General features: G+C 41.4%; 1 protein-coding gene, 2 non-coding genes and 2 pseudogenes across 3 annotated transcripts; 3 read left to right on the forward strand and 2 right to left on the reverse strand.

The window, feature by feature from the left end:
- Window positions 1-13,487: 13,487 nt before the first annotated feature.
- On the forward strand, window positions 13,488-14,453 carry LOC126030011 (olfactory receptor-like protein OLF4). Its single transcript, XM_049788224.1, has one exon. The coding sequence runs from the start codon at window positions 13,488-13,490 to the stop codon at window positions 14,451-14,453; it is 966 nt and encodes a 321-aa protein (XP_049644181.1).
- An 11,738-nt stretch (window positions 14,454-26,191) lies between these two features.
- Window positions 26,192-27,156, reverse strand: LOC126030013 (olfactory receptor-like protein OLF4; annotated as a pseudogene).
- A 7,695-nt stretch (window positions 27,157-34,851) lies between these two features.
- LOC126031837 (U6 spliceosomal RNA) lies at window positions 34,852-34,955 on the forward strand. Its single transcript, XR_007503654.1, has one exon. It is a non-coding gene; the product is annotated as a U6 spliceosomal RNA (small nuclear RNA).
- A 14,362-nt stretch (window positions 34,956-49,317) lies between these two features.
- On the forward strand, window positions 49,318-51,266 carry LOC126030014 (protein C1orf43 homolog; annotated as a pseudogene).
- Window positions 51,267-64,562: 13,296 nt separating this feature from the next.
- Window positions 64,563-64,753, reverse strand: LOC126031488 (U2 spliceosomal RNA). The gene has a single exon (XR_007503347.1). It is a non-coding gene; the product is annotated as a U2 spliceosomal RNA (small nuclear RNA).
- Window positions 64,754-66,030: the final 1,277 nt, after the last annotated feature.

Here is a 66,030-nt window from a genome sequence, read left to right on the forward strand (position 1 = left end):
TTTGTTTTTTTTTTTTGGCCATACCAGTGATGCTCAGGTATTACTACTGGCTATGCTCTCAAAATAGCTCCTGGCTTTGGGGACCATATCAGATGCCAGGGGACTGAACCGTGGTCTGTCCTAGGCTAGTGTGCACAGAGCAAGTGCCTTACTGCTTGCGCCACCACTCCCCTGGCCCCAACTTTTATGGTTCTCATAAATAAATCTTACTATATACACTTGGAGATTTTTTCCACATTATAGATGACTTTATATTTTTCACAGAGTTGGTTTAGGGATTATCAATATCTTTAGTAATCATTTGCCTGAATATCATTATATTGTTCTTTTGAACTTGAGTGATAGCTAAGTTGGGTAGAGAAATCTTGTGTAGTCTTTCATTATTTTGGCTATATCACACCATTCCCTTCTGCTCTGCAGAGTTTCATTTGATAAATGCATTGTGAGCCATAAAGGGGTTTCTTTGTGTAAATATGTCATGTTCTCTTTCTGTTTTGAGGATTTGTTTCTATCTTTGACTCTTTCATCTTAATGATAACTATATTTGTATGTATGTGTGTTTGGGTTTATTTTATTGTCACTGAGATGCATGATTCTGGGTACATTTGCCCTCCCTCAGAATGGCAAAAGTCAAAACTATTATTTATTCTGCTAATAGTTCTTTCCTTTTATCATTTAGTGTTTCTTCTAAGATCCCTCTGATGCAAATACTGCACCTAGTCCTATAAATCTGTTATATGTTCTTCATATTTTTAAATGATTTCCTCTACCTTATCATCAAGCTTATTCTTTAAATCCTCAAACTTATTGTTGTTGAGTGTCCCACAATTCTTTTAAATTTAACTATGTATTATTTAACTTAATACTTTCTGTTTAGAACTTTTTGTTTAGTTTCTCTGTCATCATGAAAGGTCCTTTTGATTTAATTTCCAATGACAGAAAGCAACATTAGGATTGCTACTTTCACATATACATCAGGCATCTTGTAACCCTTTCTAGGGTAGTGTTTCTCAGTCTGGACACCACTGATATTTCCCCTTGATACTGATTTTTGTGTCTGAGACTACTTGATACTAATAGTATCTTCCCAGATTTGACAATATACAGTTTCTTCATCTTTCTGAAGTATTCTCTACAAACAAAATCATTTCTGGATTATAGCTACTGTACTTAAGCATGATTACTAGAAATGAATGATAAAGTTTTCATCAAATTTAATTGATTTCTGAGCTTACATATGTTATAGCCTCTTAATAGAACAGAAATCAGAAAACAGATTTTTTTTTAGATTCAAGTAAAACTATCAATATAGAATCCAAAGTTCAGCCCATTGTACATGATAAATTCTTTTTTTGGGGGGGGCCACACCCGGCGTTGCTCAGGGGTTACTCCTGGCTCTCTGCTCATAAATAGCTCCTGGCAGGCACGGGGGACCATATGGGACACCGGGATTTGAACCAACCACCTTTGGTCCTGGATTGGCTGTTTGCAAGGCAAATGCCACTATGCTATCTCTCTGGGCCCTGTACATGATAAATTCTAAATGTACCATATTATGAAGAACTTCATAAATATTAAGGCCTGAATGACAGTTTCTCTTTATGTACCCAGCATGAGTTCCCCTAGGTTATTTTTTTTTTTTTTTTTGGTTTTTGGGCCACACCCGTTGACGCTCAGGGGTTACTCCTGGCTATGCGCTCAGAAGTCGCTCCTGGCTTGGGAGACCATATGGGACGCCGGGGGATCGAACCGAGGTCCGTCTCCTAGGCTAGCGCAGGTAAGGCAGGCACCTTACCTACAGCGCCACCGCCCGGCCCCACCCCTAGGTTATTTTTAGTTATTATTCATTATTTATTTAGTTATTATGAATAGGCAATTGCAATATTAACTCAAGAATACAGTACTTCTGGCATTGTGGAAAGGCCTACATGTCTTATTTATACAGAGTGGAGTAATGACTTTCTGGTATTATATAAAGCACACATACCACATACTGCTGATTTGGAGGACATGAAATAAAAAAAGAATGTTTAGTTTTTGATTTGAAAAAAATAATTTCAGATTGAGAAAAAACTAATGCCCTTTACAATTGTAGAACACAGTTTATAAAGCACAGTATTAAAGACTAGCTTTTTCCTTGGAAAGGGAGAAGTCACAGAATTTTCCAGTTGAAAGAGTTTTGTAAGGACTATTTATTTTTAAAATTGGTTTTATTTAAAGCATTGTGATTTACAAAGATACTCAGAGTTGAGTTTTAGGCGCACAATGTCTTAGCACCAATCCCACCAGCAGCAGCAATCTCCCTTCACCAATGTTCTTAGGGTTCATCCTATGCCATCCACACCCACCCCAGCCTGCCATCATAATAGGCACCTTTTCAATTTTGTTTGTTAAAGTTTGGGTCTCCTGAGTTCATTTTTGTTTACTACATGGGTTGGCTAGTTAATTCTGTTCTTTCTTAACACTTCCAATGCACCTGAGTCCTTTTGGCTCCTGTCTCCTGTTATTTCACATGAGACCTTCTCCTTCACTCTGTTTCTTTCAGGAAGGGGTTCTTCATCACTAGAGGAATAATCCACAGGGAAACAATTTCTCAGAGGTAATTGTTATGATGGAACAGTGGCTAATGAGCAAAGGGAGCTTTAAAGGGTGCGTCAAATGCACCCCAGACAATGCCACTTGGAGCTGGACAGGACATGGTCGATGGCTTGGGACTCCTGAGAGTAACACACAGACAGACGTCTCATCTCTTTCTGATACCCTTTCACACAACGCATTGGAATCTCCAGTACCCATCATCCAAGAGAAATTTGGACTTACACACAAGTATCCTCTCAGAGTTCAGGTCAGCCTGAGGATCCAGAAAGTTCTCCAGGGAAGGGTCTTCTCTTTCTTACTTAAATAGAATAGAATGACTTGCCAGAGCGTTAGCACATCGGATAGGACATTAGCTTTGCACACTGTCGACCTAGGTTCAATTCTTGGAACCACATATGGGTTCCTGAGCCTTCCAGGAGTGATTTCTGAGCAGAGAACCAGGAGTAACCTCTGAGCACTGCCAGGTGTGGCCCCAAAACCAAAGGAAAAAAAAGAGCAGAAGGGCCTCAGATCTCCTGAAAGCAAAACTAGACTAGACAAGATTTGCTCAGCCAGTTTTCTTGACTAATGCACCTAATATATTAAACCAAATTTTTGTAATGTTGACTAATATATCTAATATGTTGAACTGATGGTTGATATTGAACTGCTAGTTGAAACAGAAGCAGTCATTTAGAGCATATTCTGTAAGGTGAGACAGGTACATCACTAAACCCTAACTTTCTCTTCCTGGTAACTATTCATTTTATATATATGTAAGACCACTAAATAATTACCTTTGTGTTTTTACTTTCCCCATCCTGGTACTGGGAATTGGTTTGAATAAAGAAAGAAATTCTGGCTTTTGGCTTGGGCAGAGGGAGCATATGGCAGAGAGAAGCCATGATGTGAAAAGCAGACTGACTCCAATGAATATTTTTTTGACTGCTTGGTGCATTTCTCTGACATTGCCTGCTTCCTCAGGCCTTTCCACCTAAGGAGTCAGAAACAGCGAATGGGGTGGTATCACCACTCATGGATTTTTATTTTACAGTGTTCAAGTTCTTCAGCATAACTCATTGCTTACTCCTGGCTCTGCACTTAGAAATCATTCCTGGCAAGTTCAGGGGATAATATAGGATGCCGGGGGTTGAACATGGGACCATCCTGGGTTAGCTGCTTGCAAGGCAAATGCCCTATCAATGTACTATGGTTCTGGTCCTATAGAATATATTTTAGTTTTGCAATCAGGAGATTAGGTAAAGAGAGTAAATCCTTCTTTGGGGGAAAACTCTGAGAAGTATGGGCAGAGTGAAAACTTTCAAATGGGATATTTTTGAAGTTCCTTGGGAAATAACCTTGGCACCCAGTTCACTACCTGTGTCTGGTCTGTACCCATGTCTCTTTGCACATCCTGTTTATCACCAGCAGGAAGTCATTCTCTTTTTAAATTCTCATTTATTTTTAATTTTAAAAATTTGGAAGGCAAACGTGGTGATACTCAGGGGGTACTCCTAACTTCACACATAGGAATTACTCCTGGCAGTGTTCCTAGGATCATATAGAATGCTGGTGATCAAACCTGGTCAGCTGTGTGCAAGCAAATGCCCTACCTGCTCTATTATCAATTCAGCCTCTCTGATTTCTTGAATGAGGAAGAAGCCCTGACTGTCTGTGAGCTCCAAGAGTTAATTTAGTCTTGATGGCCCACATCAGGGAGTCAACTAGCTCAAAGGAGGTGAATGTGAGCACAGGAATTTCCACGAGCCACCAGCCTTCTCCAGCTGAGCTGCCTAGAAACCATCTGGGAGCTGCTCAGTAGAGACTATCTTGTAATTTTTCCTTTTTCCTTCCCTTCTTCGCTTAAAATCTCTACTTTCCTTGTTTAAATCTAAAGAGTAATAGCAGAACTCCCTAGAGTGTCCCAGCCTGAGACCAATACAAACAAAAGGGTCTTCTGAGTCATCCCTATATTCCCCTCTCTCCAGGCAACCTCACTATGATCATGATAGGCAGATGCTGGGAACAATCAACTTCTTTCTTCAAGCCCATGTTATATGCTTGTTTGTTTTCCAGTGGAGACACCAGTGCTCTCTGTTGAATATGTACTTATTCTTTTGCCTCCCCATACACTTCTCTAACTTAGGTTCAGTGAAAACTATCTTGCTTATCAGAAAGAGATAGGTAAACATCTTTATCATTTGACATTTTCCAGTGGCTATTACCAAGAATATCTTGAAAAAGTAATAAGAGTTCTAAGGATATTTTTAATGTTAAGGAAAAAGGTGAAATCTGTAGGGAACTTACAGTGGCCCAAAGGAGTTTCCCAGCAATTTCTACCCATTACCATAATTATTACTTAGCTCACACGAAATCAAACTATTGTTTCTCTATTTCCAAAAGAAGTGACTTTTACTTTGTGATCTAGATAAATGTTGTGCATGCGTGCATATGTTTGTGCAAAGGCAAGCACATACCCTACTAAAAATATGCACACAGAAATAAACAAATCAGAAAAATATTTTACATGTGGTCCACTATATACTATAAGCTCCAATAATTTCATTTGTAGTTTGTTATTTCATTGCAATTGTCAAAGCCATACTCTGTACTTGAATGGGTCCCAAACTGAGAATTTGGAAGTATATATTTCAATATCTCTTCTATATTATTATAACCCAGCTTCTTTGTTTTTTTCACTAGCAATTACTTTGAGAATCCATTCTTTTTTTTATTTAAACAACTTTATTACATACATGATTGTGTTTAGGTTTCAGTCATGTAAAGAACACCACCCATCATCAGTGCAACATTCCCATCACCAATGTCCCAAATCTCCCTCCTCCCCGCCCAACCCCCGCCTGTACTCTAGACAGGCTTTCTATTTCCCTCGTACATTCTCTTTATGAGGATAGTTCAAAATGTAGTTATTTCTCTAACTAAACTCATCCCTGTTCGTGGTGAGCTTCATGAGGTGAGCTATAACTTCCAGCTCTTTTCTCTTTTGTGTCTGAAAGTTATTATTGCAAGAATGTCTTTCATTTTTCGTAAAACCCATAGATGAGTGAGACTATTCTGCATCTTTTTCTCTCTCTCTGAATTATTTCACTCAGCATAATAGATTCCATGTACATCCATATATAGGAAAATTTCATGACTTCATCTCTCCTGACAGCTGCATAATATTCTATTGTGTATATGTACCACAGTTTCTTTAGCCATTCATCTGTTGAAGGGTTTCTTGGCTGTTTCCAGAGTCTTGCTATGGTAAATAGTGCTGCAATGAATATAGGTGTAAGGAAGGGATTTTTGTGTTGTATTTTTGTGTACCTAGGGTATATTCCTAGGAGTAGAATAGCCGGGTCATATGGGAGCTCGATTTCCAGTTTTTGGAGGAATCTCCATATTGCTTTCCATAAAGGTTGAACTAGACGGCATTCCCACCAGAAGTGGATAAGAATTCCTTTCTCTCTACATTCCATCCAACACTGCTTGTTCTCATTCTTTATGATGTGTGCCAATCTCTGAGGTGTGAGGTGGTACCTCATAGTTGTTTTGATTTGCATCTCCCTGATGATTAGTGATGTGGATATTTTTTCAAGTGTCTTTTGGCCATTTGTATTTCTTCTTTGTCAAAGTGTCTGTCCATTTCTTCTCCTCATTTTTTGATAGGATTAGATTTATTTTTCTTGTAAATTTTTGTCAGTGCCTTGTATATTTTGGAGATTAGCCCCTTATCTGATGGGTATTGGGTGAATAGTTTTTCCCACTCAGTGGGGGACTCTTGCATTCTGGCACTATTTCTTTTGAGGTGCAGAAGCTTCTCAGTTTAATATATTCCCATCTGTTAATCTCTGCTTTCACTTGCTTGGAGAGTGAAGTTTCCTCTTTGAAGATGACTTTAGTCTCAATGTCCTGGAGTGTTTTACCTACGTGTTGTTCTATATATCTTATGGTTTCGGGTCTAATATCAAGGTCTTTCATCCATTTGGATTTAACCTTCATACATGATGTTAGCTGGGGGTCTAAGTTCAATTTTTTGCAAGTGGCTAGCCAGTTGTGCCAACACCACTTGTTGAGAGGCTTTCTTTCTCCATTTAGAATTTTTTGCTCCTTTATCAAAAATTAGGTGATTGTATGTCTGAGGAACATTCTCTGAGTATTCAAGTCTATTTCACTGATCTGAGGGCCTGTCTTTATTCTAGTACCATGCTGTTTAGATAACTATTCCTTTGTAGTACAGTTTAAAGTTGGGTAAAGTAATTACTCCATATTCTTTTTCTCAATGATTACTTTAGCTATTCTAGGGTGTTTATTGTTCCAAATGAATTTCAAAAGTGCCTGATCTACTTCTTTGAAGAATGTCATGGGTATCTTTAGAGGGATAGCATTAAATATGTACAATGCTTTGGGGAGTATTGCCATTTTGATTATGTTAATGCTGCCAATCCATGAGCAGGGTATGTGCTTCCATTTCTGCGTGTCCTCTCTTATTTCCTGGAGCAGAGTTTTATAGTTTTCTTTATATAGGTCCTTCACATTTTCAGTCAAGTTGATTCCAAGATATTTGAGTTTGTGTGGCACTATTGTGAATGGGGTTGTTTTCTTAATGTTCATTTCTTCCTTATTACTATTGGTGTATAGAAAGGCCATTGATTTTTGTGTGTTAATTTTGTAGCCTGCCACCTTGCTATATGAGTCTATTGTTTCCACAAGCTTTTTGTAGAGACTTTAGTGTTTTCTAAGTAGAGTATCATGTCATCTGAAAACAGCAAGAGCTTGACTTCTTCCTTTCCTATCCAGATTCCCTTGATATCTTTTTCTTGCCTAATTGCTATAGCAAGTACTTCCAGTGCTATGTTGAATAGGAGTGGTGAGAGAGGACAGCCTTTTCTTGTGCCAGAATTTAGAGGAAAGGCTTTCAGTTTTTCTCCATTGAGGACAATATTTGCCTCTGGCTTGTGGTAGATGGCCTTAACTATATTGAGAAGGGTTCCTTTCATTCCCATCTTGCTGAGAGTTTTTATCAAGAATGGGTGTTGGGGCCCAGAAAGATAGCACAGCAGCGTTCTCCTTGCAAGCAGCCTATCCAGGAACAAAGGTGGTTGGTTCAAATCCCGGTGTCACATATGGTCCCCCATGCCTGCCAGGAGCTATTTCTGAGCAGACAGCCAGGAGTAACCCCTGAGCACCGCCAGGTGTGGCCCCCCCCAAAAAAAAAAAGAATGGTGCTGGTCCTTATCAAATGCTTTCTCTGCATCTATTGACATGATCATGTGATTTTTATTTTTCTTGTTGTTGATGTTGTGTATTATGTTGATAGATTTACGGATGTTAGACCATTCTTGCATTCCTTGGATAAAACCTACTTGATCGTAGTGGATGATCTTCTTAATGAGGCATTGAATCCTATTTGCCAGGATTTTGTTGGGAATCTTTGCATCTGCATTCATCAGCGATATTGGTCTGTAATTGTCTTTTTTCGTAACATCTCTGTCTGGTTTAGGTATCAAGGTGATGTTGGCTTCATAAAAAGCTATTTGGAAGTGTTTTCATTTGTTCAATTTCATGAAAGAGTCTTGCCAGGATTGGTAGTAGTTCCTCTTGGAAAGTTTGAAAGAATTCATTAGTGAATCCATCTGGGCCTGGGCTTTTGTTTTTGGGCAGACATTTGATTACCGTTTTAATTTCATCAATAGTGATGGGGGTATTTAGATATGCTACATCCTCTTCCTTCAACCGTGGAAGATTATAAGAGTCCAAAAATTTATCCATTTCTTCCAGGTTCTCATTTTTAGTGGCATAGAGTTTCTCAAAGTAGTTTCTGATTACCCTTTGAATCTCTGTCATATCAGTAGTGATCTCTCCTTTTTCATTCCTAATATGAGTTATCAAGTTTCTCTCTCTTTCTTTGTTAGTTTTGCCAGTGGTCTATCAATCTTGTTTATTTTTTCAAAGAACCAACTTCTGCTTTTGTTGATATTTCGGATTGTTTTTTTGGGTTTCCACTTCGTTGATTTCTGCTCTCAGCTTTGTTATTTCCTTCTGTCTCCCTATTTTTGGGTCCTTTTGTTGAGCACTTTCTAGTTCTATGAGCTGCATCATTAAGCTACTCAGGTAAGCCCCTTTTTCCTTCCTGATGTGTGCTTGCAAAGCTATAAATTTTCCTCTCAGGACTGCTTTAGCTGTGTCCCATAAATTCTGATAGTCTGTGTCTTTATTATCATTTGTTTCCAGGAATCTTTTGATTTCCTCCTTAATTTCATCTCGGACCCACTGGTTATTGAGTATGAGGCTGTTTAACTTCCAGGTGTTAAAGTTTTTCTTCTGAGTCCCTTTGGAATTCACAAATAATTTCAGAGCCTTGTGGTCAGCGAAGGTAGTCTGCAGAATTTCTATCCTCTTGATATTATGGAGGTATGTTTTATGTGCCAGCATGTAGTCTATCCTGGAGAATGTCCCATGTACATTGGAGAAGAATGTGTATCCAGGTTTCTGGGGATGGAGTGTCCTATATATATCCACTAGGCCTCTTTCTTCCATTTCTCTTTTCAGGTCTAGTATATTCTTATTGGGTTTCAGTCTGGTTGACCTATCCAGTGTTGACAAAGCCGTGTTGAGGTCCCCCACAATTATTGTGTTGTTATTGATATTTATTTTTCAGATTTGTCAACAGTTGTATTAAATATTTTGCTGGCCCCTCATTCGGTGCATATATGTTTAGGAGAGTGATTTTTTCCTGCTCTACATACCCCTTGATTAATATAAAATGTCCATTTTTGTCCCTTACAATCTTCCTGAGTATAAAATTTGCATTATCTGATATTAGTATGGCCACTCCAGCTTTTTTTATGGGTGTTGTTTGCTTGGATAATTTTCCTCCAGCCTTTTATTTTGAGTCTATGTTTGTTCTGACTCTTCAGGTGCATTTCTTGTAGGCAGCAGAATGTTGGATTGAATTTTTTGATCCATTTAGCCACTCTGTGTTTCTTAACTGGTGCATTTAGTTCATTGACATTGAGAGAAATAATTGTCCTGGGATTTAATGCCATCTTTATATCGAAATTTGGTATGTCTTTTGGTTAGTCTTGTCTTAAATTAGGTCTTTCAGTTTTTCTCTTAAGACTGGTTTTGAGTCTGTAAATTTTCTGAGTCGTTTTTTGTCTGTGAACCATCAAACCGGAAAGTGAGTTTTGCTGGGTACAGTATTCTAGGTGAAGCATTCATTTTATTCAGTCTTGTCACAATATCCCACCACTGCTTTCTGGCCTTGAGTGTTTCTGGTGACAGGTCTGCTGTAAATCTCAAGGATGCTCCCTTGCATGTAATTTCCGTTTTTGATCTTGCTGTTTTCAGAATTCTGTCTCTGTCTGTGGGATTCGTCATTGTGACTAGGATGTCTCTTGGGGTATTTTTTCTGGGGTCTCTTTTGGTTGGTACTCTTCGAGCATGCAGGATTTGATCCCATATATTCTTTAGCTCTGGAAGTTTCTCTTTAATGATGTTCTTGACTGTTGATTCTTCCTGGAAATTTTCTTCCTGGGTCTCTGGGACTCCAACGATTCTTAAGTTGTTTCTGTTGAGCTTATCATAGACTTCTATTTTCATCTGTTCCCATTCTTTGACTAATTTTTCCATTGTCTGTTCATTTGCTTTAAGTTTTTTCTGATCTCTCCCACTGTATGGAATTGTTATGTATCTCATCTTCCACAGCACCAAGTCTATTCTCAGCTTCTGATACCCTGTCCCAGAGCTTATCCATTTTGTCATTCACTTCATTTACTGAGTTTTTCAGGCCTGTTAGTTGACATGTTATTTCAGTTTGGAGTTTTGTGACCTCTGTCTTCATATTTTCTTGGTTCTTATTAGTGTTCTGTTCAACTCTATCCATGGTTTCTTTGAGTTTGTTGAGCATCTTCCATATTGCTTGTCTAAAGTCCTTATCTGAGAGGTTGGTTATTTGGTTGGTCATTATCTGGTCATCAGAAATGTCATCTTCATTCTCTATGTCTGATGCTGGCCAGCTTTGTTTCCCCATTGTCACACTTGTATTGTAGGTTTTTCTACGTGTTGTGGTGGTATTCATTGGCTGAATGGTGTACGCAGCCACATTCCTTTGGCTCCACCCTTTCTGGGTGGGTCAACTTGCCTCCAAGGGAGGGGAGTCCTTCGTGGATGAAGCCTCTCACAGGATCAAATCTTAGGCCTGAGCACATAGCAGAGAAGACAATTCGGAGAGAAATGCTGGGCTTCAGTGATCCAGCACAGTTCTTAGTGTGATTTTTTTCTTCTTGTTGTGATGGTGTTCTTTCCTTAGAAAGAGCGCACTGCCGTGTAGCGAAGCAGAGCAGCCATGCTCTTCTGGAGCCTTTTTTCAGCCCACTCCCAAGAGTTTCATGCAACAGACAGGAGACAGACACACACAGGCAACACTCACAATTTTTCACAATCGGGCCCCACTGGGCAGGCATAGTTTCATAGATTTTTCCAGCCTGACGTCACAAACAGGGGACCTGGCTTCTGCAAAGTACTGCTTATAGCCGGTTTTCACATTATGAAGCAGTTCCTTGGCGTTCCCGCCCTAGAATGAGCTTCTGGGAGAGCAAGTTTTCTGGAGCCTCTTTTTGGCCCACTCCCAAGAGTTTCACACAACAGGACAAGAGACAGACACACACAGGCAGCACTCACAATTTTTCACAGTCGGGCCCCACAGGGCAGGGGTAGTTTTGTAGATTTTCCCAGCCTGACATCACAAACAGGGGACCTGGCTTCTGCCTTGAGAATCCATTCTATCAACTTTTTTTTTTCTGGTTTTTGGGCCACACCCAGTGACACTCGGGGGACTCCTGGCTATGCACTCAGAAATTGCTCCTGGCTTGGGGTACTATAAGGGTTGCTGGGGATCGAACCGAGGTCCATCCTAGGTCAGCCACGTACAAGAAAAACGCCCTACCACTAAGGGCACCACTCCAGGTCCAATTCTATCAACTTGTCATGCAAAATATGTTAATTTGTTGCTAGTTACATATAAACTAAATTTGGAGTTTCAGTGATGCAGACTGTGAGCACCAAGCAGCCACAGTCTAAGGAAAAGGAAGAGATGCTTCTTAATTCAAATGACATAGTCTTATTTCTATATTTAAATTATGAACAAAAATTTCCCTTTTCAATGGAATGTTTAAGGAAATATTCAGGTTCCTTCCCTCTGACCTCTCCTGTCTCCTCCCTCCTTCTGACTTCAGTCTCTTCCCTCTGACCTCTCCTGTCTCTCCATTCTGACTTCACCTGTTTCCTCTTCCTTCCCTCTGACCTCCCTGTTGCCTCCCTCCCTCTGACTTCAGTCTCTTCCCTCTGACCTCTCCTGCCTCCCCATTCTGACTTCACCTGTTTCCTCTCCCTTCCCTCTGACCACTCCTGTCTCCTCCCTTCCTCTATCTTTAGTCTCTTCCCTCTGACCTCTCCTGTTTCCTGTCTCTTCCTTCTGACTTTAGTCTCTTCCCTCTGACGTCTCCTGTCTCCCCATTATGACCTCACTTGTTTCCTCTTCCATCCCTCTGACCTCTCCTGTCTCGTTATTCTGACCATTTGTTTCCTCTTTCTTCCCTCTGACCTCTCCTGTCTCCTCTTTAACCTCTTTCCTTCCCTATGACCTCTCCTAAAAAAAGAAAGAAAGAGAAAGAAAGAAAATATTCAGGAATAATTTGCTCAATCATTGTGGATAACAGGTAAGGCTTTGAATGGGAGAGAAGGTGGCATATTCCAAGCTGTCTACAGCTACAGCCCAGAGAGAAATCAGTGTATAAAGGGATTTACTATAGATCTTGAGAGATTCAAGGAAGCCACAATGGAATTTGATGTTGAAAAAACTCAACACATTCACTGTAAATAAATAGGTATCTGGGGTCCTAGCTCTTTCAAAATAAGTTTATAAGTACAAATTCCAAAGTGTTTAGTCAATAGATATGGAAGTAAATAGGGAACCCAATTTTATTCACCTAATCCCTAGACAATAAATTTGTTTTCTGTTTTGTTTTGTTTTTGGGCCACACCCGGTGATGCTCAGGGGTTACTCCTGGCTATGCACTCAGAAGTTGCTCCTGGCTTGGGGGACCATATGGGATGCCGGGGAATCGAACTGCGGTCCATTGAAGGCTAGCGCAGGCAAGGCAGGCACCTTACCTCTAGCGCCACTGCCCGGCCCCCCTAGACAATAAATTTAAAGGTCCAATAATCAATGAGTAATGGAGTCTTGACTTGAAGTAATAATAGCTATATCAGGGATATTCAGGCTTCTACCTTCTCAGCAACCTCTCATCATGCTTTCTTGAAACTCACTCTACAGGGTCCTTCTATTTATTCTGATATACCTGGGAAAAGCTAAATATTCTCATTTTTGCTCAACAGAGCACATATTAGTCCAGATAATCTCATGTACTTGCTAGTAATTCCTTGGTGTCTCTAAACAGATGACAACTTTTCATGAGTCTTCCAGAATTTGCTATTTATAAAGTAGCACTATCATATATTCTTTGATACATCCACTCTTTTTTCATAATGTCTGATTGAATTTCAGACAACAAATTTTTATTTCTTTACATTCATCTATATAATTTGGAAGTAGAAACTTTTATCACTTGAAAATAGTAACTCCCTGTTATCTTGCCTAGAAAAGAGTTGGATTTTAGTATGCAACAAGCTCTAAAATGTGTGAAAAAAATGTATCAATAAACTAATATATGTATGACCTCGTGGGAGAAAAGATCTTAAAGGCATTTAGATCACATAAGAAATGAAAATTTATTTTTAATTGCAACAAATAAATGGTAAAGTTTTAGTTTCTGTGAAATGTTCATTTGTATAAAATTTAATCCAATTCTTTTTTTTTCATTTCTAGTTGTAAAAATCATCTCATGGTAGTAGACAATGATACACAAACTATAGAATTTTTTCTTTTGGGGTTATCAAAGGACCCAGAACTACAGCCCCTCACATTTGGATTTCTCCTCTCCATGTACTTGATCACAATTTTTGGAAGCCTGCTCATCATCCTGACCACCATCTCTGACTCCCATCTCCATACACCCATGTATTTCTTCCTCTCCAATTTATCCTTCATTGACATAAGCTTCACTTCAACCACCATCCCCAAGATACTATTTAATATACAGACACAGAGTAGAGTTATCACCTATCAAGGCTGCCTCAGTCAGCTGTACTTTTTCATACTCTTTTTAGGGATGGACAACAGTCTTCTGTCTATAATGGCCTATGACCGTTTTGTGGCCATTTGTCACCCCCTGCATTACACTGTCATCATGAACCCCAGGTTCTGTGGAACCCTACTTCTGGTGTCTTGGATTATAAGCGCTCTGCATTCCTTGTTACACACCCTCATGGTGTTACGTCTCTCTTTCTGTACAGACCTGGAAATCCCCCACTTTTTCTGTGAACTCAATCAGGTGATAGAACGTGCCTGTTCTGACACCTTTATTAACAGTATGGTGATGTACTTTGGAGCTGGGATGGCAGGAGCTGTTCCCCTCACAGGGATCGTGTATTCTTATACTAAGATTGTTGCCTCCATTACTGGAATCTCTTCAGCTAACGGAAAGTATAAGGCATTTTCCACCTGTGCCTCTCATCTCTCTGTTGTCTCCTTGTCCTACTGTACAGCTGTTGGTGTGTATCTGAGCTCTGCTGTTTCCAAGGACTCACACCCCAGTGCCATTGCCTCTGTGATGTACACAGTTGTCATGCCCATGATGAATCCCTTCATCTACAGTCTCAGAAATAAGGACATAAAGAGGGCTATGAACACATTCTTGGGGACAGCAGCTCTAAAATTAACCAATGTCCTGGGTCTTAAGCATTCATAATCACAAGAGAAAATTTTTAGTGTCACACATTATTATCTGTTCAGGTTGTGGATATAGGACTTCTATTCACTTCCTGGGTTTTCTATTACATTGTATTCAGTTTTCTGACTTGGTTTGTTAAGTTTTCTTCTCTTTCTAACCAAGAAAGCTTTCTGATTCTATTTTGAAAGCTCAGCTATATATCTTCTACCTACAGATACAATATTTTCCATGACAAAACAAAATCACTCCCATTTATAAATTTGGTGAAGGCACAAAAATAACATTAAGGTAATTTATTTTGTGTTTTCTAATGTTCATAACAACCTCATAAATCAAAGAATAATTCAGAAGGAATTTTAGAATTCTTCATGTGACTGAGAAACATAGTATTATAGGGAACAGCACAAAGGTCAGGTCCTTCCAACCTCAATAGTTCTCTTTTGGAGACCTAACAGAGCCTATTTAAAATCATTGTGTGAAATGAACTGGAGTAATAGAATAATTATGAGTGCTGTTTCCAAATCAGATCAGGTGCCAGAAAAATTGCAGCTGTTATTTTTGGCATTGATGATTATATCTGCTCACAAGAATTTATCTTCAGCCACCTTAAATCAAATTATTTAACATCTATCTTCTTACGCCATGGGTCAAAATCTTGCATGGAGTCATATAAATGAATGTGGGGATTGTGGGAATTTTGGTATTTGCAAAAGGTTTCTGATTGTGTGACAACCAAGAATAATTAAAAGTCAACTGCATTGTGAATTTGAATTGATTCTGGAAACACTACTCATGTTGAATTTCTCAGGTCATGAATGGAAAACACATAAGAAACCCTGGTCTTATATAGTTTATTTATGATTGAATTTATTATTGAATGGTAGAGTGGATAGTTATTAGAATACTTATGTTTCTTAAAATGTTGAATATCCAGGGCCAGAGCAATAGTACAGTGGGTAAGGCATTTGTGTTGCATATGGCCAACCCAGTTTCTATCCCTGGCATCCTATATGGTCCTTCAAGCCTGCCAGGAGTGATTTCTGAGTGCAGAGGTAGGAGTAACTTCTGAGTACCAGGTGTGGCCCTAAAACAAAACAAAAAAAGATCAAATATCCAGATTGGGTTATGGCATAGCTTATCTATGGAATTGCACAATTCACTAGGAAAGTTCTTTATGAAATATTTATGTCAGATCATTCTATAGCAGCATCATGTGAACTGTCTTCCTATTTACAGAGTGTGTCTATCACACATGACTGATCATTATTAAATTCCATTTCTTTTATACCAATGTATGACATGTTGCGTTCTATCCAGATAGAACATATACATTACCAAGTATCCCATGGATACCTAAACTTATATGTACATCAAGGATATTTGAAGAAAAATAAATGAATAAAATCTGACTTGCTGAGCTAACAAAATAATTAATATTGAATTAACAAAATAAATCACAGAGCTTTGGAAATTTATAGTTAGCATATAATGAATGACCTTACATTTAATAATCAATTACTTCCCCTATATTACTAATCAAATTCAGAAACATATTTACATGTTAAATGGCATTGTTAAGATTCTGGACCAGGACAGGGACACAGTGAGTAAGATCTGTCTTGAAAATGGCTAACCTGGGTTGATCCCCAGCATACCATATGGTCCTTTATGCCTGTCAGGAGTGATTTTTTGAGTGCACTGCCAAGTGTGGCCTCCAAAAACAAATATTATGGATCATAATTTTATTATTCTTACATGGTTTATTCTTGTTAAGATAAAATTTACAAAACAACCAAAGGATGGAAGAACAATAAATTGAGAGGCTTAAATTCAGTTCTTTTCTTTGGGGGGGGGGGTGGCCACACCTGGTGATGCTCAGGGGTTTCTCCTGACTTTGCACTCAGAAATCTCTCCTGGTTTGGGGACCATATGGGACACTGGGGATTGAACCTAGAGCTATCCTGGGTCAGCCGCGTGCAAGGCAAAAGCCTTACTGCTGCGCTATCGCTCCAGTTCCAAGGCTTAAATTCAGTTTTAAAAAACATTTCCCCAATATTTAATGTGCCTATGTAAAATAAGCAAATAAATAAATAAACAAACATAAAGCCTTGCCACATCATTTTTTCTTTTTTTCTCTTTTTTATTTTTTCTTTCTTTTCCTTTTATTATTTCATTTTTTTAATTTACTTTCGTTCTCGTAGTTATTATTTGATGGTGGTTGTTTTAGTAGCTGGGTGCCTTTTTTCTTTCTTTTTTTTTTGTAGATGCTGATGTTTTTGGTCTTTGTTTTTGTTTCGTTTGGTTTGGGTTTTTTTCCCCCCCTTTCTTCTTTTAAATCAACATTTATAAACTCTAAAAGGAATCCTCCCAGTTTTGTTGTTTTTCTTTTCGTTGTTGTTGCGTTGTTTTCCAATAGAACCACATAACATGAATCATCTTGTTCTGCCTCATGAATTGAGGGGGAAAAATTGGAGGGTACCAAGACCAAACAGTCGTATGAACATGGAGTGGAAATTAAAAATGATCAGACTCAAACAGCAAACCCAAAGTCAATGTCAACAGAATCGATACCCAATCTACAACAAGCTACACACACAGAAGAATAGTTAACACTAGCAGATGGGGGGGGGATATGGGATGCATGCTGGGAGTAGGGGTGGAGGGAGGACAACATTGGTGGTGGAAATGGTCTGATTTATTGTCACCATGCATCTTAAATATTACTGTTACTGTGAAAGATTTGTAATACACTTAGGTCACAATAAAAATGATTTTAAAACATTTAATAGGTAAATTTTTTCTTTTTTTTCTTTTTTTAATATATTTTTTATTTAAACACCTTGATTACATACATGATTGTGTTGTTTGTCAGTCATGTAAAGAACACCACCCATCACCAGTGCAACATTCCCATCACTTATGTCCCAAGTCTCCCTGCTCCCAACCCAACCTCTGCCTGTACTCTAGACAGGCTTTCTATTTCCTTCATACATTCTCATTATTAGGATAGTTCGAAATGTAGTTATTTCTCTAACAAAACTCATCCCTGTTTGTGGTGAGCTTCATGAGGTGAGCTATAACTTCCAGCCCTTTTCTCTTTTGTGTCTGAAAATTATTATTGCAAGAATGCCTTTCATTTTTCTTAAAACTCATAGATGAATGAGACCATTCTGCATTTTTCTGTCTCTCTCTCTGACTTTTTTCACTCAGCATAATAGATTTCATGTACATCCATGTATAGGAAAATTTCATGACTTCATCTCTCCTCACGGCTGCATAATATTCCATTGTGTATATGTACCACAGTTTCTTTAGCCATTCCTCTGTTAAAGGGCATCTTGGTTGTTTCCAGAGTCTTGCTATGGTAAATAGTGCTGCAATAAATATAGGTGTGTAGGTAAATTTTTTGACATACTCTTTATCCTGCTATAAAAATATTTTTTAAAGGGGCCAGGAAGGTGATGCTAGAGGTAAGGTGTCTGCCTTGCAAGCGCTAGCATAGGACGGACCATGGTTTGATCCCCTGGCGTCCCATATGGTCCCCCCAAGCCAGGGGCAATTTCTGAGCGCATAGCCAGGAGTAACTCCTGAGCATCAAATGGGTGTGGCCCAAAAACAAAAAAAAAAGGAAATATTTTTTAAATACATTTAAATATGGTGAGCAGATGTTGCAGAGTGGGACAACTCCTTGCAACATGAAACTACAAGTTGAATTCTCAGCACTACCTCACACACGCCAAGTGACATTCTCTTTTGCATCCCTGGCGCCAGTGAAACATGTGACCTTCGGGGCACTCCGAACACTTGTGTGTGAGCAACACACCTAAATGTGAAATCATGACAACTATAAAAGGAAAAAGAAAAAATAAAAAAAATGTCTTACTATTTTGAAGGTAAGAAATCTTTGAGCTTCTCTGAAATAAATCAAAACTTGCCAGGACTGAGTTCCTTCCAGAAGATCCAAGAGAGAATCTGAGAATTTGTTTCTTTTTCTGTCTCAGTTTCTATTTTATTTTTCTCTTTTTGGCCATACCTGGAAAATCTCAAGGATTATTTATGACTCTGCAATCAGAAATCACTCCTGGCAATGCTCAAAAGATCACATAGGATGCCAGGGATCAAATCCAGGTTGACCTTATGCAACTGTACTTTCGCTCCCACCGATCTCAGTTTCTTGTGGCTAGCAAAATTCTCTGGTCCATAGTTCCCTATCCACTTTTAAAGTCATCAACAAGGCATTTTTACAGTCTCTCTGATCCCAGCTCACCACATTCAGAGGATCAAGTTGAGTGTATGAGTTGCACCAGTTAATCACAACTGGTCTTATCTAATATTCAATTAATTTGAAATCCTATTCCTTCTGCTACCTTGATGTCCCTTTTTATAAAAAGCAACAAATTAGAACCAGAGAGAATGTATACAGGTAAGTCACTTGCTTGCAGGAGCTGCTTCAGCCAATCCAAGTCTGAGCCCTGTCACCACATGATACCCTAATCACTGTCACTGGTGACTACTGAACACAGAGCTGAGAATATTCCCTGAACACTCCTAATGTGATCCAAACCACCACCTCCATCCAAGATAAAGAAAAATGATAAAAACAACAAATAAAATATTTCTGGGAATTGGAATGCAAGCATCTCTTGCAGTTTCTAATTTTGTTTACTACAAAATCTTTTTTGTTCAGAAATAGATCATAGCTTTAAATTATTGTTATTTTTTTATCTAAACCGCACAGTAATTTATTTATTTTTTTTATTATTAATTTTTTTATTTTTAATTATGAGAACAAGGATGCAAAGAAAGAGGACAAGGTAAAGTTACAGTGGAAGGACAATCCATAACATAATTCTCAGAAGTCCCCTTGCTGATATCTTAACTTTGAAATTTCATCCAAAGAACATTAAGATAAATAAAACAGAATCCATGTACAATTACTTTGTCCCTCAAGTCCCCAGATTGTAACACACTATAATATTTCTTAACAGCACACAAGGCAATCTAAAGCCATAAAACTTACATAACTCCTTAAACATTACAGGCATAGCATTTTTTTACATTTCCATATTCATGCATATTAGCTTAAGTTAACCTCAAATTTTAAGTGGGTTCTTTTTAAGGATTAGAGTCAAAGGAGCACAGTAAAAATGGTGTTAGAGTGGCAATTGTTGTTTGCATAGGCCCACCAAAATATGAGGGGCATGGAAAGAAATAACCTTGGCCTAAATACAAAAAGACCCGACCCCTGAAGGTTCCTGGCACAAGACCAACTCTAGGCTCCAGGCAAGCTAGATCGTCCAATCCAAGACATTGTCTGTAGTGCCAACACACTTTTATTTTTCACAGTCTCTGTTGTTGGTATCAAGCTTCTGTATTAAAGATCCTGGAATCTGTATATCCTACATTGAAGTCAGGATGTGGAGCGTCCTTTGGTTTCACCTCACAATCAAAGGGCAATGCAGGGAGCCCTGTCCTGTAAGCAGGTCGTTGTTGTTGTTAAGTCTTCTCAGTGTTAATGGAAGTCTCTTTTGAGCAGGACAATGTCTGAGCAGTGTAGAGTCTTCCATGGTAGAGGATTGCTTCCAGGTGATGCTATAGACCAGCCTGGATGTTTTGTGGATGGCTTCCCTGGTTCAGGGAAATGCCCTTTCTTCTGAGGTCTGTGCCAGGTCGTTATGTCAATGTTCAGGGTGTAAGGTCCCTTTGCACTATAAGATTTGTCTGTTCCAATCTCTATTAGATAGGATCTTATTTGTATGTATAGTATTTTCCCATTTTAATGTGCCTATGCAAAAAAGGAGCAATGCCACGTGGTGTTCTTGGCGCATATGGGGGTGATAAGAACAATTCCAACGATTCCAATGATATGGTTCAAACATAAGCATTAATCTGGGGGACTCTTTCTCTAAGATTCCTTGTTAAACAGCTCAAAAAGAGAAGATAAAAAGTGGTTAGAATCATCACTATATAAGACAACATTTAGTAAGAATTATAGCCGTCAGAGAAAAAACACAAAATATTCTAAAGAAATACGTGTCCATTTTATGTATCTTGAAACAGTTTGGGGTTGTTACACACAATACACGGCTTTGGTCTGTGATAAGGCTTGTACACTACTGAAGTTAAAAAGAGTAATGTAGATTAGAGATGTTTGGGGGGGGTTAGAGAGTAAAGGAATAAAAAAGAGCTTTGTAGGGATGTGGGAAAGGGCACAATACAAAATGAAGATTCAGGATACGTAAAACATAACATAAGAATAAGGAATATTCTTAATACGTGAAGTACGCGCGGGGGGCGTGCCTCTGTAGTTTTTGGATGCATAGGGAGGAATTTATTCCCCCCCTCCCCCCAGGGCCCGATTAACCAGGCGTGGCCTTGAAGACCCACCAGGTTTGGGGGGGATCTTGGTCCCCTGGACTAGGTGGTCAGCCCGGGGGGGCCTGTGGCTAGCTGTCCTGCCCAGAGCCCCCAACATACCAGTCAAAGACCCAGAAATCCTGGCATGCGGAGTGTTCTGAGCCCAGCCGTGCCTCTGTAGTTTTTGGATGCATAGGGAGGAATTTCCTAAATTATTGTTATTTTTATCCACTCACCTGTTCTCAGTCATTTGAGTCATTTCAGATTCTTGATAATGTGAATAATACTGAAATAAATATTTAACATATTTTTATATTCTCTGTGTGTTCTGCATTGTGCAAATTAAAAATCTATGGTACATCTATATAATGAAATACTCAGTAGCCAATAGGAAAATAAATTAACTACATTTGCTTATGCATGGATACACATGGCATGGGTTGTACCATGTTGAGTGAAATGAGTCAGAGAGAGGGACAGACATAAAATAATCAAATTTATTTGTGGGATTACAAAAACATAGTATGAGAATAAAATCCAAAGATAATAGAAATGAGGGCTAGGGGATTTTTTTTCATGGTAGGAAGTTTGCCATGAGTTGGGGACAATGCAATTAAGGCAGAGTAAGGACTGCTATGACAACGATAGCTGGGAATAATCACTCTGGACAAGAACTGGATGCTGAAAGGATGTAAAGTGCATATGCCCTTTTAGAAACTCTATTGCAAACCATAGTGCCTAAAGGAAAAATGGGGTTATGAGAGATAAAGACTGAGAGAGGGAAAAATGTGTCTTCCATAGAAGTAGGCTGAAGAGGGAGGAGAGGAACTAGGGACATTGGTGGCAGGAAATCTGCCTGAAGAGAATGGATGAGTGTTGGAATATTCTGTGTTTTATTTTTTTATTTTTCGGGCTACACCCGTTTGATTCTCAGAGGTTACTCCTGGCTTGAGGGGACCATATGGGACACTGGGGGATCGATCCGCGGTCCTTCCTTGGCTAGCACTTGCAAGGCAGACACCTTACCACCTCGCCGGCCCCAGATGTTGGAATATTGTATGTCTGAAACTCAACCATGAACAATGTATAATATATTTTATGGTAATTTAATACAGATAAATTAATAAATACAATTATATTTTTCAGAAGTCCTATTTCAAATAATTCATTCTCAGGGTGAAATTCATTGTGAATATCATCACAGATGATAACTGAAAAAAACTTGAATCAATTTTAATCCTTTCATGTTGTTTATTGGAGTAGGTCATATACCCCATGAGCTTCAAATTTACACTGGATAATGGAAATTCTAATATCATACATAAATCTTTATTAATTAAAATTATATATTATAGTAATAAATGTTTCATGTCATATTATAAAATAATATAGTTAAATTATATAAACTTTCTAAGACTTCTAGGTGGCATATATAAATGCCATTATTTTAAGTTGTAAAGCATATTATATTTCTATAACATAATGATAATGTCTATCAAAATTCTTGTTATATAAAACTATCTCTTGTTTTGGAAAAATGTTATAAGGCCATGTATTTATAAAAAGAAACTCATCTCAGGGCCAGAGCAGTGGCGGTAGAAATAAGGTGTCTGCCTTGCAAGTGCTAGTTTAGGACGGCCAACAGTTCGATTCCCAGGTGTCCCATTTGATCCCCCCAAGCCAGAATTGATTTCTGAGCACATAGCCAGAAGTACCCCTGAGCATCAAAGGGTGTGGCCCCAAAACAAAACAAAAAAAAACAAAAAAGGAACTCATCTCACTAACTTTATTGGAGAATGGGATAGAACATTTATGAAGACATCAGGGTTTGTGCTTTCATCACTTTAATGTTTTGATGATCCAGCAGGCCTAATAAGACAGATTTCTTAACTGTGGAAATTTGAAAAGATTTCAGCATCGAACTTAAACCACTATTGTTTTGTTGTGTTTTTATAGTAGGCTGTGTAGCGACCTTTGTCTATTTCACCACAATGAATTGAAAAAGAAAATAAGTTGTAGTTTTGGAGTATTTTGGGGTTTTGGGGGGGGTGGTTCTTAGGAAATACTCCTGGCTCTGCAATCAGATATCGTCCCTGGCAGGCTAGGATGATCCTATGAGATGCCAGGGATCAAACTGGAGTCCATCCAGGGTTGGCCGTGTGCAAGGCAAACACCCTACCACTATGCTATTACTCTGGACCCAGAGTTTTTTTAATTAAATAACATTGTGACAAGTCAAGGTTTTCTAAGGGGAAGTCTACATAGGTCTATAATTTTTCATCTGCCTGTCCTTGTAGTAAAAACATTTCAGATATATTAAAAACATAGGTGGTAATTTCAAATTTCTTTTTACAGAACTCTGCTGTGCTTTACAGTGACTACAATAAGACCTGTTGGGGCCGGAGAGATAGCACAGTGATAAGGCATTTGCCTTAGATGCAGAAGGATGGTGGTTCAAATCTCGGCATACCATATGGTCCCCCGAGCCTGCCAGGAGTGATTTCTGAGCATAGAGCCAGGAGTAACCCCTGAACACTGCTGTGTGTGACCCAAAAACCAAAAAAAAAAAAAAAAAAAGACCTGTTATCATTTGCCAATTGTCAGTTTTTTTCTTTGGAAAATAACTTGAAGCAATTCTGTAATGCACATTTACTTCTGGTAGCTAATGGCAAAGATAGGAGCTTGAAAGTCTCAAATGTCTGAGACTTTTTGTGAAAAATGATGCACTGGACTATGGATTTGAACTGGCTTTGAAAAAGTGTAATAATAATAATAATAGATTTATTGAGTTGCTTATATCTCTGACAAATATGCCCTGCAGCTCTGAAGCCATCAAGATGATCATTATTTTCTTCTTTACATTTTTTCTATCAGTTTTTTACTCGTCTTTTTTATATTAATAATTTTTATTTTGACCAAAGTGGATTACAAATTATTCACAGTAGTATTTCAGGTACATAGTGACATTGAATCAGGGGCATTCCCACCACCAATGTTGTCCTCCCTCCACCACTGCTTCCAGCATGCATCCCATATAGCCCCTCCTTTGCCCCCCGGGCTGCTAGTATAAGTGATCCCTTCTGTGTCTAGCCTGTTGTAGATAGGGTATCATTTCTGTTGTAGTTGGCTTTGAATTACCAAATCCAAATCCAATTCAAGTCTGATCATGTCTTTCTGGAGACCATTCATCAGAAATAGAAGCAGTTCATCTGAATCTTGTTGGATGTACCCTGCAAATTGGCCATTGGTCTTTCAAATGTTTATCTTGAAGTCTTTTGGGTTGATATGCCTATGCTGTCCTGCCCACAGAGCTTTCATACTTTTTTCATATTCTTTTAACATGAGAAAATGATGTCAATCACACCCAAAGTATATTTAGCCATAGAGGAAATGAAACAAATAGAAAGAATATTGAATTAGCACAGCCCTTCTGAGTAATCTAACATTGTCTTACTATGCGTATCTCAAAGACTATTGTTGCAAGGTATTTTGAATTATCCCTTGATCTGAGTCTTTCTAGTCTATAAATATATGACCATATGCTTTATCTTAAAAATGAACAAAGTATGTCAATTGCTAAATGCTCTACAGAAAATACAATATTGCCCCACTTCCATTAATTGTAAAGATCTTTGATTGTATGTTTATTGCAGGAATCTAAACTGTATTGTTTTTTTGTAATTTCCTTTTAGTAATATTGATGTATGTATCGCTTATAAACTATCTTTGGTCATTATAAATGACATATCATTTACATCACGTCACATCACAATCAGTGTCTCTGACATCTATTTCAGGATGGTAGACTCTAGTGACCTTAAGTAAATTTTCTTGCCATTATATTCCTCAGAACTTCATCTTTACCATCCACACCTGGCTGGAATTTCTGAGAGGAAGCCTTCTGAATGATCTCCCACAATTCCATTTATGGGTTTCTGGTGATGGGAACTGAAGCCCAGAAAGGACAGCAGGAAAGAGAGAAATTCTGGACCAAAACCAGAATCAGCATGGAGAACAATAATCATCTCATGACCAATTCAAGTGAACAAGTTAAATGACTGAGAAAAATGTTATTTATAGCCACTGGTGACTGCTCATTGGGCATATTACTATCAAGTTACTATGACTATAGATTTTCATGTGGGACATTTATTTAAACAGACTGGAAATTCTCTCCTCATTTTTTATTTTCAAAGGTTCTTTTTAGGACTTAGGTGTGTCTATCTGTGATTACAGATAATGTTTGTATGAGGCTGCTAAATGTAATTGAGAAGTTAGTATCCAACACAATTATCAATTACATATCCAGCAGAGAATGTGATAATGTCTATTTTATACCACCACTTGTCCAAATTAAATGTGCATTTGTATCATCTTGAATTGTTTTTCATTACAGAGACTAACTCAATAAATAATGGTGGGTCTGTGGTCTCTGCATCCTTAACAATCTCTTGGGTGATGTTGAGGTTGCAGCTTCTGGTCTGTGAGTCACTCTATTGTGTAGTACTGTGAGAAAATGAGTTGTAGGTAGTTTGAACTTTTCTATACTTAAGTAGTATACTTGTATTTAAACAGAAAAGTAGCATGTTAATCCATCTCAAAGATTGCAAAAGATGGGCCCAGAGAGATAGCACAGCAGCATTTGCCTTGCAAGCAGCTGATCCAGGACCAAAGGTGGTTGGTTCGAATCCCAATGTCCCATATGGTCCCCCATGCCTGCCAGGAGCTATTTCTGAGCAGACAGCCAGGAGAAACCCCTGAGCACCGCCGGGTGTGGCCCAAAAACAAAACAAAAACAAAAACAAAAAAAAAGATTGCAAAAGTTGTTTGCTGTGATTCTTTTTTATGAGTGACCTTGGTCATCTCCAATAATATAGTCTGAGAGAAACTTTATTTTAAAGAGCATACATATGGTCATATCTTTATATAAGGGTATTACTGTAAGGCTAGAGAGATAGTATGCAGATAAGGCACTTGCCTTGCACATAGTAGCTGCGCTTATTTTCCAAGTAGCCCACCAGGAGTAAGTTCTAAGTGCAGAGCCAGGAATAATACCTGAGCATGACCAGATGTGGCCCAAAACAAAACAAACAAAAATTTCAATATGCCTCAGGGAAGTGTTTTATCTTCCAGGTCAAAAAAGAAGTGTTGATGTGTGTGAGGTCCTAGAATACTGAGGCACAGAGTATTAGAGGCACTTGAAAGCTCTTGGTTCTTAGAATGCCTTTGCATTAGAGAGAAAATTAAATTAGAATAAAAGACACATAAAATCCCAAAAAAATAGTCTAAGAAATTTAAATGAAATAATTTAAATTCAACAAATAAAGTAGTAAGTAATAATACCCAACATTGGGGGAAAAAAATCCCAATTTCTGGCACTTATCTTCTTCTCTGTTAGATCAAAGAAATTCTTTATCTCCAAGACAACCTGTCTTTTTTAATTTCTGTCCCAAACAGATTTTTAGTGCTCCTTTTATATCCTTATTCCTGAGACTGTAAATAAAGGGGTTCAGCATGGGGGTGACTACTGTGTACATCACAGAAGCAATTGCATTAGTGGGGGAGCTGTGATTATCAGCAGAGCTCAGATACACCCCTATGGCTGTGCAATAAAATAAAGAGACCACGGAGAGGTGAGAGGCACAGGTGGAAAAGGCTTTATACTTCCCCTGAGCTGATGAGATTCTACATATGGAAGAAACAATCTTACTATAGGAGTATAAGATACCAGTCAAAGGACCACCACCCAGCAGCACAGATATTAAATACATCACCAAGTCATTAGCAAAGTTGTCAGAGCAGGCCAGCTGGATCATCTGTTTGAGGTCACAGAAAAAGTGGGGGATTTTAGTGCCTGTACAGAAGGACAACTGCAACACTGTTAAGCTTTCTATCAAGGAATGTAAGGAACTTGTGACCCAGCACACCAGAACCAGCAGGCCACAGAGCCGGGGATTCATGATAACCGTATAGTGTAGGGGTGGCAGATGGCCACAAAGCGATCATAGGCCATCACAGTTAGGAGGAAGTTGTCCAGTCCTGAAAAGAGCATGAAAAAAGCCATCTGGGTGAGGCAGCCTTCATAGGTGATAATGTTGCTCTGTGTCTGAATGTTCACCAGCATCTTGGGGACAGTGGTGGTCGTCAAGCAGATGTCCATAAAAGACAGGTTGGAGAGGAAGAAGTACATAGGGGTATGGAGGTGGAAGTCTGAGCTGATAGCCAGGATGATGAGCAGGTTCCCAAGAACAGTAATCAAGTAGGTGGACAGGAAAAATCCAAACAAAAATGGTTGCACATTGGGTTCCTCAGAAAATCCTTGAAGAATAAACTCTGTAATTCTGGTAAAGTTTCTTTTCTCCATGTTGTTTAATGGGACTATAGAAAATAATAAAAATAGTAATTTCACACCTTAGATACATAATTAGACTTTCCAAATAATGATCAAATCTCAAGTGACTTTTATAAAAAGGCTCAGGTACAAAGAGCATAAGTAATAGCAAAATGTAAAACATGTTGGAAATACCCAGAATGGGTGGTGAATCACCCATGAACAATGCTCATTTTGACATTCTTTAAGCATAGAAGGCATGCTGAAGAATATTAAAGTGACAGCTTGATTCTTTGGTTAAAAACCTTTGGGCAGAACATAACAGAAAAAAAAAGAAGATAAACTTTGACATATCCTCCTTAATTGATCTCACTTCTCCCAGATGGAATTCATTTGTGATCCTTTACCATAATAGAGTCTCCCCAGTCTTTTTAATAGGATCAGTCACAAAAAGCAATACTTTGTGACCTGTCCAGTTTGCAAACTACCTACCCTGAACAGCCTGAATAAGATAAAAAGACTACCATTTATTGATCACAAAATTATCTTCCTTCCCCTCCCTGGCTCCAGACACAGGACTCATTGTTTTTGTCAATGGACACAGTTAAAAAAAAGTTAGAAGGTACATTAAGGGCAAGGATGGGGATATTTACACAGCTGTCATCATAGGGTCATGCATCATCAATAGCCATAGGGTCAACCACCTTTAAAGCATATCATTTAAGTCATCATAAAATTCTATTCTGTTCTTGCCTGGGTGAACATTTTTGCCCTTAAAATCTTCTAAGATAGAAGATATTTTAGTCAGGAACTTGTTTCATCTCCACTTGGCATTATCATTAAGAAAACAATTTTCCATGGTACCTTTTGTAGAATTTTGTAGAATCTCCACTGTTTTCCATAGACCCTGCCAGGCAGCAGTTACTGCAGTTATCTACAAGGTTGCCAGGTTTCTGTAGGTTACTGCAATAAACTGCAAGTCTACCAGATACTTGGCTGCTCCAAGGCTGCATGGGCTGCAAGGCTGCATGTTGCAGAGGCCCAAGGCTACAGTGGCCAATGGGGTCCAGCTGCCAGGTGGGGCCAAGAGTCCACCCAGGGGTGCCAACTTGTAGTGACTGCCCACCCGAGAGAGAGAGAGAGAGAGAGAGAGAGAGAGAGAGAGAGAGAGAGAGAGAGAGAGAGAGAGAGAGAGAGAGAGAGACCAAGTATCCTTTTTTATTACATCTTGGAGCCTGGGCCTACAGCCTCCACAGGGAGAAAGGGGGAAATTTACTGGCCATAGGTAGCTGTTAGAGGCCTGGGTTAAAGAGAGAGAGAAAAGAATGGATACAAAGCAGGCAGCATCTTGCCAATTCTTTAACTCCAGGCCCCTGTTAACTGGCAGGCGCTGCTCTGGTCACCATTCTGGGCCCCCTCCCAACAATCCAATTTTTTCTTTTTATAACTGGTATGACAGGGGGTGTCTCCAGGGATGTGTCCAGATTCAACTGTCATATGTGTATTCAAAGGGCTTGTCCAAGTCCAACTGCCATTATATCAACAGATTTCCCCCTTTTATTTAAAAAAAATTTCACCAAATGCAAGAAAAAAATCTACATGAATTTTTCTATTTATATACTTTATTCAATTTTTGAATGATCACAAAGTAAATTTTAATTTAAAAACCATAGTTACAAAGTTGTTCACAATACAGTCTTTTTCCACAGATAAAGTTGTTCATGATTGAGTTACAGATATACAATGTATAACACCTTTCAACAGTGAGCATTTCCCGCCACCAGTGTCAACAGGTTTCCACTCAACTTCTCAATGCACTCTTCCCTCCAACCCACCCTCTTCCGACTTCCTTTGGGGAAGACATTTTACTTCACTCTCACTCTCTCTCTCTCTTTTCTTTTGTGGCATTGTGGTCTGTACTACTGCAAATTAAGGGGTGCCATAACTGTCCTTTCCATATTAGACCTTCTGTGTTTAAACATAAAAGAGGGAAATCTGTTGATGTAATGGCAGTTGAACCTTGACACACCTCCAGTTAATTTTCCCCTCTCTCTGAAACCCCCAGTGACAGCAGTGGCAGACCTCAGACTCCAGGAAGGAATAAAAAAGGATACTTTGCTCTCTCTCTCTCAGTACTGGGCAAGTGGTCACTACAAGTTGACATTAATGTGAGCATGAGACCCCACCTGGCTTCTGGGCCCCATGAGCCCCTGCAAGCCTTGCAATATCAAGTCCTAGCAGCCTTGGGCCTCTGCAACCTTGCAGAAGCCAAGCAAAAGGCAGATTTACAGCTTATTGCAGTAAGCTGTAAACTGCAGAAGTCTGACAACCTTGTAGATTGCCGCAGTCACTACTGCCTGGAAGGACTTGCAAAAAATGGTGTACAAAATTCTACAGTATCACTGTAAAAATGACTATTCTTAGTATTTTATAATTGTTATCATTTTAATATAGTAATATATTATTTATCATTTTAAGCTGAGTTATTTTAATGGTCTAAAACTCAACCAACAACCCAATGGAATTTAAAACATGGAGATTTCATTATACAAAAGTTAAGATGCTTAGAGATAAATGTATTTACTAAAAGTACATGTCTAATTCAGCTCAATGGGAACTTAAATACATTGAATTCCAAGTTCACTAGCATAGCCATTTTTCACATAATAGTCACATTTCTTTCCTATGAATTTCCTAAGGAGAATTGACCATGTATCATGTTTCTCATGAACTGCTATGACAAGTCATTGTTTTCAGGCACTCTTAATATGCGGTTTTTTTTTTTCATCTACAGGAAGTCAGAGTCAAACATGCTTATCTAAATGCACAAGGTGGTGGGGCAGAGCGATGATAGAGTGATTGGAGCATTTGCCTTGCATATGGCTGAACTGGGTTTGATCCCTAGTGCCCAAGATAGTTCCTTGAATCATACCAAGACAGATTCCTGAACATCAAGCAACCCTGAGTACCTCCAAGTGTGACCGCCAAAACAAACCTAACAAAAAAGTATAAGAACATAGGAAAATAGTTTACAGTGTTCTGGAGAGCTCCTAGGATAAAAAGGCACTTATGTTCTAATTTTAACTTAATTCTCTTTTTCCTTCCTTCCTTCCTTCCTTCCTTCCTTCCTTCCTTCCTTCCTTCCTTCCTTTCCTTCCCTTTTCTCTTGCTTCTCCCTTCTTCCCTCCTTTTTCTTTATTCATTCCTTCATCTCATCCTCTCTCCCTTACCTTCCCTTTTTCCTTTATTCTTCCTTCTCTTTCTTCCCTCCTTTTCTTTCTTCTTTCCATCTTCCTTCCTTCCTCCCTCTCTTCCTTCCTTCCTCCCTCTCTCCTACACATCCTCCCTCCCCTGTTCCTTCCTTCTTCCTTACTGCCATATTCATTGGTTCTCAGGGCTTACTCCTATGTTTGCACTTTGGTGGGGCTTGGCGGACCATTTGTGGTGCCGGAGACCAAAGCCAGGTTGGCATATTTGAGGCAAGTAAGCTACCAGCTATACTATCAATCCTGCTCACTCTCTTATATTTTTCCTATGAAATCCACTTCACAGTTAACATGGATTCCATATTTCTTATGAACGAGTTATCTCTGTATTATTAATCATGAACAACACATCAAGTGATTATCCGAAACCATTCAACAATGGTCTCTGGTAAGTGGGCTAGGTCATATGAGCTGGAGAATAAACTTGAGGCAATGCCCTTGCATTTATTCTCTCTGACTCCCTGCATGGTCTGCATGATATGTAAACTTACCTTGTTGGGATATCTTAGAGAAAAGGTCCTGAAAGGAAGCAAAAATTTCCCCCTGGCAGTGAGGGTAGGATCCTGAAGTGCAGAACAATTAGCTGGAAAGACAGAAGTCCTTGGCCCACCTGCTAGATTCAGGACTCCAATGCAACAAGCTAGTTCTGAGCAGCCTTAGGTTGAATAAACAGAAGGAAAGAGCAGGGGAAATATTTACAGCTCCTGTGTCTGCTCATTAGCCTCACAGCCATCTAGTTACTGTGGCCACTAACTACATGATTTCCCTGTGGGTCATGGACAAATAGAAACTTTCCTCTAATTCTCTGATCTCAAGAGAGCAAGCTTGGGTGCAGGTGAATCCTGTTTATTTCTCCTCCATGAACCCTCTGGCCTCAAGAGTCTCACCTCCCAACAGCTTAGTCAACCTTCGTGTGACTTTTGTTCAAAATCAAAAATTGAATAACCCATAGATTCCTATTTTCAAATAATGCATTTGTGTTGGAACACAATGTACAATTTCAGAGCACTGCTCTTCCTTTCTCAAATAGGACAGAATTTATTTAAACAATTCCTAATTTAAACAATTAGGAATATCTTTCTTGCATCAAGAAAAAAAGGTTAAGTGTGCTTTACAACATGTCCATTACTTTCAAGAAACCCACTTGACTCTGTTTCGTCTTGATACATCACAATGAGCATCTTAGAGAAGTTTTCTGATCTTATTACCAAGTCTATATATATTTTTTCTTTTTTTTTTGGGTTTTTGGGCCACAACCAGTGGTGCTCAGGGGTTTCTCCTGGCTGTCTGCTCAGAAATACCTCCTGGCAGGCACGGGGGACCATATGAGACACCGGGATTCGAACCAACCACCTTTGGTCCTGGATCGGCTGCTTGCAAGGCAAACGCCTCTGTGCTATCTCTCCGGGCCCAAGTCTATATTTTCTAACCAGCAATGTAACCATTCATTCATTCTCACCTATACTTTGCTATTTTTGTCAGGTATCCTATGAAAATGAAGGAGTTTAGACCTCATGGTGCCTATATAAAAATCCATAATTTTATTTTAATAGAATAACTGCAGACTAACTTTTTCATACACTCAAATAAATCTTTTGAAATTTTATTTAGATTCTGAAAATGTGACAACATTGTTAGTGATTATGTTCTTAGTATCTTGCTACCACCCAAATGTCAAGAACATTTCAATGCTGTCTTTATGTTACTTCTATTTTATTCTTCAGTTTATTCATCATTCCCCATCAATGCTTTCTCTTGCCTCATACTTGGTAATCACATTTCTCTAATCAAAATACAAGATTTCTTTTCATTATATTTTCAGTTTTATTTATTCGGATCCTACATATGTGATTCTAAGTATTTCATATGTATTCCATATACATGATCTATATGTAGATTATCTGGTATTTTCCCTTGTTTATCTAGCTATTATTGCTTGCTATGGCTTCCTGTAGTTACCTGTAGGTGTAACAAAAAAGACAAGATTTCCTCTTTACTTATTCTGAATGGTATTTTGTTGAATAGATAGACCCATGGTTTCTATATCTACACAACTATTGATAAGACTCTTGTCTGTAACTCTTGTCTATTGTAAATCCTTCTGTAATAAATACACATGTACATGTAAAATTTTGAGTATATGTTCTTGATATAGATGCCATGGAATCAATGAGGGGATACATGAATTCTATTCTAATATTTTATTTCATCTTGTGGAAGTTCAGCTCTTCTCTCCTGTCCTTCAAATCTCTGTTAAAAGGAAAGTCTAGTCATTTTTATCTCCTCCAGAAGGGATTTATTTGGGGGAGAACGTGGAGCGCTGATAACTCCAAGCACAGGTTTGAGTCACTCACAGGACCCTGAATTTTTCTTCTCACCATTTTTATCCTGGGCTAAGTCTAATTTCCGTGCCATACCTGGGTTGATTTTTTAAATTTTGGGCCAAACCCAGTATCACTCAGGTGTTACTTCTTGTTCTGTACTCCAAAGACTGGGGTACTAGGATAGCAGGAATCAAACCTTGGTGGGCCACCTGCAAGACAACCACCCAACTGGTGTTGCTTTCTGATCTCCTAGCTTTGTGCTCTAGTGTTACTCTCCTAAGTGCTCAGTAGACCAAGTGCCGGTGGGGGCTGGCCCTGAAATGTCTTTTAACAATGCCCCACCTCCAAGAACCTTCTATAGTTAAGTTCACATGGTAGGTGATCTGGCTTCCCTAGATTTAGGTTAGAGCTTTCTCCCCAGGAGTTGTCTGTGGAAACGTTTGTTGAGGCTGGTTCTTTGCAAAGGCAGAGGGAAGAGACACTAAGACCAACTAGAACCCTGAAGAGTCCATTTTCAACCCAGGGATTAGGGTGGATTAGGAACCTGACACCTCCTTGTATACTGGTTTTCGATACAGTGACTATTCCCAATTTGGGCCTAAGCTTCATCCTGGAGTAGTGGCCATGTTTAGACACATCTCAAAGGACATTCTACACAGAAGTGATGCTGAAAAGCTATTAGCTCCTGCATGTCATAGGGGAGAGCCATCCTGGACCCCTCTGAAAAGTTTATAAATGCTTTAAGTTCTTTGGTTGTAATTGTTTTTATGAGACATTCCTGTGGCACTCTGGGATTCCTCCTGTTTCTATGCTCAGAAACTACTCCTGGCAGCCTTGGACCATAAGGAAAAATGGTGACTGAACCCTGGTTGTACACATGCAAAAAAAATCCCTTCTTGCAGTGAGATCACTCTGGCTCTGTGACTTCATTTCTTGTCATGCTTTCATTAGGGCCACACTGAGCAGTCTTGATCAACCAGATGCTTCTTGGAAGATCATGTTGACAGGGATGCTCAGGGGTTATTCCTAGATCAGCACTCAAAAATCAGCAAGGCAAATGCACTATGCTGTGTCATCGCTCTGGCTCTTATTATGAATCTTTTGAACAGTGAGTCACCATACCATACTGTCATACTAGAACAAGAGAATAACTCTTAATGTGTTATAACAAAATACCTCTCCCTCCAATTCATTACCTCATATGTAGATCTGATAGAAAGCTTAATATTGAACAAATAAATCTGGATTTGAAAATACCCCAATCCTATTATTTGGACTTATCTTGGTTCCAGATAGTTTTCCCTTTGTCAGTATTTCTGCAATTACTCATTCATGTGACTCAGTTACATTCACCATTTGAACAGGAAACTGGGAATTTCTGAAACTTACCACCTGTCTGTCTCGGACATAGTCATCATTAGATCCTGAGTGTCCCTACATATATTCTAGATAGGTTTTCTCATAGGAACATTGGAAATTGGGGGCTTCATATTGAGGTTTCTAAATCCACTCACTCCTTATATTTCTGCTCAACAGGTGAAGTTGCTGTTTTAGAATGTGAGCCTGTTTACTCTTAAGATTTTTACAGAGTCATCAGCATAATACACAATATCAACAAGAAAAGTAAAAATCAATATTAATACAGGCAGAGAAATCATATCAATACAGGCAGAGAAAGCATTTAATAAGGTCAAACACTTTCTTGATAAAAACTCTCAGCAAGATGGGAATAAAAGGAACCTTTCTCAATAGAGTTAAGGCCATCTACCACAAGCCAATGGCAAATATTATCCTCAGTGGAGAAAAATAAAAGTCTTCCCTCTAAATTCTGGTACAAGACAAGGCTGTCTGCTTTCACCACTACTCTTCAACATAGTACAGGAAGTACGTGATATAGCGATTAGGCAAGAAAAAGATATCAAAGGAATCCCTATAGGAAAGGAAGAAATCAAGCTCTCACTGTTTGTAGATGACATGATACTCTACTAGGAAAACCCTAAAGACTCTACTAAAAGTTTCTAGAAACAATAGATTCATATAGCAAAGTGGCAGGCTACAAAATTAATACACAGAAATCAATGGACTTTTAATATACCAATAATAACAGGGAAGAAATGGACATTAAGTAAACAACCCCATGCTCACTTCACCAGCACATATATAAAATTGGAATGATACAGAGAAGATTACCATGGGGTTACGCAAGGATAACACGCAAATTCGTGAAGCATTTCATATTTTAAAAAAGAGATAAAACAACCCCATTCACATTAGTGTCACACAAACTCAAATATCTTGAAGTCAACTTGACCAAAGACGTGAAGGACCTATGTAAAGAAAACTATAAAACCCTGTTCCAAGAAATAAGAGAGGACAAACAGAAATGGAAACAGATACACTGCTTATGGATTGTCAGGATTAACATTAAAATGGCAATACTCCCCAAAGCATTATTCAGATTTAATGTGACCTCTCTTAAAATACTCAGGATATTCTTCAAAGAAGTGGATCAAACAATTCTGAAATTCATTTGGAACAATAAACACCCCCTAAATAGCTAAAGCAATCCTTGGGAAAGGAATATGGGAGGCACTACTTTCCCCAACTTTAAATTTTGTTATAAAGAAATAATAATCAAAACAGCATGGTATTGGAATAACGACAGACACTCAGAACAGTGGAACAGGCTTGAGTACTCAGAAAATGTTCCCCAGACATACAATCACCTAATTTTTGATAAAGGAGCAAAAAATCCTAAATGGAGAAGGGAAAGCCTCTTCAACGAGTGGTGTTGACACAACTGGCTAGCCACTTGCATAAAAGCGAACTTAATCCCAGCTAACATCATGTATGAAGGTAAAATCCAAATGAATTAAAGACCTTGATATCAGATCTGATACCATAAGGTATATAGAATAACATGTAGGTAAAACACTCCATGACATTGAGACTAAAGGCATCTTCAAGGAGGAAACTGCACTCTCCAAACAAGTGGAAGCAGAGATAAACATATAGGAATATATCAAGCTGAGAAGCCTCTGAACCTCAAAGGAAACAGTGCCCAGAATACAAGAGCCACCCACTATGTGGGAGAAATTATTCACCCAATACCCATCAGATAAGGGGCTAATATCCAAAATATACAAGGCACTGACAGAAATTTAGAAGAAAGAAAACATCTAATCCCATCAAAAATGGGGAGAAGAAATGACCAGACACTTTGACAAAGAAAAAATACTGGGGGCCAGAGAGATAGCTTGGAGGTAAGGCGTTTGCCTTGCATGCAGAAGGATGGTGGTTCAAATCCCGGCATCCCAATAAAAAATACAAATGGCCAAAATGAAAAATGAAAAAATGATCCACATCACTAATCATCAGGGAGATGCAAATCAAAACAACTATGAGATATCATCTCAAGCCACAGAAATTGGCACACATCACAAAGAATGTGAACAAGCAGTGCTGGTGGGGATGTGGAGAGAAAGGGATTCTATCCACTGCTGGTGGGAATGCAGTCTAATCCAACCTTTATGGAAAGTGATATGGAGATTCCTCCAAAAACTGAAAATTGACCTCCCATATGATACAGCTATACCACTCCTAGGAATATACCCTAGGAACACAAAAATATAATACAAGAAGCCCTTCCTCACACCTATATTCAGTGCAGCACTATTTACAATAGCCAGACTCTGGAAACAACCAAGATGCCCTTTGTTGGAGACTGTTTGGCATAACTAAAAGCACTTTATACTAAAATCAAAATGGAGTCTCTGAAAGTCTGAGCAAAAGTGCCTACGTGACAATTAGCAGGAGCTGCCAGTCTAAGCAGCTAGCAAATGTGGCCTTTGCCCTTGGACCTAAAGAAAAGGGGAGTCACTGCATACCTCAGAGCTAGGGGAGTCGACCACAGGCACCAAGATATTCCCATAAAGATAGAGGCTGGTGGGCCTGGGCAGAGATTAGATCTTATACTTTGTTGCTCTAACAACTTGGGCCTCATGATTGATGAATGCCAGCTTTGTGATGTACAGCCTTGTTAATTTTGAAAAAACATGATGTGCCTGTGGAAAGTTACAATTATTCCAAGAATGCCTTGCCCCTTTCTCTTTGTTTGGCCTGACTATAAAAGGCTAGCCCCCTCCAGAATAAACGGACTCTTGATTGGAACTTTTCGCCTTGAGTCTCCTTGTCTTCCCAATCCCTCTTTTCTTTCAGGCCGGAATCCTCTTCGTGACTTGAGAATAACTGTTGTGGTCTCCAGCCTCTCCCGCGGGTCGGGATTGAGGTCCCTGGGGGGCCGCAGCCCTTCAACAGATGAATGGCTAAAGAAACTGTGGTACATATATACAATGGAATATTATGCAACAGTCAGGAGAGATGAAGTCATGAAACTGTCCTATACATGGATGTACATGGAATTTATTATGCTGAGTGAAATAAGTCAGAGGGAGAGAGATAAATACAGAATAGTCTCACACATCTATGGGTTTTAAGAAAAATGAAAGACATTCTTGCAATAATTTTCAGAGACAAAAGAGAGGAGGGCTAGAAATTCCAGCTCACTACATGAAGCTCACCACAAAGAGCGGCGAGTGCAGTTAGAGAAATAACTACATTGAGAACTATTATAACAATGTGAATGAGTGAGGGAAATAGATATCAAGTCTAGAACAAAGGCAGGGATGGGGTGATGTGGGAAGGAAAAAGATTTGGGACATTGGTGATGGGAATATTGCACTGGTGAATAGGTGTGTTCTTTACATGACTGAAACCCAATCACAATCATGTTTGTAATCAAGGTTTTTAAAGATATTAAATTAAAATAAATGCACAATTAAAAACCATAAAATATAAAAAAATTTTTTTACAGATTCACAATATTTAGCTAACAACTTTAATCCCCTCAGACCCATTGTCTTCAGAAATATTCCTTAAAAATCTGTTCCCACAGATGCAGTCATCACTCCCACTCCGAATTTTTCTTCTGTACAAATCACCCATCTAGGACACATGGCAGAGACAGTACAGACATCTTCACCTCCCCAGAAGAGGAACAAGGCACACTTTGCATTCTAATGTGAAGCAGTTTCATTCCAGTGATGCCAGCTAACCTCTTCCTCATGTACTGCTTAATGTTCACTGCTGTTCTGTCTGGAACAGAGGACCATAATCCCAGAGGGTTATGTGAGATCAAATTTGGCAGGTGGCTATTATCCATTTTCCATTCTTTACCCTGTATTATGAATAATGGACCCTCTGAAGTGAACACAGGAATTTGCACAAAATAATTTAAAATTTACCTCAAAATCAAGAGGAAACTAGAACCCAGAAACAGTTTAATACAAAAGATGCCTCATTACAGGTGAGTCTCTAGGTTCCTTTTTGGGAAGATGGCTGTTTCTAATGTGGACCAGAAGATCAAATCCAAGACACCCAGTGATGAGATCATGTAAACAGTTGCACCAGAAATATGATAGCACACTAGATAGGACACTTTTCCTTTCAATGGTGGTTTGATCTTCTGCATTGCATGTGGTCCTTGGAGCCTTCCAGAATTTATTTATGAGACCAGAGTAAGCCCTTGTGGATTTCTGTTCTGGATCATAGGGAAAATGCTTCAGTGAGCTAGAAGAATTATATGGCAACCATTGAAAATGTCTCAGTACAGCTAAAACCACAGAATAATGGGGAGAGCAGTTGGTTCACAAGCACTGACCCTGTTTTGAACACTGGACCCCCAATGAGTGTTAAACTGAATTTAACCAGGAAGCACACCTGAACATCATCATAAATGGCCCCAAATCAACCACACACAATCATGTGGGCAGGAAATCTGAGAATAGGGATATTTTCCATTTTTCTCATTGCTCTATGCTGGGGCCAGAGCAATTGAGCAATGGGGAAGGCACTTGCCTTGCAGAAATTGAACCAAGATCAAAATCTCAGTATTGCATAGGGTCCCCAAGCTCTACCAGAGGTGAGTTTGGAGAGAAATCTAGAAGTAACCTCAGAACACTGAAGAAGTTAGTTCCAAAACAAAAATAGTATTCAATGTACCATTGTGTTGGATCACCAGAGTCCCTGGAACCAGTAGCCGAGTCACCAGTCATAGAAATGGAGCAAAAATGACACAGACACGGGGCTTTTTGCTTTCCAATCCCCATTCTGCCAGTCCCACCCCTCAAATTCCTTCTTTCTATTAGCACAAGAGGAAATGCAAACTTTATGACAGGTCTGACAGTAAAAGGGCAACAATCCTGGTGAATGCCCCTTTCCTGCAGGGTGTTGAGGATATGGAAATTTAACAGAGACAGCACCAGTGAAGTGAACTGTTGCCACACTTGCAGGTAGTTGCTCGAAATCCGGGGTGTGGCAACAGTGAACCACTCTCTGGACGTAATGTTAAGGTCTGGTTATACCACCTTCCCAAAAGGGAAAGAGAATTCCCATTCCTACTATCCAGCTGGGATGAGGGGATAGTTCCAATCAAATACATCTGCAGTAAATAATCTGCACACACAAGAGGCTAAAGAGGCAAGAAGGCCAAAGACAAAGCTGTTTACCTACTAGCCATCTGTTCCAAATCAGGAGCTAGAAAGCCTGCAGCAAAAAGCTCCTTCCTCTCAGCCTAAGCTGGAACTTATTCAGCTAGTGTCCCTCTTACAAGGAGGGGGAAAAGCAGACAGAAATAAGAGATAGAAAAGAGAAATATCATGTAGACCTCTCTATACCTCACACACAATAAGACCAAGAATGCGTTTGTGCAGTCCCCAATAGGGATAATAAAGTCGTTTTCCTTAGGGGGAATTTGAAACATACAATTAGATGTGAGGCTGAGTGAAAGCTTACCACAACCATGTCTCCTGCAGGGCTTCTAAACCCTCCTAGTGGATTGCTGAGCAAATGTCAAAGGGTTTTCCCATACAGAACATGTGTGAGACTTCACATCATTGTGCAATCTCCCATAACTACTAAAGTCTGAACTCTGAGCAAAGGTCTCGCAAAATACCTTACCTACTTATTAAGGTTTATAACCCATATGCATTTTGGAATTTATTTTTGGACCACACCCCTCAATCCTCAGGACTTACCCTGGTGATTAACTCAAGAGTCACTTCTGGTTCGTGTGGGACGTCCTATGGGCCTTTGAAGATCAAATCCAAGTTGGCTGCAATAGGGCATTATGCCACTCTCAGAGTATGAATTATAAAGCACTGAGGATTAATTAGAGCTTCCTAAATCCCTTATGTTTAGGCGACTTTTCTGCAGCATGAACCACCTTATCTAAAGCAAGGTTTGAAGATCAACGAAGACCTTCCCACATGCATTATACATACTAGTTTCTCTCCATATCGCAGATTCTTCTGCAGAGAAAACATTCAGAAATAAACAAAATCTTGCCCCTATTCCTAACATGTGTAAAGATTCTCTCCATTTTAAATTATTTTTTAGTTCTTTTTTGAGCCACACGCTTGGGTACCATATGGTTACTTCAGGTTGGTAGGCTTAGTGAAAACCTAAAGAATGCCAGAAATCCTACTGGTGCAGGGGTTTGTGCAAGGAAAACACTATCCCTGTTTAACTATGTTCTGAAACCCCATGTATACTTTTCATATATGTGAAAAGATCTGAGGAGGAATTAAAGATCTTCCCAATCTTCTCAGGTACCTCAGGTGTCTCTCCAGAGTGAATTCTGCTATAATTCCTAAGGTATGAGGGGGATTCAAAGGCTTTCCCACACTCCTTACACACATAGGATTCCTCTTCACTATGAATAATTCAGTGCCTAGTAAGGCTTGAGGATCAAGTGAAACTCTTCCCACATATCTTACTTGCATAAAATTTCTCACCACAATGGATATTTAAATGGCTGTGAATCTTGAAGAATGACATTCCCACTCCATATATATATATAGTGGTTTGTATCCACTATGAATTTTTCTTTTTGATAAGGTCTGGGAAATAAGTGAAAGCCTTCCCACACATCAATTACGTTTAGAATTTTTTCTCTTTTAATATTCCACTGAAAATAAGTCTTGAAGCTAGTGAAGGCCTTCCCACACTTAACACGCATAAGCCTTTTCTCCATTATACAGTACATTAATTTATGCTTAGAGAAGTCTGCTGATCAACAGAATGCCTTACATACTGACATATTCCAGGTTTCTCTCCAATATGAATATTCATGTGAGAAGAAAGGATTGATGATCGAGTGAAGGTCTGCCCACACTCCTGACATTATAAGATTTCTCTCCTGTATGAAATAGCCTGTGTGAATTAATGACTGAAGTTTGAGTGAAGGCCTTTCCACACTACTGATTATGTATTAGGCTTCTCTCATCTATGAATTCTTTTGTGCATAGCGAGGTCTAAAGAATAATTGGAGCCCTTCCCACATAGAAATGTAAAAGGCTTCTCTACAGTATGAATTTTCTTGTGAAAAGAAAGGCTTTTGGGGCCGGGAAGGTGGCGCTAGAGATAAGGTGTCTGCCTTGTAAGCGCTACCAAGGAACGGACCGCGGTTCGATCCCCCAGCGTCCCATATGGTCCTCCCAAGCCAGGGGCGATTTCTGAGCACATAGCCAGGAGTAACCCCTGAGCGTCAAACAGGTGTGGCCCAAAAACCAAAAAAAAAAAAAAAAAAAAGAAAAGAAAAGAAAGGCTTTTGGATCAAGAAAAGGCCTTCCTGCACTCCTGATATGTATAAGGCTTCTCTCCAGTATGAATTCCTTTATGCTTAGAGATGAGGATACATGGAAGGCGCTCCCACTCTACTAATATGTAAAAGGTTTCTATCTAGTATGAATTCTGAGAATATAGAGACCTAAAGATTGAATGAATATCTTCTCACGCTGCTGACATGTATAAAGTTTCTCTCCTGTATGAATTCTCTTGTGACTATTAAAGTGTGAAGATAGAGTAAAGAACTTCCCACACTCTTGACATGTATGAGAAACCTCTCCAATATAATTCTTTTGTGAATATAAAGACTTGAAGATTGAGTGAAGTCCTTCCACACTACTGACATGTAGAAGGCTTCTCTTCAGTATGAATTCCCTTGTGATTATTAAGGTGTGAGGACTTCCCACACTCCTGACATGTATAAGGTTTCTCTCCAGTATGAATTTTCTTGTGAATATTAAGGTGTGAGGACTTCCCACACTCCTGACATGTATAAGGTTTCTCTCCAGTATGAATTTTCTTGTGAATATTAAGGTGTGAGGATAGAGTGAAGGTCTTCCAACACTCCTGACATGTATAATATATATCCATGTATATATATCCAGTATGAATTTTCTTGTGACTATTAAGGTGTGAGTATTGAGTGAAGGCCTTCCCACACTCCTGACATGTATAAGGTTTCTCTCCAGTATGAATTTTCTTGTGTTTATGAAGACTTGAGGATTGAGTGAAGAGCTTCCCACACTGCTGACATGTATAAGGTTTCTCTCCAGTATGAATTTTCTTGTGAATATTAAGGTGTGAGGATAGAGTGAAGGCCTTCCCACACTCCTGACATATATAAGGTTTCTCTCCAGTATGAATTTTCTTGTGCCTATTAAGGTCTGAGGATTGACAAAATACCTTCCCACATTCCTGACATGCGTAAGGTTTCTCTCCTGAATAAATTCTCTTATGCTTATTAAGGACTAAGGATAAAGTGAATACCTTCACACAGTTCTGACATGTATATCTTTTCTCTCCTGTATAAATTCTCTTGTTCCTATTAAGGTGTGAGTATAAAGTAAGTCTTCCCACACTCCTGACATGTATATGGTTTCTCTCCTGTATGAGTTCTCTTGTGCCTATTAAGGTCTGAGGATTGAGAAAATACCTTCCCACACTCCTGACATGTATTTTGATTCTTTCGTGTCTGGACTTCCTTAGTGTCTCTCTGGCATGAAGTTTGACTCAGGGCATATCCATCCCGAAGACCCTCAGGGATATCATTTGTACTAAGGGTGTCTGAGGGAAATTCAAGGTGCAGGGCACACACAAAGTCCCCCCCCCCACATTGCTTACACTCTGGTGGTTCCACTCTATGGGTAATATGCTGGTTAGTCTGAGATAGTGAGGTGCTCAGAGCAAACACTGTTGTTCGCATTTCCCAGGATGGTCCCACTGAGGGGGTCTGAGTCCAGGGACTGGGCAGAGCAGATTCAGGGGAGTTTTGCACAGTGGTCACTGGCTCTGGCAAAAGAAATCTTTCTTCAATGTGGTCCACTTCACAACAGATGCTCCCAGATTCTTCACTTTCATTGGGATATGGGCAGGACAATTTTCCTCCAGACTGTGGCACACAGAACAGGATCAGCTCCATCCAACAGTCTGGCTGTTTCTCTGTGAAACAGCAGAGGATTAGTTCAGTTACTGTCTCTCCCTTGAATTTCTCCATATTTGTTTTTTGTGTCTTTCTTTTTGCTATTTGGCATTTGAGCCACACAATGAGGCTCAGAGTTTATTCTTGACTCTGCTCTCAGAAATCTATCCTGGCAGGTTTAGGGGACCATATGAGAAGCTAGACATTAAACAAGTTCTCAGCATACTCTGCAGTGCAAAGATTATAAAGGATGCCAAAGGGTTGTACCAAAGGATTCTATTTACAAATACTATGTGCTTGCAGCATTGAGTATCCAACCAGCACAATAATAATATTGAATTAAAATTTGCAACACTTACCATCTCATAATTTTTTGGGTATTCCGTTCCAAAAGCAAATTGTTGAAATGTCTCTATCGGAACTTGTGGTCCACCATCTTAAATCAACCCAAATATAAAATGTTAGAATTGGTTGAATGGGCTGGGGTGCAGCATAGTGTAGAAGCAGGGTGTTTTTCTTGCATGTGGCTGACCGAGGATGGATGTGGGTTCAATCCCCAGAGTCCCACATGGTCCCTCAAACCAGGAGCAATTTCTGAGTGCATAGCCAGGAGTAACCTCTGAGTGTCATCGGGTGCAGCCCAAAAACCAAAATAAAATTAGTTGAAGGGGCCAGAGAGTTAGCATGGAGGTAAGGTGTTTGCCTTGCATGCACCTTGAATCCCGGTATCCCATATGGTCCCCCGAGCCTGCCAAGAGTGATTTCTGAGCATAGAGCCAGTAGTAACCTGAGTGCTGCTGGGTGTGACCCCAAAAAAAGTATTAGTTGAATGGGCCGGATTGATAGTAATGGTTTGGCATTTTCCTTTCACGCAGCCAACCCATGAAGGACCTGGAATCAATTGCTGGCATCTTATATTGTCCCTTGAACCTTTCAAGAGCAATTTCTAACCACAGAGGCAGGAATAACCCTGAGCACCATCGGGTGTACCCCAACCCCCACCCAAATTTTAGTTGAATAAAACCTGGTGGAATGCAGCAAACGTGATGGAATGAATACGTGTTTTAAAGGCACAAAATCAGCTTAAAGAAAAAAGAAGATAAGTCAGAACGATTGCAGTGAATTGCTCAGTACAGATGAGTGAATTCCAGTGATGGAATGAATACATGTTTTAAAGTTCTAAATCAGTTTTGAGAAAAGAGAAGATAAGCCAAAAGGATTGCAGTAAATAGTTCAGTGTGGATTTCCCTTGGCAACAAATTAAACATACTTAGTGGTACATATAGAAAACCCAGTGTTGAGGGAGTTTTATTTGAAATTACCTGACTTGAGTTTTATTCTCGGCATCACATATACTCCCTAAAGCCATGCAAAAGTATTTAGCTTGTGCAGATCAGATTGTGCTGAGCATAACTGATTAATCACATATAACAAATATAAAATTTCTTACGGTATGGGGGCCGGAGAGCTAGCATTGATGTAAGGCATTTGCCTTGCATGCAGAAGGATGGTGGTTCGAATCCCAGCATCCCATATCATCCCGAGCCTGCCAGGGGTGATTTCTGAGAGTAGAGCCAGGAGTCACACCTGAGCACTGCCAGTTGTGACCAAAAAAAATTCTTACAATTTGGGGCCAGAGTGGAAGCAGAGTAATAGGGTGTATGCTTGCACTCATGTGACATAGGACAGACTCAGGTTCAATACCCAGCTTCCTATATGGGCCTGCCAGCCAGAAATAACCCCTGAGAACAACCAGGTATGCCCCCAAAAGAATTTCTTAGTATGGTGGACCTAGTTTGCCTCCAGCATTCCATATGGCAGGAGAGACCATTAGGAGCTAATTTGAAGAAAAGAACCAGATTAAACCCTAACAGCACCAAAAAGTAGGTATCAAAATAGGAAAAAAGAACCCCTTCTTTGGAATACCAAATACCCTGCTAAAGTTCATGGTGAAGGGAAGTGTAGAAAGACTGGTAAGATGGACATCTAGCTACTGCTGAGAAGGGCACCCCAACACTGGACTATGCAACCAGACAGAGAGCACAGATGGTAGGTGAAGGCAAAGAATCTCAGCTTCTTTTCTAACATCCACAGGAAGAAAACCAGAAATAGCAATAATAAGACAGCAAAATTCCAGAACATATTGGGATTCAGCAGCAAAGGCAGTGAATGGGAACAGAAAAGACCCCCACCCCGGTCAAGTAGTCTGACACAAATTGCTCAGCACCCACATTTCTGTAGACCCATGATGCTACGCACACCACAGTCTGAGTCAGGGGATTATTCCCACACTTACCTGGAAACATGCCTCTTTGCAGCATTCCAAGGTTTCTGCCCTGGAAATGTATCATTAGTGGGTAAAAGACAGAGAAGGGGACAACACCTCAGGTGTGAGTTAGTGTTCCTAATGAAAGAGTTTGAATCCCGGAACAGATAAAGAATAGTTTCTCTGATCTGCATATCCACGTTGCTTATCGCTCAGAAGACCAAGTTAAATCAAAGTGCCCAACAAGGAGGCAGCAACAGGACAAAATTGGCTCACTCACGGACAAAATTCAACGATCTTGGCACCCTTTATATTTCCTGAGGCCACTGTGAAGTGAGCACACATTGCAGAGCTAGGAGTAATCTCAACCAACACTATGGTTTGCAAGGACTAATCATGTCTTAAAAAGTAAGGGCTCATGGGCCCGGAGAGATAGCACAGCGGCATTTGCCTGGCAAGCAGCTGATCCAGGACCAAAGGTGGTTGGTTCGAATCCCGGTGTCCCATATGGTCCCCCATGCCTGCCAGGAGCTATTTCTGAGCAGACAGCCAGGAGTAACCCCTGAGCACTGCCGACTGTGGCCCTAAAACCAAAAAAAAGAAAAAGTAAGGGCTCAGGGCCCAAGTGATAGCACAGCAGCTGCACACAGTCAACCCAGGATGGACCTGGGTTCAATCCCCAGCATCCCATATAGTCCCCAGAGCCTGCCAAAAGTAATTTCTGAGTGGAGTTACAGGAGTTATACCTGAGTACTACTGGGTGTGGCCCCAAAACCAAAAACAAATTAAAGTTAAGGCTTCAACAATAGTACAGTGGGGTGGGTACTTGCCTTGCACAGACTGACAACAATATGAACACCAAACAACATATAGGATTCAATATTTCCCAAAAGTATTTTTCTCTTTATTGATTTTGGGCCACACTTAGCAATGCTCAGGGAAATGCCCAGAAAGTCTCTGGGATCATTAGGATGCGGGGGATTGAACCCAATCAGCCTCTGTGAAGGCAAACAGCCTATCTTTCATGCTATTCTCTACCACAGCAGTGTTTCTGAGTACAGTCAGAGAAGGGCAAAATCCCTGGGAAATGTTAGGTGTGGTCCAACACAAAACAGTAAACAAAACAGTTAAACTGTGGCCAAGATAGGAAGCTATGAATTGGAGAGCAGAATTTGCAGGCAAGAGCCTCAGATTAGAACCCTTTCCCAAATAATTTCACAAGAACACTGGGGTTACCCCAGTCTCTGATGCCACTGGGCACTTATGAACTCATAAAGAGAACTTATGTCACAGAGCAATAGTACTGCGGTAGGCCCTTTGTCTTGCATGAGGTTGACCCAGGGTCAATCTATGAGATTGGTCCTCCCTGATGTCCCACAGGGCTCTCACCAATGGCCCTAAGGTTCTGGTAGGTCTCTAGCATTATGTCTCTGTTGAGATTCCGCTGAGAACAGTCCAGGCACAGCCAGTCATCCAGGGAGATGCTCACAGCTACATCGTGGAAGGTCAAAACATCCTGAGTTTCAAAACAAGAGGGGTTCAGGGACAGCTGCACTCTGGAATCTACATTGAAGCAGGATCCCCAGGACCTTAGAGACTCAAGGACAATGCCCCTTTCCTTGGGAGGAACCAGCCTCCAAGTTCTTTCTGTCACCCCTGGAATACAGGCCCAGGAATTCACTTCAAGAAAGTGAACAGGTCAGCCAACATGACTTCTACAATGTTCTTGAGGTGAAGTTATGCACACGCACAATAAGGTCAAACCGCAGCACAGAATCAGAAGGATCTGTAATGTCAACTCTGTGTGGTGCCCAAAACGGTAAATACATACCCCATTCCATTCCATCCCCATGCCAGATTCTGCACAATGCAAAAAGAGTGAGAAGGAAAACTCATGGTTCAGTGAGTGACTCAAATCTGTGATCTTGGTTATCAACACTCACAATTCACCCTGAAATGGATCCGTCTTATTATAGGTAAAAAGTGACCGAACTCCAAATAACTACTGCTTTCAAAAGATCCGTTGCTCTCATTTCCCTCTTAGAGCCAACAAGCCAAGGGGGCTGCTGACAAGAGGCTTTGAAAGTGCAACTAGTTTTCTGAGAAGAAATATGGCTGAAGGGAGGAGGCAAGACTGCAGAGTGAAGGCCAAGTGCAGAGTCAGGAATAAACCCATTAAGTGTGGGGACAAAAGAATTAAAATAAATTTTAAAAAATAATTAAAATAAATCAAAGTTCTTTTTCCAGGTATGAGGCAGGAATGGGCTCCAAATTACCAGGAGTTCAACACTGAATTAGCACTCCATAGTATCTGAGACATGACAAGTGTGGCTCAAGAGCACTGAACAGGAGTAAGGTTTGACAGCATCAGGTGTGGAACCCAAAACACAACAAGCAAGGAGACAAAAGAGGCCTCTAATAATAGAGGTCAGTGGTACTGACTGGAGTCAATCCAGGGTGCAAGATTCCTTCCTAAAACATCTCTGGACCCTTCTGGCCCTGGGGGCTGCATACTCCTGTCCCCCACCCTGTCTCTCTCTTTGCCCATACTCATTCCTAACTGGATATAGGATGTCAGAGTGTTTGTTTCCATCTTCTGGATTATTCCTTCATAGCAGCAGTAAGGACCTGTTCAGTAATCCCTGAAGAAAAGTCAAGTTGTGAGCAGCAGAGATATATTGCCCTGACCAGAAGCGACAGTCCTGTTGCCAGAAACGCCTTGATGGACCAAGTACTGGACACCAGATTTACCCAACATGAAAAAATAGAGCCAGATACTCTTTGTCCTGAGGAGCTGTGATGGGAACAGGAACACTGTCTATAGCTGTAACCCCAGATCCTCTATGTGCCCCACATAGACTATGGGGTTCAACCTGTTCTCTGGACAGAAGTGACACTAACACAGGGACTCAAGGGTGACATAACTGTCATCGTAGTGGATATTGGACCTGGGTGTGCTCTCCATAAGACCAAGGTCACTTTATAAACTGGTCGTCACAATTCCCTCCCAGCTCCGTCCTGTAGGTCCTGCTTGATCCTAACCCCCATCAGCACACATGAACCCAGAATCCAGCTACTTTTACAGGGAACATTTGTGGAAAGTGCCAAACAGCGTATTGTAAAAGCAAAATTTCCTTTTATCCCCAGAGCTTCCCAAGGACCATGATGTGACCTGTTTCTGGTACTTGGAGCTTCTCCCCCAAAAGATCTCGGGAGAGGAGACTAGAGAACACTCAGGAGGGCTTTTGCCCATCAGGTGATGGCCCAAGTCATGCACTGGACAGGACTCAAGTGCCCCTGAGCCCCGGGGGTTGAGACCCAAGTCTCCACTCACCCCAAATTACTATATTTCACACAATCCCCCATCCCCAAATCAAACCTTTACAAAGTATCGCCCTGTCCACCTGAGTCGATCCCCAAAACCCTGTGAGGTCCCCTGGGCCTGCCTGGAGTGATCCCTGAGCCAGAGCCAAGTACCCCAAGGGTGGTCCCCAGAGATGAACTCTAGAAACATCCCAATATTTATGGGGCTGGAGCTACAAGACAGTCGGACTCCCACGGCCCCTTCCCTGACCTCCTGGTCCCTGCAGGTGACCCCGATTCATCCCCAGGCATGGACCCACGGGATCCAACTGTCTTTCCACTTCCTCAGACTCTCCCGACACTGGGGCCGCCACTGAACCTACCCATGGCTCCCCCACCACTCACCGAGACCCTGGGGCTCCAGGCTCAAGAGGCCCCTCGGCCAGGCGAGAGTCAGAGTCGCCCTCCAGACTCCCAAGGGCCAAGGGAACCGCCAACCACCAGCCGACTCCACAAGGGCTGCCCGTGGGCGCTTCCGGCTCCGGAGACAAAGCCCCAGATGCTGGGGTGATGTCACAGCACACAAAGCCCTGGATGCAGTGATGTCACAGCCTCGTCTTAAAGGGCCAGGTGCTGGGACTGGCCCCTTGGGCTTGGAGGGGAATGTCACCTGCTGGACTCACATGCGTGTCCTGAACCCTGGGGAGCAACATGGCCAAGGGAGGGGGCGATTGTGAGGCTTGAGAGAGGAGGGACACACTGTACAGCAACATCGCAAACTCCACCCAACAAACCCAAACCAAGTGCTTTTCCCAGCCTTTGGCATCACCTGGTCTTCAGGCAGAGTCCTGGACGTTGCCCTGGGCGACCTCCCTGAGGAGCTCCGGGGGAGCCGGGTCCAGAGAGAGCAGAGCCAGGCATCGAGGGTGGGTTGGGTCATGGCCTCGCTGGCCAGCGTGAACATTGTAGTGCTGGGTGGAGCTGGTGCTTGTGCTGCTGTGCATCTTCTCAAGAGGCAGGTCCTGCACTTTGCAATGAAGTCAGTCAGGAGGGGCCCTTGCATCCCCATGGGCCACAAGGACTTGAAAGACGAGACTGATACCCAACTATCCCAGGTTCAAGATCCCAAGGATGAATCTCAGCCTCTTGCAGAGGATGATGCGAGATTGTTAGAGCTGGAACCCAGGGAAATCGGGATGGCTCCAACGATTTATACAGAATGAAAGCTTTCATTGCCATCAATGCCTCTGATATGCCATTTCATGTTGAAAGCCAGTGTCCTCTTCTTTCATGGACAAGAATTTTTGCTCCTAACTGTAAGGGTCCGTGCTGGCCCACCACTCGATTACAGACCACGACAACTCGAAGAATGCAATTAGCAAGGGCAGGTTTATTGACTGACTAGCCAGGGTTGCGATCATGTCAAGAGACAGAGGACCGGGGGCCCGGAGAGATATCACAGCGGAGTTTGCCTTGCAAGCAGCCGATCCAGGACCAAAGGTGGTTGGTTCGAATCCCGGTGTCCCATATGGTCCCCCCGTGCCTGCCAGGAGCTATTTCTGAGCAGACAGCCAGGAGTAATCCCTGAGCACCTCCGGGTGTGGCCCAAAAACCAAAAAAAAAAAAAAAAAAGAGAGAGAGAGAGAGAGACAGAGACAGAGACAGAGAGACAGAGGACCGGAGCCCCGAACAGCAAAGCAAGAGGGGTTTTTATAGGGTTTAGGCTGTAGGGGAAAGGCAATGTCCAATCAAGAGTTTCTTCTTCCAAATACGACTCAGGGTTCCGGGAGGGTTTCCAGGGGGATTTTTGAATTTGTTTCTAGCATTGCTAGGATTTGGGCTATAGGTAGTGGGGGAGGCAATGTCCAACCAAGAGTTCAATTTAGCTTCCTTCTCCAAATACGGCTCAAGGTTCCAGGGGTGTTTCCAAGCGGATTCTTGTGTAACTTCGTTACCACGTTGCTAACATGAGGTGCTCATTTGGCCAAAGGTTTGATGAATTGATTTGATTGTCTTTTGTCATTCTCGCACCCCGTGCCAGGAACATTCTGTTGTCACATCACACACCTTATGATAAAGTGGGTGTGGACAAATATCAGAACTTTAGCAAGAGTTTAACTTGAACAGGAGTCTGGATTGAGCATGACAAGCATTACAATGGATTAACCATTACAAGTTATTGCTAAGCCTTGATTACTATATTTTAAACATGCTTTTTCCTAACGCTATTCTTCTACATATATAGATTCTGTTATTGCTATGTTTTAATCAATATATGTTTTAAATCCTATCTCCACCCTACCTGCTAAATCTTCACCGCACCACTAAACCTTTCAAGGGCGTGTGCAAAGCCCACATTGATACCCTGCTGGATGGCTATGAGACAGCTCATGACGGAACAAAGGTCTTTGGCCACAGGGAGATCCTGTGCTATAATGAGGCCCTCGGCGAGCTGGCCACTGTGATCAAAGCACCTAGTGGAAACTCTCACACACAGCACCAATCGGCAGCCAAATATCTGACCCAGTCTCCTGATGTCTCCCCCAACAACCATCCAGGTGATGTACCTTCCCTTCAGTCAAAAGACCAAATGTGCCAAGCACTTGCTCCAATGGGATAGTTTTAAGGACCACTATAACACAGTGGAGAGTACTCTGTGATGTAACTACAGACTTCTTACAGTGAATGGATCCAAACGGATTGCACTCTGCTGCCTGACTAACCTAGACTGGCTTCATCAAATTTTCCACTGTCCATAACTATAACTTTTCACCAACTCTTTCTTAGGGCACGTTTCAGATCTTTGTTGATTTGACTTGGTATTTTCTCTTAGACTTGAATTCATATTTTTTAAATGTCAATGATAAGGTAATTGTTTTACTTGTAAGTTCTTATTAGGAGTAGGGATTTAGCTCAGTGGTAGCATGCATGCCTCTTATGCATGAGGCCCTAGATTCCATCAGACTCATCACATGACCCAGTCGGCATCACTGGGTCTGGCTCTCAAGCAGCACACTGAAGCATCGTGGATATGGGTCCTACTTAATAGACTCTCATGAACCTGAGATAGATCTGAAATCTGGGAGGGAATGTTTTGGATACAGGAGGACCATGTTTAATCATCCCTGCAAGCACATGGTTCTTCAAGAATCACCAGAGGCAACCCCCAAGCATTGGCCCAGGAGTAGCCTCTAAGTCACATTCCCTTTTCCAAATAACCCCAAATTTGAGTTACAGACATCATTGGTACTACCTGGTTTTTCTTTTTCTGTGATAAGAGGCTTTTGGATTGGTCCTCATATTGCCTTCTGATTAGATGTCTCTCGATTGGTTCCTTTGGGTTACATGTTAAAAAGGTGTTTCCCATTGCCTCATCTGGCTCTTTCCCCATCCTAGCCAGCTTGAATAACAAAAATTCATGTGAGAACTTTCTCTGAGTTGGAGAAGGTGGTGTGGGCATCTAGTGATCCTTTGGAAAGCCGGTTGGAACAAACTGGAGCTTGTTCACTTTTCTTGGAGAGGGAAATGGCACCCTAGAGAGGGTTCACCCTGGGATATCCACATTAGTGACAATCCTTACCTTGACAATCTGAGGGAGACGTGGTATTTATCTCACACGAGTCTTATCCAACATCCCCAGAAGATTCCAACGTGAGTGTTTGCCATGCATGTTGGAACAATGTGGAAAGTGAAGGGGCCAAGCCGGATCCATAACTTCAGAATGAGGATTGGTTCCAAGGACCAGATCAGTTGGACAGGGGAACACTGAGGCTAGACAAGGCACCACACTGGACACCCAACACTGCTCCTCCCTCATGTCCTGCTTTCCCCCCTCTACCCCATGGACTGCAGTTCTCTCTCCCTTAATCTTGTGCTCTTATGGGAAGGAGATGCAGAGAGGCCCCTGAAGACTCTGGAGAAGAGCCAAGGGTTCAAGAAGCCTGGCAGGGGGAATTGTCTACCATATTGTCTACCATATTTCCTCTATGAAATGTGCCTTTTGTGAGGACGTTGGAACCTAACTTGCAGCAGATTATCAAAGAGACCCCACCAGCCTAACACAAAAGGTGATGATGGAGAAGATGGGAGATCTAGACCAGCTGAAGACCAACAAAGGAGAAGCACTTCTCAGAATTTCAAGTACCTGGGTTACCTCCATAAATTTAACTTTCTCTTAGGCTAATCTCTTAACCCTATTTTCATCACTCATTATATTGCTGGTTAAATTGTGTTTTATCTGTATGTATTTTACTGTTTTGTTCTAAGCCCCATGCAAACAGAAAAATTTGTACCAAACTTTAATAGTTGTTTCCACAGTTCTGGGAAATGTATGTTAGAGTTTTGAAAGTTCTCAGCTATCCTGGTGAATGTTTCTAAATTACTATGGTATATTGTGTATCTTAGGTAGCATCTTATTTCCAAACTGTAGTATCTGCAGACATCTTCTTGTGATTTTGTTTATAGAAGCTTATGAAAAGAAACTTGGATGTTCTAGACCAGGGGTCCTCAAACTTTTTAAACAGGGGCCAGTTCACTGTCCCTCAGACCATTGGAGGGTCTGACTATAGTAAAAAAAAAAAAACTTATGAACGAATTCTTATGCACACTGCATATATCTTATTTTGCAATGAAAAAACAAAACAGATACAAATACAATATGTGGCCTGCAGGCCATAGTTTGAGGACCACTGTTCTAGACTTATCAATAATGCTTCTGTAATAATACAAAAAAGGTGGAGAATGTGGGGATCTCCTCCCCCAACTTCTTATTATCCCACCTGAATGTTCAGAATTGCCCACACCTGGAATGGGCGGGTAGAGGAGTCTGCACAGGGGAGAGACGGGATAAGAATGAGAGTTAGAGTGGGAAGTGTGGCAGAAATGAGAATGGACAGAAGCGAGAATCAACGACAAGATTCAACAGAGAAATTCAGCATCACACTCAGCATCAGCAATTGAGTATCATTAAAGATACAGCAGCTTTAGCTTCAGCAAGGGGAGTTAGTCTGCAAGGAAGCTTGGAAAAAGCAGCTGAAGGGAGACAGAGGCTGAGAGAGCCAGAAGGAGTAGAGAAGTAGCTGCTTATAGAAGTATAGAAGTCATTGTGAGTAAATGTATTTAGGTTGGGACCATAAATAAAGCTGGCTGACTCCCGGAACTTCATCTGACTGCTTTGTGAATCTCTCTGCCCTCATCCTGCAACCTTCAGACCTGCCAGATCATAGTGGCTGTGGGAGCCAGGCCTAGCTGAGAAAGACCTCAGTACCATCTACTAACAAAAGGACTCATTAATTTATATTAAGACAGCAATGGTGGTGAAGGTTTGAAGCCTTCTAAGTGGGAGCAATATTTGAGCATATCAGTGGGCATAGTCATTGATGCTCACCATCTCCTCCTGTCTTTCTTTCTTTCTTTCTTTTTCTTTCTTTCTTTCTTTCTTTTTCTTTCTTTCTTTCTTTCTTTCTTTCTTTCTTTCTTTCTTCTTTCTTTCTTTCTCTCTCTCTCTTTCTCTCTCTCTTTCTTTCTTCTCTTTCTTTCTTTCTCTCTCTTTCTTTCTCTCTCTCTTTTCTTTCTTTCTTTCTTTCTTTCTTTCTTTCTTTCTTTCTTTCTTTCTTTCTTTCTTTCTTTCTTTCTTTCTTTCTTTCTTTCTTTCTTTCTTTTTCTTTCTTTTTCCTTCCTTCCTTCCTTCCTTCCTTCCTTTCGGGGGGGTCACACCTGGTAGTGCTCAGGCGGTACTCCTGGCTCTATGCTCAGAAATCATTCCTGGCAGCTCGAGGGACCATATGGGATGCCAGGATTCGAACAACCATCCTTCGGTTTGCAAGGCAAATGCCCTACCTCTGTGCTGTCTCTCTGGCACAGGGGCAATTTTGGAATCCAGAGCCAGGAGTAATCCCTGAACATAGCCAGATGTGACCCAAAAACTTAAAAATAAATAAAAGACCCACCAGACAGGCCCCACAGGCCCCTATGAGCCTTTTAACACTGGGCCCTGGCTGCCTTGGACCTCTGCAGCGTATTCGAGATAGTCATTCTATTTCACTCACTAACATTGTCATAATAGTTGTCAGTGTACTTATTTCACTAACTGAACTAACCACTGTTAGTGGTGAGCTTTATATTGTGAGCTGGTCCTTCCAGCCCTTATCTCTATTATCTCTGAGCATTATTACAATAAAGTCTTTTAATTTTCTGAAATCCCATGGATGTGTGAGACTATTCTGTGTCTATCTCTCTCCCTCTGTCTTATTTTACTCAGCCTAATAATTTTCATGTCCATACATGTATATGAAAAATCCATGACTTCCTTTCCTCTGATGGTTGCATTGCATATATATCACAGTTTCTTTAACCAATCATCTGTTGAAGGGTATCTTAGTTGTTTCCATATTCTGGCTATTGTAAATAGTGCTGTAATGAATATAGGTGTGCAGAAGGCATTTTTGTACTGTTTTATGTGTTCCTAGAGTATATCCCTAGGAGTGGTATAGCTGGATCATATGACTCATCCCATATGATGATCAACCCCATACGATCCTGAGTTTTACTGCTAAAAGCATAAAGCAATTTTAATTTTCTTGATAAAATAGAGATATGGGTGATGGCCTGCAGAAACATTAAGGGATTATTGGATTCCTACCATTTAGGAAGCATTTGATCCCAGGATTTCTCCCATCTCTCCAATAAGATATACATTTTCCCAAATCTATTCATACTCTTCCTCATAAAAACATTCAGAGACCCAGTCACAGAGTATTCCTCTTGAGAACACTTTGCCGAAACACAGGGCTTACACTGCTGTGACCATAATAAAGAAGCCTTCTCTCCTTGCTGTCACTCCAGACAGGGGTCCTAGGATTTCCATACTAAGGAATCTGCTGCTGTCACCCAACAGATGGATCTTTGAATGAGACATAGCTGTCTACTCAAAGTACGTTTTGCTGTGAAGGTGCTACAGTGGCCCATTTCTGCCCATTCTGTCACAATGTACACTTAATGAAAAGCAAGATAAGATAAACATAGTTTTGTGGACACAGGAAGAAAGTGCAAGTCAAGGCAGGTATGTTTATTTTTTGATGTCATGGAACCCTCGTATCACAATTTCCCTGAATCTTTGGAAATTGAAATCATTTTGAAAATCAGATGCATAATTTTATTTAATTTATTTTTTTGGTTTTTGGGTCACACCTGGCAGCGTTCAGGGGTTACTCCTGGCTTTATGCTCAGAAATCGCCCCTGGCAGGCTCGGGGCGGGGTGGGGGTAGGGGAACCATTGGGATGCCAGGATTCGAACCACCCTCCTTCCACATGGAAGGCAGATGCATTATCTCCAGGCTATCTCTCCAAATTTTTATCTTTTATATTTAATTTATTTAAAGAAAATATATTACATAGTTGACATAACTGATCATAATACATTTGTTTTAGGAAGACCAAGAGCAACATGATTTAAAACAATAGAAAATTAAAAGAAAAACGAAAGAGATGGAAGAGAAGAAAAGAAAAAAACGTTCAGTAGCAAGTATATGTTTTAAAATTATTGAATCACTAAAAACAAACAAAAAATTATTGAATCACAATGAATGCATTAAAGTTCCAGCAGAAAGTTTAGTAAGCTCTTCTTTAAAAAAAAAAAAAAAGCATAAGAGGGCCTGGAGAGATAGCAAAGCGGCCGATCCAGGACCAAAGGTGGTTAGTTTGAATCCCGATGTCCCATATGGTCCCCCGTGCCTGCCAGGAGCTATTTCAGAGCAGACAGCCAGGAGTAACCCCTGAGCACCGCTGGGTGTGGCCCCCCCCAAAAAAAAAGCATAAGAGTTTAAAAAAAATACAGTAATAACGGTGTGAGGGTGGCAATAGTTGTTGTTTGCATAGGCCCAACAAAATATGAAGAAAATGGGGAGAAAGCCTTGGCCTAAATACAAGGAGACCTTATCATTGAAGTTTTCTGGCATCAGACCGACTCTGCACTCCAGGCATACCAGGCTGCCTAATCCCTGAGTCATTTTTCTGTTCCTGGTGAAACATTTTCGCACATTAGCTGTTGGTGTCAGGTTCTTGTAGATAAAGATTCTGGTTTCCGTGCATTTCCTTCATCGAATTCAGGCTGATGTGGAGGATCTTCTTTCACCTCACCATTAGATGCAGAGTGTCCTGCCCTGCAGGCAGGTTGTTGCTGTGGCTGAGCCTTCTGGGTGTTAAGAGAACACTCCTGGGGCCAGGGCGGTGGCACTAGAGGTAAGGCATCTGCCCTGCCAGGGCTAGCCTAGGAAGGAATGGGGTTCAATCCTCTGGCGTCCCATATAGTTCCCCAAGGCAGGAGCGACTTCTGAGTGCATAGCCAGGAGTAACCCCTGAGCGTCGCCTGGTGTGGCCCAAACCCCCCCCCCCAAAGAGAACACTCCTTGCGGTACTTCAATGCCAGTGTAGCGGCAGGTGTTTCCTGGTAGAGGTTTGCTTCTAGCGATGTTGTAGACCAATGGTCCTCAAACTTTTTAAATAGGGGGCCAGTTCACTGTCCATCACACCATTGGAGGGTCTGACTATAGTATAAACAAAACTTATGAACGAATTCTTATGCACACTGCATATATCTTATTTTGCAATGAAGACACAAAACAGATACAAATACAATATGTGGCCCGCAGGCCATAGTTTGAGGACCACTGTTGTAGACAATTATGGTCGTTTCCGTAGATGGCCAATGATTCAGGGGTGTATGGGCTATGCTCATTGAGATGCATCATTTTAATAACCTGAGGGAAATAACTTTTGGGGCAGTTCACACCCAGCAGCGCCCAGGGGATACTCCTGGCTTTGCGCTCAGAAATGGCTCCTGGCATGCTCGGGGGACCATATGGGATGCCAGGATTCGATCCACCATCCTTCTGCATGCAAGGCCAACGCTCTACCTCCATGCTCTCTCTCTGGCCCCTGAGTGAAATACTTTTGAAAAAGGAGTGGCTGCAGCCAAGCTGAGGATGTCCCTTTAAGAGGTCGGCAGGAGTAGCTGTGACTTCATCGAACCCCCAGCATCTGGTCCTTTGCGAGCCCCTTCTCTGTTCGGTCCCTTGAGCTGCCTTCTCTGTTGCTCTGGCCAGGCCGGGTCCCCGTGGGGTGGGGTCTGGAGGGACGATCGGCCGCTCTGAGCGCGTGGAGCCCCGGGTCACTGCCAGGTGAGATGCGGGGGCGCCCCGGGAAATTGGGGAGGCGGTGGCGCCCTGAGGTGGGACAAATCGGGAGCGCGGAGGTTGGATCTTGTCGCGTTTGTTCCTTTGACGATCCGGATCCTCTCCATAGAGAAGAGGCCAAGAAAGAGGCGACGGGGTGGGGAGGGATCGGCTGCCCAGGACGCTAGCTTTGCAAGTGTGTGAGCGGGGTTCAGTCCCGACACCCCACGATGAACGAGATGCGGGAGGCGACTGGGAAGCTGGCGGTCGGGGAGACAGGACCAAGGAAAAAACAGCCCGAGTGATGCCTGGTATGCCCCTGGTGGCTCCTAGGAGTTGGGGGGAAGAGGCGGCGGCTCTAGAGGGAATCTGCCCCCCTTCACTCTCTCCACCTAGCTCCTGGGAAGAGACTGGGGGGCGGGATCCAGGACTTGAACTGTGCAGGAAAGTCAGGCCTGAGAGAGTTCTGACTGCAGAGGCCCCAATCAGCCCTGACCATGGCAGGGAAAGAGCTCCCCCAGTACTTTCCAAAATGAAAGCTTGAAGCCCCCAGGTCTGAGGGAGGATGCCATCACCCACCCTGGCCCCAGGCAATGGGTCCTTTGTTCCAAGTAGGCTTTTCTAGGTGTTCCCCAACCCGCCACCTGGGGCTTTCCAATTTGGTTTAGAGTGCTGTTGCTAGGATGGTTGCCAGGGTCACGGTGGGGGGCAGTTGAATGTGTTTGACATTCTGCCCTTTGCCTCCAGTCCTGCTCTGAGAGGGGGAGGGTGCAGCCTTCTTTTGGCCTGCACTGGCCTCAGGTCCCTGCGTTCCCAAACCCTTTGTTTTTGCCTCCCTGTCCGTTTGCTTCTAAACCTTGATCAGGTACTTAAAGAGTGTGGAGTCATTAACTTTCACTTCTATTAATTTTTATTACTATCACACTTTGCGGGGTGGGGGGAGTTGTTTGGATCACACCCATCAGTGCTAAGGGGTTACTCCTGGCTCTATGCTCAGAAATCACTCCTGGCAGGCTCAGGGGACCAAGTGGGATGCTGGGACTCAAACCACCGTCCTTCTGCAGGCAAAGCAAATGCCCTGCCTTCATACTATCTCTCCTGCCCGTACTATGACACTTTTTTTTTCTGGATGGGTAGTACAACTGTATCCTTGCACACCACTGACCCATCATTGGTCCCTGACACTGTCTAGGGTTCTCCAAGCCGTGCAGGAGTGATTTCTGAATACTGAGTCTGAAATAACCCTCTGAGCACCTCAGAGATTATACATTGAAGAAAATTTTAAAGTAGAGAGAATTCTTTCATGTGGGTGATATGGAAAGGCCTACATTGTCTTCTTACACTTTATTCATAAGAATGTTCATATTGAATAAAAATGATATAAAGTATGGTTTTTGAGAAAGGTCTGAGCTTAACCTCTGACACCATACTATTCCTAGAAGAAATCGTGTTGGAGAGGGATCTTATGAAAGATTGGGAGAATTAATTAAGTTTCTTACTTCCTTTAATTCCTCAAAGCCAGTGCTTAGTCCTACATTGCATGAATATCTTTGCTAGCAATGTGTGTGGGGAAACCATATGGCAGGTGGGCAGCATGTGCTGAATCCCCCTGGCAGAAGCACTTCCAGGCTGAGTGCAAGTGACCATTCTATTGCCAGCCTGCAGAGGGCAGTGATGTACTAGACTTCTGCCTCAAAGAGAGACCCTGCCCTAGATCCCAGGGACTCAGAAATGCAGTTCCTCCCTGGAGAGCAAGACCAGTGTTCCTGTCCTAGTCTCATTCTGATCCCAACCCCCTTCTGTTTTATAGGAGAGAAAGGATTTTCTGTTTGTGATGTTCTCGTGGGCCTGAGCTGGTACCCAGAGGTGCGGCCCAACTGGCATTTTTGGCCTTTGCAGGCTCTTCCTGTGAGGGTAGGGGTTTTCTTCCTCTGCAGTGCTCACAACCGTGTCTTTCCTACAGGGATTCATGCAAACTGTCTTTCTGCTACTCTTCCAGAATAATACGTAGTAGGGAAGATGGATCTGCACCATTGAATGTCCAATTCCCAGGTAGGTGCCGAGTGTGAGCATAAGGAAGGACAGGGTGGGGGGGACAGGAGTGTTCAGCCCCCACATTTGCACTGTGGTTTGCTGGACTCTGTTATTCGAGGCTACTTTTGTCCTTCTTTGCTGTGTTTGTTTCATGACCCCAGTGTGTTCAGACTTGGCTCTTGAAACAGTGTTCTTGGGTCACCACTGCAGGTCTCAGACCCTATGGGGGTTTTGGAGTCCATAAAATATGTACTGGTAATATGTTGCTAAGGAAATCCTTGATCTCAAGATTTCTTCCATAAACCATCATCCCTAATCAGGGATCAGTTATATTACTGATTTTAGTACTGGCTCCAGAGCTGATAGGGTTTTTTCTGGCTTTGTCCCTCCTAGTCTGCAGGCTGGATCATATGGGGAGTGTGAGGTCCTCTCTGGGCCAGCCAAGTACAAGGCAAGTGCCCTCCTGGCTGTTCTGTAGGTTTAGCACAAAGTTCTCTGTTTTGTTTTTGGGCATACCCGGTGACTCTCAGGGGTTACTCCTGGCTATGTGCTCAGAAATTGCTCCTGGCTTGGGGAACCATATGGGATGCCTGGGGTTTGAAGAGTTATCCATCCTAAGTCAGCCCCAATTTCTGTTTTCCTGCAGTTCCTAGATGCAGGCCAATACAGGCGTACTTGCCTTCTCTCTATTTTCACTAAGGACCCTCCATGGGGGTCTAACATCCTCCCCAGGTTGCCTAATTTTCCAAAATCTGGGTAAAGAATTTTTGCCTTACTGGAAACTATGTGGCTGGGTCTTTTCCTGCATGTGCATTTCTCTTTGGTTTTATTTTTGATTTCTTTGTGCTATGCTACTTCAACATTTTTTGTTTTGTATAGGTTTATTTTTCTTCCATGTTGGCTATACTCAGGGCTTAATCTTGGCTCTATATTGAGGCTTTACTCCTGGTAACATTAGGGAACCCAAATATATACCAGGGATTGACCCTTGGGTTGGCCTTGTGTGCAACCCCTGGCTCTGTTTCTCCACCCCTGTTGGTCATACCATGCAGTTCAGATCTTTGGTTCTTCACTCTGAAGAGTCCGCCTCCTCCCTATTCATACATTTCTTTTCAGAAACAAGTTGCACTTTCAAAGCCTATAGGTCTACAGTTCCACGGCTTGTGGCTCTAGTAGGGAAATGTAAGCAAAGGGTCATTTAAAGTCATAGCGATTGGGAGTCAGATCACTTCTATCTGGTAAAGGAGGCACTTTCTTGGATGTAACTGTGTGCTGATTTGGTAAAGCACAGGCTTGACTCACAAACTGAAACTTGAATTTTACTTCTTTCCCTACTACTAAGAGAAGAGATGGGCTTTAGGAGTAGATTTAGACTGCTGTGTGTAGCATTTTGGGAAACACCCAGAGTACCTTCTGCTCTGTATGGGAGAGTTACTCTGGCAATATTCAGTGGACCTAGTGATGCTGGACATTGGCCCAGGTATGTTTGTGTGCATATCACTACTTCCAAGAACCTACTTGAGGAGTGTTCGCACTTTATGTTGGCTGATGCTCAGGGATTTCTGGAACCTGTCATCAGGTACTGACTTTGAGACTGGTTCTTCCTCAGCGCAGAGAGAGCAGAGGAACTTCTTCTCCTTAGGATACTGGGAGTTCCCTTCTTTACATTCAGGGACTGCATGTAAAAAGGAGTCTTTAACTTTCCTGTGTGTGCTGTCTCAGGACACGGTGACCTTCCCTGCTGTTGCCATGCGCTTCTTACTAAATGAGTGGCTGTACCTCAACAGTTCTCAGAGGAAATTCTATAGAGACGTGATGCTGGAGACCTACCAGCACCTGTGGGCCATAGGTAAGAGCCTGGGGTACCTGTTGAGGAACAGACCCTTTTGGGGAATCACATACCAGTCAGAAATCTGAGTTCTATAGGGACTGGACTTTGTAGTTACCCAAAGTTACGGCCCTCCTCATTGTCTTATGCTCCCAATTCTAATTTTATATCTTAGAGGAGTCTAATCATGTAATTTCATTTTTTTGACGTTGTGTCATATCCAGTGATGCTCAGGGGTTATTTTTGGCTATGCGCTTAGTAATCTCTCTTGACTTTGGGTCCTTATGGGGATCGAATCACTGTTTGTCCTGAGTCATCCTCATGCAAGGTAAATGCCCTTAGTACTGTGCCATCTTGATGGCCCCTAATTATGTAGTTTTATTTATTTATTTGTTTATTTTTGGGTTACACCCGGCAGAGCTCAGGGGTTACTCCTGGCAAGCTCGGGGGACCATATGGAATGCCAGGATTCAAACCACTGTCCTTCTGAGAGCAAGGCAAATGCCCTACCTCCATGTTATCTCTCTGGCCCCTAATTATGTAATTTTAATGTCATTTTAGAGTCCTGAGAGATAAAACATTGTATGGGGCATTTTCTTTGATCTCTATGAACCAGGTTTGATCCAGGATGCACTATAATCTTATGAATTTTCAGGGATTATCCCGGAGCTCAGACCTAAGAGTCAACCCTGACCAATGTGCCACAATTCTCTCGAATGCAAGCCATTTAAATTTCATTAACATTTATTTAGGTTTTTAGGCACTCAGGGGTCACTCCTGACTCTGTGCTCACAAATTGCTCCTGGCAGGATCAAGGGACCATGTGGATGTTGGGAATCGAACCTGAGTTAGCCACTTGCAAGGCAAACACCCTCACTCTGGTCTATCACTCCTCTCTCCACCCCCATTTAATTTTTTGTAAGATTGGGGAAGCTCTTGACCACACATGGGAGTGCTCAGAGCCTAGGAAGCCAATGGGTTTAGGGATTACTTCTGGCATTATTCAGTGATCACTTGGGTTGCTAGTGATCACACCTGGATCTGCTGCTCTGTGCTAGTGTCCCAACGCCTAATAAGTCCAACACTTATAAGAGTAAGTTTGACTTAAGTGTTGTCCATCAATTGTTTCGGCCCTCATGGCAATCTTGCCTCCTGATCTTCTTTGGCTGATATAATATGTGGGATCAAACCTGAGGCTCCTGTTCACAAGGGTCGCTTTCCAATTATACTTGTTGCAGGCTGTACTGTGTAATTTCACGGTTTCTTTTTGGGGTACACCCAACAGAATTTAGACTTCCATCTGGCTCTGCACTCAGGAATCAACCATGAATGTCTCTAACTCTGAATCATTCCTCTAGACAGGACAATGCAGGGTGAGGCCTCTGCTGATCTCCTGGTAGGAAGAACAAGGAATCCTTGGCAGTTTGCAAAGAGGCATGTTTGGAGGTAATTTTTGAATGAGGCCCAGAATCAGATCCTGTGGAGAAGTGTGGTAGTGTCTGGGCACATATGAAATGTGGGTGCTGAACAGTGTGTATTGGAGTCCTGGATCTGCCATGCGAGACCTCTCCTGCTCAAGTTCTCAGATCTTGATACTAAGGCCCATAATGATTGGCACTTGACTTTCTTGACTGCTCTTTCTGCTTCCCTGTCTGTTGATATTTATATCTGATTCTGTGGTTCTGGCTTTCAGCCTTCGTCTAATATTCTCAGGCTAGATCTACAACCACATGTTGAGGTTCCCTTCTCAATTGGGTGCCCCTCTGTTCTCTGTTTCCACATAGTTGTCTTTGCCATTGGATTATTTTCAGCAGTTCCTCAAGTATTTTTTCTCTCTCATTTCTTGAGATTGCCTTGCTGGTTGTTCTTGGTGTTCTCTCCTGGTCCTGCCCTGCTCAACCAATTCTGGTACACTCAAAGAACAACAGTATGTGATGTGACTGAACCTGGGTACACACCTTCGAAGTAAATATCACTTCTTAGGAATACTAAAAAGAAATTTTTTTCTTTCGGGAGTAACCCAGTGATTTTCAGGATTACTCTTATCTTTACTCTCAGGTATTATTCCTGACAGTGCTTCCCATAGTATATGTAATGCCAGAAATTAAATTCGGTTCAGCCACTTGCAAGGTAAATCCTTCCCAGGCTGTCATAAATATTTTTCCCACTAGAAATACGTTTTTGGGGGGTTTTTTTTGGGGTCACTCACAGGGGCTCTCAGGGGTTACCTGTGCTTAGAAATCACTCATGGCATGCTTGGGGAACCATATGGGATTCCAGGAATTGAACTGGTGTCTTTTCTGTATTGGCCGAACACATAGCAAATGTTCTATCACTGTGCTGTCACTCCACCCATAGAAATATATTTTTGAGGGGCCGGAGAGATAGCATGGAGTCAATGCGTTTGTCTTGCATGCAGAAAGTCAGTGGTTCGAATCCCGGCATCCCATATGGTCCCCTGAGCCTGCCAGGAGTGATTTCTGAGCATGGAGCCAGGAGTAAACCCCTGAGTGCTGCTGGGTGTGACCCAAAAACCAATATATATATATGTATATATACTTTTTGATTTGTATGTTTCAACTGCAGAAGAGTGAGCCCAGCACAACCCTAATGTGGATGTTAAGTTCCTCATTTTGATTCTCTTAGTCTATTTCCCCTATTCTTTAAGCTGAGTTAGTACCTGAAAACAACAAACAATACATAGTCACTTTGTGGCCTATTCAACAAGGTTTCATTCAACTCATTTTTTTTGGTGTGTAGTTTTTGGCCACAACTGCAGACTCAGGTGCTGTTCCTGGCTATGTGCTCAGAAATTATTACTGGCAGGCTATGGGAGTCATATAGAATGCCAAGATTTGATGCCGGGTCAGCCACATTCAAAACACCTTCCCTGCTGTTTCTTTTCCTGATCCTCTCAAATTTTTTTCTGGTGCACCGTTCCCGGAGGTACTGCAATACCCATTTGATGCGCGAAGCGGACGGAGCAAGCTCCTCTTCCGACTCCCAGCTCCAAAAATCTATTTACTATATTGTCCTCGGATAGAGGATGTATCAGGTATTAAACTGATAAGAATGGATAGTACACTTGATCTTAGCCAGAAGGCCAAGAAGTGATCAAATGTTTTATCTGTACTTTTAAAAACTGTTAAGAGCTGGAAGTTCCAGCTCACCTCAGGAAGCTCACCACAAAAAGTGATGAGTTTAGTTAGAGAAATAACTACATTTTGAACTGTCCTAATAATGAGAATGTATGAGGGAAATGGAGAGCCTGTTTAGAGTACAGGTGGGGGTCGGGTGGGGAGGAGGGAGACTTGGGACATTGGTGATGGGAATGTTGCACTGGTGATGGGTGGTGTTCTTTACATGACTGAAACCCAAACACAATCATGTATGTAATCAAGGTGTTTAAATAAAAAAAAAACACAAAAAAACAACTGTTCATGAGTGAGCCCATAATATTATTATAATAGTGTTTCTTTAAAGAGTTTCTATTCATGGGGGCTGGAGAGTTAGCATGGAGGTAAGGTGTTTGCCTTGCATGCAGAAGGACGGTGGTTCGAATCCAGGCATCCCACATGGTCCGCTGAGCCTGCCTGGAGCAATTTCTGAGCATAGAACCAGGAGTAACCCCTGAGCACTTTCGGGTATGACCCCCCCCCAAAAAAAAGTTTCTATTCAGTTTTTTTTTTTGTTGTTTGTTTGTTTTGCTTTTGGACCACAGCCGGTGCTCAGGGGTTACTCCTGGCTCTGCACTCAGAAATCACCTCAGGCAGGCTCAGGGGACCATACAGGATGCTGGGAATTAAAACCAGGCCAATCGAAGGTCGGTCTCATACAACGCCAGTGGCCTACTGCTGTGCTATCTCTCCAGCCTTGCATTCAGTTCAGTTTTATTGTGCCTTATTTTTAGTCCTGGCAGTGCTCAGGGGTTACTCCTGGGTCTGTGTTCAGAAATTATTCCTGTCTGGAGAAGGGGATATAGGGGATTTCAGAGATCCAACCTGGACCAGCTGCATGCAAGGAAAAGCCCTCCCCATTTTGCATTTTTCTAGCCTATCAACAAATTCTTAAACTGCATGTTTGGTTTGGTTTTAGTATGTAGACCAGCAGTTCAGAATTCCACCTTCCTACAAATTTCTTTTGGAATAAGATCTCCAAACAGGAGTGAGTTGGTAAGATTTGCAAATTCCAAATCAATATTTCTTTTATTTGGTTGTGGGATAGCTCAGTGGTGGAAACACATAGATAGGACTTATATAATGGGCCCCCCAGCCCTTTTACTATGGTCTCTGCACTGGTGGGAGCATCCAGAGCCCATCACGAGAAGTCACCCTTTAGTCTCACATGAGTTCAAAAGTCAGTTCAATGATTTGTGTACTTGAAAGGTCTTAA

Source organism: Suncus etruscus, chromosome 15 (assembly GCF_024139225.1).
Source record: "Suncus etruscus isolate mSunEtr1 chromosome 15, mSunEtr1.pri.cur, whole genome shotgun sequence".
Lineage (NCBI taxonomy): Eukaryota > Metazoa > Chordata > Mammalia > Eulipotyphla > Soricidae > Suncus > Suncus etruscus.

Coding starts and splice junctions, on each gene's coding strand:
- LOC126030011 (XM_049788224.1), top strand. CDS start 13,488: ATGGTAGTAGACAATGATACACAAACTATAGAATTTTTTCTTTTGGGG.